Consider the following 72,089-nt stretch of genomic DNA (forward strand, 5'->3'; position numbering starts at 1 on the left):
GAGTATGGAGAACTACATATACTAATACTAGCTTTGTGGTGGTACCTCCTGTCCCATGGCATACATCAATACACAAACATCTTGTACATGAGCTCGACACTTTGGATCCAGATTGATCGAAATTTTGATTATTTTCAAAATAAATAACTCGGTAGTATTTTTTATTGATCATGTCCTACGTCTAGATTTACCAAAATTGCTCCCAGGTAAAGCCGGGACAGGTGGCTAGTTAAAAATAAATTTATTAATGTATAACTTATACAAAAAAGACTCTTAAACTACTCAATAGTATCTACAAATGCTTCTAATGACTTTTAATTCAATTAAATAAAACGAAATTCAAATTTTCCGCCGGAAATTGGTGTCCCCATTTAGCGGTGAAAATACCGAACTAATTTTTACGTTTGGTCAGCGCCTCTATCGGGAAAATGACCAAGTTTATCCTGGATTAGTTCCTTTTTTACTACTAGATGGCGTTATTTACATTGTTTTTTTTACCGACAGGTGGTAATTTATCGACTGTGTCGGTAAAAAATAACGAATATGCCACCATCTAGCCATTAAAAAAGGAACTAATCAAGGACAAACTTGGGTGTTTTCCCGATAGAGGCACTGGTTAGCAACCCTGAGGTACCCGAGCTATAGGGGGGCCTGCGGGCCCCAACAGATGTATGAAGCGTAAAAATGGATATAATGTAAATGTTATATGGAAAAAAAAACATATGTGTAAGTCTTGTGAATTGTAACAAGCAAGACTGTACCAAGAAAAGTGCAAACAATCCGACAGCACTATCGCTCAAGTAAAGGAAATCAATTCAAAATCAAATAAAATAAAATAAATAAAAAAAATGAAAAATTAAAATAATACACGCACGTGTGAATATTTACAAATGTTTAAAGGATATTTCACTTAAATTACTTTATATATACTTACCGTAAAACAACTATTGTTCTAACGTTGGTAAACAGTGCGAATTATGTGTTCATTCATAAGATTTGTATTATACTGGTTGTATTTTCACCTTATATTAGACAGGAAAATTTATTGTGATACTATAGGTATATACATATTATGCTCTGAAAAGCCCATCGAACACAGTTATTTAAACGCGTCTGTATATCACGTATAGTAGAGGAGGAAAGAATCTTCTTATCATGTTTAAAAATTTGTAATACTATAGTATTTCTATTACACTATCATTTCTATTTATACATTACGTTGATGAAGACAATAAATATTTATTTCCTTATTGGCACGTGGTGTTACAATGTACCTAGTGCAATGTCAGTCCGTACTAAGTAAAGAGAATTATAAAAAAAAGGTACTTGCACAACCGGTTAAAAACATCACGGTCACTTTGTCATCGCATTACGTATTGCCAGTTTATTCGTGGCAGTAATATTGGTCACTGCTACATTAACCTGTCAGTAATGGTATTTTTTCACGCTCGTTGAAACACGATAAAGGACGGTAAACAATCGATATTAAGCACAATAGGTAGTAATTCTCGATTCGACTGATCTGCGAATTTCATAGTAACTTTATGCCGTATGCGACCAAATTCAAAGCATTCTTTTTCAATTTAAAACAACCGTGCTTGTAATCGTTGAGCATAAGTATAATGAATTCGATCTGTAGATTCTCTTCGGTAAGTACCTAAATACCTACCTTAAATATCAATATTTCAGTGTCTTCGGTCATTCAAGCCAATCTTTCCCTGGATTTACTATTTGTCAACATTGTTGGGTGGACACGATCCAAGAATTTATCTCTAATAGATAGCGCGTATACGTGCTATCACTTAAATGCGACGAACAAGCGACCAGCTCGGGCAATGAAAATTTATTCAAGGTATTTTACTCGTATACCAAGTACGCGAGTGTATACGAACGTTATAAGTAGTTGCAACCGGATCGCGTTGCAAACCCACGTAGCGCGAATGTTACAACAAACCGGTTGGTATCGTGTTTCACAATTTGGAGAATAGTAGCTGAAAATTCGATAACAACTCGTAAACTCTCTGGGTATTGTTTTAGTATTCTCATAGAAACGTTACCTGAACGTTAAACTGAATATTAATAACTTGAAACGTGACACGTATGCTTTATTTAAAAGTCATACATACGTATCAGCTTAGGACTAGATCAACTTTTACACGTGATTCCTGCAAAATCTGAGCGTATAGTCAAAGCTGAGGATGGACCCTATGGTATCAGAAAGTGACATCACGGCGCGTTAACCTCAAGCCCCATTTGTACTCAAGTCAGTGGTAGCGATGCGAAGTCGTCGTACGACTGCCACGTACTCCTCATTCAATCGCTCTAAGTAAGCCAAGTACAAATGGCTATTAAGTGTTCATTGTCTGCTTGGTAGCGAAACATTGAATGAAATCATTTTTTTGCAGGTCCCAGCGTGTAACAACACCTACTTTCACTTCTCACGAACTGAAGTACACTTACTTCAATAAAGAATATACGTTAGGTTTGTACCATCCTTGATAAAAAGAGAAAATATTTCTGTAGCTATAAATTTATTTCGTTGCTATGCGCACAAAATAATCTAATAATTTTATTATCTTTTAAAGGAGAAAGTTGGTTCAGAGGGACAAGAAATTGCGCTGCTCTAGATCGTACCCTCGACATTGAATCGTCGCAAAATGGCGGTCCAAAGGGTTGAATGGTTAAAGAATTCCTTTGGTCAAATCTGGCCTCGGATACTATGGCTCTCTCGTACTTTGTCAGCTATTAATAGTTGGTGGCGCGTAGCGAGAAGCTACTATCCTTTCCACAGTCTCAATTTAATTGTTTTCTGCAGCATACTCTGCTACATATAATTGCCCGAGCAATTTCGTTTTTTATTTTCTGTCTACCGAATGTAACGATGCAGTTATCAGAAAAATTACCTTGTTTAAATCATACTTATAATTCAACTTCAATATACATTTGAAATTATAGCACAGAGCTATCAAAGCGTGCCCATAACAAATTGAAAACGTTAGGATATAAGTTCTCCATGGCTAAAAATATGAATTGTTTCATATTTTTCCATTTCGGGCACTACTTTTGATTGTACACATGTAACGGCAGTTCGCTGTGTAATGAACGCGTGCTCGATCCATATTAGGGACCATTGTGACGCGTTTTATCGATCACTAAACCCCCACAAAGGTGACGTCATGCTAGCCAAGTTCTCCCACGCGACCCCACGACGGAAACTTAAGAATTCTGTGATCGTTTGAGATACACACAGTTGTGAAACGTATCCGTCTCGAAGGGAGCACGAGACCTAGGCTCGCAGTTTGACACTGACATACTTTATCAAGAATACTGAACTGTCTTGACCGTGCTCTCTTCGTTGCCATAAATTTCAATGTTGTCTTTCTTTCGTACTCGGCTCGAAGAGGCGAACCAAAGCAGAAGTAGAACAGAACTCGAGTCGACGTTTAAAACAAAATTTCATAAAAATTGTATTCATTTCTTTGGGGAAATAAAATATAAATCCAGAATGTTTAATTTTTGTAACTATTAGGCGTAGACATTTGTAACATTAAACAGATATACTCGTCATTTTGGTACATTAAAGTACGAACTTTCTGAGTCCTTAACCTGATCTCTGTTGCAATGCATCAATACGAACTTTTGTAGCCATGAAACTTTGCTTATTATTGTGCTCCCATAATTATTACAATTATCGAGTACACGTGTAATCTATTAGAAGAACAATAACAAGTAAAAGGTTGAGATTCAGGCTATCAACTTATTCTTTATAGAGATGGATTCATGGAGATTTAGCTGGGAATTTAGAAAGCCACTTTCGATAATACTTCATTTCTGCACCTAGTACACTGCCTAATTAAATTATTTAAATAAATTAAAACAATGATTGTTTATACACTTCGCCACGATTAATCATACTCTCGTTTTGGACTTTCCCGTGAATTTCGATGCAGAAATTATTCACTCGTGTAGAAGCAGGGAAAAGCGCCGCACAGTAGGCCACTTATTCATCGAGTTTGAGTGGCGAGGGTGATTCAGCCCCTGTTGGCATCGTACACCACCCTCGATTACGCTCTTGCACGGATCTTGAGAAAATATTTCAATTCACCGGAAATCGTTGACGACGTCGCGCGCTAGGACTATTTATGAACAATAAGGAGGCGTCGTGACGCGGCGGTCCATTCAGTTCGGCGTGTGCGTGACGCTGCATCGCGCGAAAATAGCGCCGGCATCATTTGCACTGCTTGATTTAACGCGGTGAAAAAAATCTCACGCAGTTCTCGCGACGTAAACAGAAAGTTATGCGGCATACGCGCGGCCTTCGCGCTTCTCTGAACGCCTGTCCAAATTAGAACACCTAAATGTTCGCGCTCGATTAACAAGAATGCGTTCCAACGTTTCATTCCGAGGGGACACGGGAAAATAAAATATTGTAACAACAACGATGGTCCAAACAAGCGTGGCAACGCGTGTTATCTATAACTTGTGACCTGATTTCTCTGAAATTCCAAACAGAAATAAATCTGCATTATCCTTTAAGCCACATTCTTCTCATTAGTTTCAGGGATCGAAAAGTCAGATGTGGTACAAATTTAATTAGCGTCATCTTTTTCGCAAATAGTTGAAATGTAAACTTCTATATTTTACGTGCAAAACAGAATCCATTGTATAAACTGTCATGCAAGGAAGTCGCTCTTAAGCGTATGTACAAGCTTCCTGAATAAATAAGTGATCTAACGAGAGGAATTCGTGGGCGTTGATAGGTTACGGTTTCGCAGACAAGACGAATCATTGTGTTCTATGCGGGAGACGATGACTAATGCGGTCACACGATCATTTCCTTATTGATTGTCTACCTCGAAGATGTTCATACATGTATTCATGTAAGATTTCGTTTCCATAGGTATCGGATTGCAAGGGATTTAACACGTAGAACAACAAACGTGAAGGACAAAATGTGACAAAACGATACGACCCTGTTCGCGTTATTTAATAGATCTATTTTCAAAAAATTAATCTTTTAACTATATTCGAGATTCACGGTAGTACAGACAACGTTGTATCGTTACTTATACGTAGCACGAGTTAACGAATCTTAATCGCGAATAATTCGATTTTCACATCAATTGCCCGATGAGATTATACGGTACATCAAGAGTTTTCTAAAGCCAACAACGTGCATAAAGAGACGTCGAGACGTCAATTACCATGGCGACCCAGTTACGTCTTCGTTAAGTTTTATCAATCTTCATAGTTGTTACCCTTAATGACTTAATAACATAGTCAATTATTTATAGTATAATAGGTAGTATAATGTAGGATGCCTTATTTATTAATGGAATAATCCCGCAATGCATATATTAGGGGGACCAGAAAGTAATGTGGTATCTTTTACATTAAATTCAAACAAATAAATTTACAACAAGTTTTTATTTTTAATCAATTATGTAATCGCCCTCGTTATCAACAATCTTTTGTTATCTAATGTGCAAATTTTCAATATCTGATCGATAAAAATCAACTGGTATACAATGAACTGATATATGATAAACAAGTATTGACATTCACAGAAACGACATTACTTTCTGGTCCCCCTAATAAAAGAAATAATATAGTCGGTTTTAATAATATATAGTGTATTTATTTGTCATCTATTACTCGATTAAAATTCAACTCGCCTCTGAATCACGGTCCAAAAATGTAGACAATGGGTATGTCATCAAAAAACAATTTGATTTCCATTAACTCTATCAACAAGTAATACGAATAAATTAGACCTAAATATACTATTCAACTCGCGTTGTTTGGGATATTAATTTACCCACTATCCCTGTTAAAAAAATGTATCCTTTGCTCGAATTTTTCGGAGCATCGTAGCCGGTTTGGACCGCGTGCACGAACACGAGCTCACCCGAAGTCGCCCGAACGTCACCGAACACCCACGAGCAGTTCGACGATTGCGTCGCGACTATTTAAGGAGCAGTCTGTGAGTCGCGCTCATTCTTAGCCGAGACAGCGTTCAGTACGGTTGTACGTGCCGAGAAAGTATTCCGCTATCATAAGCGATCGTTGACGAGTAAGCAGTGCTATTGCTTAAAAAGGGAATACCTCTTTAGTGGCTTGGTGAAAGAGACACGAGTGTGAACGAAGAGAGGAATCATGGCTGACAGTGGTATCAAACGTAATATTCCCATCAAGCTTGGTGACTTCAGCGTGATCGACACCGAGTTTTCCAACATACGGGAACGCTTCGACGCCGAGATGAGAAAGATGGAGGACGAGATGTCACGGTTCCGTAGTGAGATGATGAATCGTGAAAGCAACAACTTCTTTAAAACCTCCACCAGGTACGTTACTACCGGCATTGGTGTCGACGACGCACCCCTTCGCGCGCACACCCGGCACGATTACTCTTATGATTTGCGCCTGCGATGCATTTCCGAGACTACGTGATATAGATCAACTTAAATTGGAAACTTTAGAATTAACTTGCCAATCGATTCTCTTTAATTGATCTTTAATTGGAGATAATTGATGGACGTTTCAGTTATTTCGTGGCCCTCTTTCTTTCTTGAATGTATAAATATTTGAAATTCTGTTCTTAGAGAATCTACAGAGATATTGAAGTATTAAGTCAGGAAAGTAGTACAATTTTAGAAGATATATTACACGAAAGCATATATACAGTTTGAGCCTAATTCCTTATTAATTAAGGCACTACTGGTTTCGATTTTATTAGCGTTCTGGAAACATCGTTTGTTTACATACTCGGTAGTGCCTCGAGTAATGTCACTCCTTTGACAATATTATGAAGCATTAAGAAACGAAAATACATCGCAGATGCCGGCAAAAGAGAATCGATATTTAACATAGCTGCGATTGAATTAATATTTTAACTAAGAAACGCCTTTATTCTTGATTTTTAACTTGCGTTGTCTGTATTTATGCCGATGTTCAATATTTATCGGAGTACAAGTTGAAATCGATCGGTGCTGTGCTCCAATATTAAGAGCTAATTTACATTCAACCATTACAATGTAAAAAACACGTTCCACGTAGATCACGATGATCGATTCCTATGAAAGATTATGTATCGACTGTCGGGCGGTACAATGAATTACTCTTATCGCGAATCGGATCGACCGTAACTCGCAACGGTAATTTACTATGTAATCTCGAATATCGTCGCACAAATGTTCCAACCAGTAAATTACATATCTCGATTACTTACATAATCGCGTACACGTTTCTTTCTTTAATTACGTCATCCCGAAACGCGTTAAAAATAAAGCGAATATAGAAAGGAAATTATCGATCGCACGAAATTAATCGCACAATCGAGGACACGTGTTTGACGACGCAGAAGGCGTCGACAATGTTCGCGAGCCGCTATTTAAAACGTATTAATTCGCTTTTTTCTCTCGATTCAATGTTTGCGCCGGTTGCACAACGGCTGTTGATTTTTTAGCATGAATTAGCATAACAGTGCGTCGATTGCCTCAACGACCGGTGTAAACAGTAAACCTCTTCGGAGTAGGTTGACAGAGCTCGAGTTTGCACCAATATTTAGAGGAAGCCAAGCGATCGAATATGTAGAGTAGCTAGGGGGCGCTACCCTTAATAATGGCGCCTTATAACGTGAGGAGCAGGGAGGTAGAGGCTTGAAACAAAATGTATACTTGTACTGTAAACGTATATCATTAATTACTTTTACTATTTTGTTGTTGTTGAGTTTTTGAATTGAAAAGGGCTAACTCCTACAGCTGAAACATTGCATTACCCCTTCAGGCCTGACTTTTTTTTTTTATAGAGAAAAGAAATTCTACTTTCAATGCACAATACTAAGCAGGTCAGCTCAAGTTTTCACTTATACTCCATTTCGATAGCGCTGGACCAGATCTAGTCAGACCTATTAACTATTTTTTTTTTAAATATGGAAGTTAATGTAGGCCTCAGATGTAGCTTGCGAATATGCAGCCAGTGGGCTTCAACCGACATGTACCAAAGACTAAACTCATTGCCAGTGTAATAATTGTGGTTACTCACTTAAATGAACCAAGCTCAAGCTCGAAAGTTAATGTACGTTACAATGTACACCAAGCCTGAAGGGTATAATAAAATTCAAAGCTTCGGTTCTTATTATAAAAAGTTCAAACTTCACGCGAACGGTAATTTAGGCGAATCTCGGGAAATTAAACGTGGGAGAAACAAGGGGAAAACGCGATACCGAGAGCGCGACGAAACATATTCGCGCGAACGTATTTATTATTGTACGATAATGAAATCGTTCGTTGGTCGTGGTAGGTATAAATTAAGGTCACGTCTCTGTTCGGGTTTTTTTTTTACGCGTGCATACACATGTAAATATATTCGTTTTACGTATTTCAGTAACGTATTCGCTATTTATAGCAGGCTTCGTCAGTGCGTTCGGTGCGAACAGCAAGAGCCCCCCCCCCCCACCGATGTTCTCTCCTCTAGCACTTCTTGTTTAGAGGGGGTAAACGAAAAACAAACCTTCGTCAGACTCGAAAATTTGCACCTGCTCTCCTCGACCCGCTCCGATATTTGCGAATACATAGCGCGAGAGGGACCTTGGACGATCGCTCAAATAAACATTGGCATCTCGCTTTCATTTACACGGGATAGAACAATCGAGTATGATTTTAGTTGAACGTTAAAATCGTTGAGATAGATACAGTGGATGTATTTGTACACCGATCAATTTCCCAAAAACTTTTGTGTGAAATTGTACTTTCTTAACATCTTTTTTTATAATCAATGATATTTTACATATTCTCGGAAGTCTCTAAGATAGATATAGATAGGTAGATGTAGTCCAAACAACATTTACTAGTTAATATAATTTGTGAAATTAACAAAAAGATGCGAAAAGTGGGTAAAAGTATAGAAGCAATAAGTATTCGTACGATTCTTATGACGAACCATTTACAGTAGAGTTTGTAACGTAAACACATTCGTTTATTGCTCCGTACGAATTCGAAAACATCGAATTTCCAAGAAAGTACTTTTAAAAATGAAGAAGAATTAAAAAGATTTAAAAATTGAAGAAGATCCCACTTTGAACAACTAATAATTTAGGTAATTTAACGCTTAGAAGAGTTGCAATAATTATAAAATCAAAAGGAAAGCCCACGAAGGAAGTATTACATACTTGTAAATTAATGTAAATTTTGTTTTTTAAAGAAGTTTTAAAAATTAAACAGTTGTGCAAATACTTATTGCTTCAATATTTCTATCGGTTAATTGTTTTTCTTTTTGTTAATTTCGTAACTTACATAAATAGCTATCTTTTTTGTACTATATCTATTCTAGAGATTTCCGAGAATATATAGAATGTCATTGTTTATAAAAAATAAGTTAATAAATTACAATATTACATAGTTTTTTTTGGAAATTGATCGGTCTACGAATACTTTCTACACCCACTGTATCTATCAAATGTAGAAGTTAATTCTCTGCCTACGCATTCAATTATTTGTAACTCTAGTTTACTTGACAATTATTATTAACATGCTACATGCAGAAATTATTTTTCTATTATATCATTTTTTATTTATAAATTTAGTTCGAATAGAAATACTTAACCTACTTACAGCTGATATCTCTCTAGAGAAATATTGAATTCCTCTCGAATAAAGTTTTTAAATTTATCGTTACTCCGTTTTGTGTTAGGTATAAAGCATAGCTGTGGAATTCGCGTTGAACGAACCGCGAAGCATTCATCTGATCGAACGAATGCGTGCCATGTGCCACGGTTTTTGCATGCCAACGCCGCAAAGCCCAACAGTCGTGTTATTTTAACAGGGAGTCTGTTCGAACTTTGATATCGTTTCATGCCATTCCTACAAACCACTAATTATAGAATCGCCGTGCTAGATTTATCGCTCCATTACTTGAAAATCAATATTTTCCATAATTAATATAATATCACAATTTTTGTATGGATTATATTGGGTGTAGAAATTAATTGTGCACCTTTTTCAAATAGACAATATTTAATTTTCCCTCAGTTACACATTCAAAAAGGTTGCAAAAACGAGTTGTAATGAAAACATATAGTTGAAAATATTTCTGTTTAAATTAGAGTCAAGTAATAATAGTCAAGTACACTTATAATCTGTTGATAGAACAACTAGCACAGTTTATGGTCTACTGAACTTCGTAGTGTCCATCAGGTTAAGACTGAGATTGTCTAAATTCGTCGCTCTACCTCTCAAATTTTCTTAAACAAATTTTTCCTAGAATAAAGTCTGAAGTGTCGAAGCAGAAGGTTGTCCTCGAACCCCAAGCAAAGAAATTTCACGGGTAGCGTGCTTGGAACTTTTCTCCCTCGTACATAAATTTTCGGGGAAGGCAAGCTTTCGCTTTATCTACCCCGTGAGACGTGTTCACCCCTCTGTTCAATAAATTTTATTGTCCGTACTAAGAATTGCGCATGGCAGCCCTAACCAAGTTCTGCGAATTGTCGTCTTGGCAAATGCGAATTCGGAGCGTGCAAAGTTTAAAGAGAATTTCGTAATATCACGAGTCTTTATCGATCATCCTCTTCTTGTGATTTAATGTATCAGTCGCGTATAAAGCTTGTCCTATGACTAAAAGGAGTTTTGAAATCTCAGTCATGTAATACAAGGAATAGTCTTTTATTATCTTCTCTGATTTAGATTTCATAATGGACCGGTCTTCTTTTTATTATATTTCGGCTAATTTGTGATCTTGTTTACACTTACTTTCTCTGATTATTATTAGGTTGATCCATAAGTAAACTTTTTTTACACGTGGCTCCATTGTCAACGAAATCAAAATTTAAAATATTGATAATCGAACGCAAGAAACGTTTGAACTTCATATCCATCGAATTTCAAAAGCGCATGCGTGTCCCAGAGTTTCGAAATCGATTTTCTGAGGGACCACGCTGCTCAGAGAGAACAAATGGAAGAAAAAGATGAAGTTTTGCGCCCTAGCTTGACGCTAATAGTAAATACCACGTTTGGAGTAAAAGGTGCCGAAGCGGGCATACGCCTAGTAGCGATAAATTACACGCTAGGCGTAATTGCAAATTGCAAAGCATCGAACGGGAGTCAGCCAACGGGTCGCGAGACAATTTTTCGACTCGTGAATGATGATCGTTATGTAAATGTTCGACACCTGTCTTCCGTCACTTGGAACGACCCATTGCGCAATGGGTTGACGTTTGATGCAACTTGTTGCGCCGACAAAGGATATGCTTCTTCCTGCAATCTCGCTGAATGCATCGCCGTGTCGCGTCATCGCGTCATCGAACATGAGGATTCCGCGAACACGGAACCATACTTGACGCATCCGTGGGCGAATTTGGAAATTACATGCACGGTTTGGTATGCAGAGAACGATGAGGGAGGGAGGTAGAAATAATTGCGCTTAATTTTTCAGTTGAAAGAGGAAACCACTTTGGTCGCGTTAAAATCAGAGGCCTATTCAACAATTTTTTTTCGAAAACTATTGATTTAATTCAAGGAACGTTCACTGGGATCTATTATATGCATACCGAATAATACAAAAATAGTTTTTATGAAGATTTTTGTCAAATAAAATAGTGATGCTGGAGGTATTACATGAGAAGTCTCTTTCGAATGACTTTTTAATGACTTTTTTTGTTAAGTTGTTTATTTAAATACATATTCCAATGGTCTAAAATTGAACATCTCTAGGCTAAGTAATGTTAAGTGTATTACGTATAAATAAGATGAATTATTATATTTCTACGACGACGAGAGAAAAGGAATTAATTTATGAAGAAAAATAAATAAAGTATAAGGTACTACAAAAACCTAACTACAGGGGTAGTGGGGTTCTCGAGTATGAAGTTGCTCCAGTATGGCTATTTTATTTAAAAAATCTAAATAAAAATTATTTTTGCATCGTTGAATACATGTATAATAACCCCTAGCAAACAGATCTTCTATTGAGTTATATGTTTAATAGTTTAATAAAAAAATGATTGTTGAATATAGCTACGATTTTCATGCGTCCAAGGTAGCTTCCTCCCTTATTATATTATGATAATTAAGGCTCATTGGTTCAAATGATTTGTTGTACTCGTAGAATAAAAGTCTAAATCGCCCCAAAAATTCAAGAAATCGTAGGTGCAAAAGAATTTCTGTAACGACACGTTCTCTGGCGCTATTTAGAAACGCATTAGACGTACGAACGTCTATTGCGTAAACGCATCCTTGACAATGACACGTTGCACGCGTCCGCCGTCCCCACTCGGAATCGTGCACTAAATTGCAATTGAACCGTGGGGAAAAGGTGCTTGCGTCGATCCTACCTAGTTTTGCGCAGTAATTTTTCCGTCTCGTTGGAAGCAACACGGAAGACACACGGTCTCTTCCAGCGGATTCGTATCGTTTCCTCGTTCTCAGTCCTCATCCAATCGTTGCTCCGTTCGGGTTTATTTTCGCGGGACGAGTCGAACATGATCCGCGACGAAGATTTCTATCCGCCGGATCACAAAACGGTGATCAAGTTTCGGTAGGTAGCGACGCGTAAACTCTTTCAATTTCCAGATGATCGCGTGTCGCTTCTGGCTACCTTCCAGACTCCGAATAAACGTTCTCAGATGAGTAAACGGTTTTGAAAACGAATCGATTGGTTTTGGGAAGGATTCGTGGGTTTCATTTGTTTCCTTTTTTTAAACTGGCGAACAATAATTGGTGTTTCCTTATTAATAGAGTTAGTTGCTTAGTTTATTTATAGGATGTTTGGCTTACATCACTGAATCATTACGCATAATATTTCATTGAATTGTTGCTAGATCTGTAAAAAAATCAATAATATTTTTGATTATGTGTACAGTTTCGCAATCCTAATTGTGTTATTCTACATATGTATATTTATATACGCTAATGACGATACTTATCATGATTTGTTTATGTAACTGAGATTCATTAATAGAGAAGCTTGTCTTAATGGAGAAGTGTTATTCGTTTGTAAATATAGTTACGAGAAGATGTCTAATTGCGTAGTTTGCTCACAGTTGAACGTAATAATGCGTGGAATTTTTATATAATTGTCCATCTTTATATAAATCCCCTTCAATGAGTGTATTTATTATTTATGAAATATGAAAGTAAAGTGACACTAATGTTGGAGTAAATAAAAATAAGATAAATTGTCGATAACACATTTATGATCACTGTGTATATAATTGTCGAATTAATCGTATTTATCGACGCGCTGTCTAGTATATCTTCAAGCTACCGTACATCTTAATCACTTCTCTTCAGTATTTTATAAATTGTAAACAAATTTTCGGGAGAGACTTTCCAGAGGGATTAAAATATCAAATGTACATCAATTTAATCTCTTATCATCGTTCTGTTCAGTTATCAGGGAAACACTCGAGAGGCAATGGTCTTGATTAATTTCTCACTGCCTCACTGTTTACATTCATTTATTTGCATACCAGTTTTAAATGAATTTTACAGTTAGAAAATGATTCGATTCAAATGAAATAGAATAAAATTGCGATGAAATCGGAGCTGCTTCGAACAGTACGCATGCCTTAGAAAGCTCGGTCTGCTAGAAGTTGAAAGTAGAAGTTTAAAAAGCACAGGTTGGAAAATGTTAGAGTGAAATCTGGAGTGCGCAGCAACGGAACACTCGATCACGCTTTGAAGTTTGCTTTAATCGAGCGGCGTAAACGCGTTTGGAAAGCAGGACAGGTGCTGGGGGTCGATCATGAATCGTCGGTAAACCCGTGGGAGGCGAATATGGACCATTACGAGGCCCGAGGACTCACGTGGCGGTGACGCAACCCTCGTTCAGGGACGGCTCGCCGCAAATAGACAAGTATCGTTGGAAATAAATGCTCCCGCGAGCTTCTTTCGAAAATGTTTTCTAGCATACGTATACCAGATGACTCAGACTCGAGCACCGTGAACCGTTTCGAAATTTCTTTTCTTTTTCGATTCTGTTTTCGTCTTGACTCCAACTCGTCCCATTGTCCTTGCGAACAGAGAATTGCTCGAGCCTTTCCATAGCCAGTACGTTAGGGGTAACGAATTGCTATGAAAAGAAATAAAATTATATCTTTGGCGTAAAAGATAATATACCTAATTTATTGTCAGCTTATGGACTTCATGTAAGAAAAATAGATTATAGATAAATTGATTAAACGAATCTACAGTGTGCAAGTTGTTTCAACCTATAGCATGACCTGGACGAAGAATTGACTCCATTACTCGATAAATTTTTGTATCGGTGTACAACGAGCACAATTCTTTTGACGACTCCAAATTAATTGGAAATAACAAAGCTATAACATGACCTGGATGAAGGTTTGACTCCATTACTCGAGAAATTTTTGTATGCGCGTGCCATGAGCGCATTTATTTCGATGATTCAAATTAATTGGATACAACGAGTATCGTGGAATTCAGCGATGTTCGATCGAGACGCTTAGAAGAGATTAGAGAGACGTTCGCGTTGCGCGGCTAGACAGTCTCGACTGGTTGGAGGAAATTAATCTAGCGCGTCGCGTGTAACACGTTACACTCTGTACGAGCATGCTGAATTGATGCTCGAAACTTTATAGGCGAGCAGTCTCACTTCTGAGATTTACGTCCACTTACGATTAAGCCCGCCTGGCGTGTTTAGGAGTGATTAGCGCAGCGTTTCGCAGTCCGTATGCATGGAGCCACGTGCTCTACCATTTCACAAATTAACTTAGAGTCACCCACTGCAAGCAGGCCATCCTTGTTTCTTAGCTTTTTGACACTAGGTTTATGAAAATTTTTTACCAAAGAAGTAATTCTTTCACGAGTCAAGACAACTTACTAGAATTGGTTACAAAGCAGCATAAGAGCATGATAGGTCTTCTTTCTTGCTCCTTATAATGTATACAGCACGATAAACCAGAGATTAGAATTTTAACGCTACGTTAGAGGAACATCCTTAAATTGTCAGATGCTGATCCCAAGGTGGCCTGTTTTCAGTGTGACACCCAGTATATTAAGTAGGTATATTTTTCACGGTACAGTGGACGTAACGAAGAGTTCATCCTTTCAAACAACCGTGACACAATGCAACGATATATGTTCTTTGCATTTCCATTTCAAAGGTTTTCTACGTAGATGGAAAGTCCTTGGCTGAAAAGTCAAAATTTGTACCGATTTAGAACGTAAGTTGTATCAGTTGTGAAAGTATAATAGCTGGAATTTAAAACAGAATCAACAGAATCTCAAAAATAGCAAGGAAGTCATGGCAAACATCGCCTTGTTGCAGTTGTGCAAACGAAACACTTAGTAATCCGTCTGCACAAGCATACTATTTCTTCGTAAGAAATCTACGCCTTTTAATATTGTAGAAACTCCTGAGTTTAAATTGCATAATATTTAAGTTTCACATTTATTTTCCCCCAAATACACAATGCAGATATATAATGTATCTCGTATAGACTCAGACTTATCTGTTGCGTCGTGACCTGCTCCATGTGATCGAATTAAGCTATTGACTGTCGTTAACCGATCGCAATTCCCAACAAGAAAATACGATTACCAACAATTATGTTACCGATGAGATCATATCATCATGGATTAGTTCTTGCGTTGGGTTCTTCCATGTTGACGATTCGTGACAAATGTATTACCGTCAAACTATAAAACACATATAAGCCGTTCATTGGACAAATCGATTAATTCCATAAAACAAAAAGTTGAGAAATATGATGGAATGGCCATTGAAATAAATTATTTGTTATTCAATGGCCAAAAAAATTATGTCGTTTAATGGTGTTAATCTTCATTATTCAGGAATGTTATTATAAATATAAAATGTTATGACTCTATCAAGTGCTTTAACACTCAAACTTAAGATTGTTCAAAAAGTGGAGTTAACCGATTTGTCCAGTGAACTGTTCATGTGTACAATAAACCTTGACTCTTCAAATCGTTTCGGAGCACCTCGCTCGTTTCAGATTTTATACAATTTTAATGTGTCATTTCCGCAAACGATTTGACGATAAATTGTCTATTTCGACTGATTACAACGCTGGCTGCTTAATGGCAAAATTGCCATTACGTGGCTGACTGGCGAGGTGTCGGCTTTCCGAGCATTAGTCGAAAGTTTACCGACAAATTTGCACACTGCTCGTTCGCCGCGCGGCTAATCGACGAGCAGGTCGATCGTCAGTCACTCGACCGTCGGCGTTATATCGTTTCAGTCATTGATTTCTTTCGAGCCATCTTTCTAGGCCAAGTACACGTCGATTTACATTCCATACCGCGAAACTCATAAACTATTTCTTGAAACCTTGCCAGAGATAAATTGGATGTCCTTCGTCCTATCTTTGTTCTTCTAGCGAAATCGTGGACCCTGTTACATGATACGACATTGTAGAATCAACTATGAACGATTATTTGTTGGTGAAAAGGAAAGCGAGTTTGGACTTCATGTTTTAAACTTGCAAATGCGAGGATAGAAAGTTAGTTTGGCTCCTATCCACTAAACCTACCACGATTTGTCAAATGATCGTTTTAAAACTTTTTTGCACAGTTTCTTATACACATAATCTAAATGATATACAGCTATTTCATGCATTATTCAATTTAGTACCACGGGAAATATTCATGCATTCGATTGGAAAAAGTGTTTTAAAGACCATTTGACCGATCGAGGTAGAAATATGTACAGCCGAAATGTCTGTAGGTTTAGATCCATTTTGTATTTAGACAGTAATTTGAATACATTCTGAATTTCACAAAAAAAATTACAGGAAGCGTTTACATCTTTCGAAAATTAATATTGACTCATTCACTGCCAGACAAATTCAAAGCGTTTTGCCTTGGGCGCAAATATTTAATACAGATGTGTAATCTAGGTTATTACTTCGATAATAACGAGTGTTATTAAATTTGTTGTTTGAAAAAGAAAATTTACGATCTTTTTTTCCAATAATTCGTGACTGAAAAAGTTATAATCTTATCTCTTGAGTAATTACAATCACTTTGAACTACGAGTGGGTTAATCGATGAATTTAACAGTAATCGCGTAGCAGATGATTTAAATCTTATCAACCCAAAAAGGGACGCTATGATTAATAAGCCCACAAAGGTAGCCTGCATCAGCTCTTAATCCGAGATATTCAGTCTAAAATGAATTCAAATGAGATCACCATTATGGTCCACTCGGTAACTGAAGGGCTGAAAGTCCTCAAAAGTAGATTTCCCTCCCGACTGGTCCTCGACGTGCAGAACCTTTTGAGATTCGTAAGAGCTCAATAGAAACGCGCGTCTAGAGACGGTGACGTATCGCCGTGGCCTTTCCAGCTCGACAATTCCGACTCGGAGAGATCCTGCTCGGCATGGTTGACCTCTTCTGGCTCACCGAGACGCGAATAGGACCTTTCTCCTGCCGAGGATAATTGTTGTCTGCCGCGCTCTATGCCTCTCTCCCACGAGGCTCCCTGAGCGTTTCACTACGAAAGACATTTTGACAGACATCTAGCGATCTTCTCGATATGACTCGGCTTTTGTTCCGTGTGAAAGGAGTCTCCCAAAGAGAAGAGAAGCTCTTTTAACTCCTTCTCCCTTTAGTTCCTCATTTCGCTGACCAACAGCGTCCTGTCTTCGTCGTGCACGCGATTAACGTGTCACTTCTGTTCTCTTCTGTCACATTAAACCAATGTTTGCGAGCACACACACCCCCTTTGTACCCTTTGTCGTGATTCTTGAGTGCCAGTTACGTGGAGAATTTTCCGCGTTTACGTTCAAGGTGCTTCGAGCTCTTTCATCAATTTTAAGGCGGCGCGCGCGCCTTGGGCAATCGATTTTTCCATAGATTCCAACACTTCGCGTAAAGAGTATTTCATATAGTATGAGAAAATACTTTAGTCTGTTTCTAGACACACATGTAATTCTTAATGTAATGGCTCATAAGTTCGTGCAGGAGATTACGTTTCTATTCTTACTCTACTCTTAGATTATCGCCTATTCCAGACTTTAATTTTTTTTATAAAAAAATTACGAAAATTTTATATTGAATGTCTTTGCCAAATAATTGAAAAGTTAGAGGAACGAGCGATTACATTTTTTATAAAATTTAAGATATGCTTTAAAAATTAATTCGAATGGAAGAGTAATAAGTGTGCACGAACTTATAGGACGACCTAATAAAACGAATATAGTTTCGAATTTCAAAGCAATCACAGACGAAACGTGAACATTAATTACATACAGACTACTGTCCACAGAAAGTGTCTGTTTCATACGCTAACGCGTGGCGAAGCATTTTTTTAAAAGTGTCAAAACACCGAGTTTTGCGTGCAAACAGTCGCTGACTTAACCGTATGATCAGCCGTTTCGCTTCTCCGTGATCGAAGAATGCAGCAACATCCTGTCCTGGATCTGTCATCCTCACCTCTTTTTTTTAAGTCAACGAGAACTAATTTCTTCCTGAACGAAGCTATTGCCCAAGATACATGACTGAGATTATTGTTTTTTTTCTTTGTTTTGATCGTTTTGTCGTTCCTATCGCAGGCCGACTCGCGAGCCACGTATCTCATTCTCTTTTTACGATTGCAGAGGATAAAATAAAGCGTGCTGGCACGTTACATGGCGTGACAGAGTTCAGCCGCATTTTCTCCTCGAAATTCGTATTTTATTTTGCATAATTCCGTTGTCGGGATCGAATGCATGTCTTACTTGCACAGTGTGACTTGAGTATTTGGGATGTTTGTTAATATTATTTATTTAATAAATATTTCCATGTTTTCTCAAAGGTACTTGGAAAGAATTCATATTTATAATTCAGAACTAGACTGTGGATGTTCATGAAACACGCACAGATATAAAAATATATAAAATATCAACAATAGTATACGTTTAAGAGGTAAAACATACTTTCGTTTAAGTTTCTACTTATTTTGTTTCTGTACCTGAGAAAGTACCTAATTGTCAAATACTTTGACAAAGCGCGCAATGGTTATTTAAGAGTATGGATCAATTATTTTCTGTACTATTTAAACTAATTTCGACTCCAGAGAATAATGAATTTTTCTAACGCGGATAGCACGTGTCTTCTGCGCAAGGATGTAGCAAGTTAGAGGGATAATCTCGAGCTTGAAGCGACGTCGCAGCCGTGTGACTCTATTTTAGAATCCTCCGGGTCTGTGACCTCCCCGAAGAGAAGCCGTGACTTCCGGTTATCGGTTTTATGAAACTTGCATCGCGTTGACATTTCGTCGCTATAGATAGTAACAACGGTATCGACCTAGATCGCTGATAAAGTAATTTGTCGTGAGTCGAGGATTGCTTTCATATCGATTAAACGGAGTAATTAGCACACCATCGATCGATAAACCACTCAAAAAATAAATGAAACGAGGAATGAAAAATATTAATGTTTCGCATTGAATTTGTCGCGTCTAAAGTAATTTTATCCTCCATAGAGCAGCGTATCGTGTACAGTTTTTGAGATTTGATTTGCGTTTCAGCGAAGCTAGGGAACATATTTTTTTTAGTTAATAACAAGCATTGCGTACAATTTGAACTTTTGAGATTTTTTTTCTTGAAAAGTTCTCTACTCACGGTTTTGCTGGCTTATCGAAGTAATTCTTGCTGCTGATTGGCATGATACGGACACATGGTTTTACCCTAATCCCTGAATCCCCGAGCGATGGAACCCCGATAGAATTCCACCTGAAAATTTATAGCTAATAGAAAAATGTAGCTCTGCGTCGCTCGGCGATTCAACGAGCAAATAAACGCACAGATGTTCTAAATAAGAGTACCATATGTATTCTGACGGATACTTGAAACAGTTTTCCAAATAACTGGCAGGGATGTAACTTCCGGTGCTACTTTCACGCCTCTCTTACATGTATATACGGAGGAAACTCTCTAATTTTATCCTGGGAATGGACCTTCTTTGGAACACCTTTTGTACGCAAAGTTTCTTGGCGACAGACTCGTTACCTCTTCGATACGAAGGTTTATTTCTCATTAAGATTCCATTCCAAATAAGTTGTTCCATCTTAAGGAGACATCTTATATATTTATCCACTTCTTAACTTTGGAAGAACAATTCCTATGAGCTATATCAAACCGTACATCTTCTTGTAAATAAACACTTCCTGCTCGGGTCGAACAAATGTCGGACGAGCAATGTTTACTCGAATCTAACAGGTCCTTGAATGTTTCCAGAGACTGAATGTCGTTTGTCGCCAAGAAACGTTTGAAATTTTCTGAAAGAGTATTAGCGACCTTGCCGATAACATGGCCGCTGACAGACGGAAGCGGCTCGAAAGAAACTACTAACCGCCAAAGTTAACAAAAATAATAATGTCCCCTGTTCCCCCTGCTCGACTTCTGCCTCGCCTTCTGATTGGCTCCCTGCATTGGCACGTTGGTGACTAACTCGAAGTCGGCATCACTCGAGCAGCAGCGAACACCGTACGTCGATGACCTCGAAGACCGGGGGTTGGGACAAGGTTGACTCTGCACCACCGCCAAAGCGGTCCGCATTCGACAGCTTCAAAAGGTGACGCCACTGTAAACACAGAAAACGAACCTTCTTAATGTCCAGACAACCGTTCGGGAAACCTTCGTTAACCTGATCCTCGGTAGACACACAAACGCACACATAGATACAGTCACATGAGAACTCGTATCCTCTGTGTCTACTGAAGAAATTTGTTTAAATTAAATGATACGTTCGACGTTTCCAAATAAATGTTTCATTGTATCAGGTCGTCCTAAAAGTTCATGCCAGTTATACTTCTGCTACTCAAATTAATCTGTGAAACATACTCTTAAGTGTTATAAGAAAAGGTAATCTCTCTCATTTTACAATATTTTCTCACCTTTCTGACATAGTCATTATACTGACACTGTAATCTTTCTGCTGTTTTTTTATTCAATATTGACACAGTCTTCAGCACGAACTCATGGAATGACCTAATAAATATCTAGATGAATAGACTTCATACATGTATATATTTGTAACGAAAATTCTATTTGGGAACGTCAAACTTATTGTTAAATATAGACAAATTTCTACAATAGACATAGACTACTACATTTGTCATTTTGTTTCTCACTTTTGCATACACGCTCCAGAAGTGTCAAAATCACTTGAGATCGATGGCACTCTTTCTAACCGTGAATTTCTAACGGGTGGTTCGCAATTGGCCCCATTATTAAGCAGCTAGAAATTTAAGGGGTCTGACCAAAAATGAAGCTTTAAATTCTAAATCGAACTTGTACAAAATTTAAAGTAATTTCGTTAAACTCATTCATTCGTAAGAAATTCGCGAATATTTATTACTATACTTATTTTCAACGTATCGAGTTTCTTCCCTTAAGTATCTGGTCAACACTGTACATGAAATTGATTTAATTGACCTTAAAACTTGTACAAAATTTCAAGTAATTTAAAAAAATTCACGAATACCTTATTTTCAACGTATTGAGTCTCCACCCTTAAGTATCTAGTAATCACTATACATCAAATTGATCTAGTTGACTCTAAAAGAGCGCCATCGAGTCGCTGACGAGTAACGCGCGTGAAACGTTCACGCCCAGCGTTATTCTATTAAATACCTACCTTATCCTCGATCTCTCACACTGCTAATAGCAAGACACCGCATCAAAAGCGCTCCATAAAAGGTAATGGGTATACACGTTGTTCACGTTGTTCGCCGACAGCAATTAACCCCTAGCGACGCTTGGTTTGCCGCTTCGTTTCCGCGAGCAAACGTCCAATGAAACCATAACACGGCACGCTAGCATTTCAGCTAACAACACACCGCACCGGTAGAGTTGATCCGTTAAGTAGATGCGCACGACTTTAGCCTTCCATCCGTGACCAGTTTCTCTCCATGTTGTGCTCCCTCTTCGTTGCATCATCACCAGTAGGTAAGGCCTCTCTCGAACCATGCACCCAGGTCAACCGTAGGCGAAACGAGTCTTTGTCGAGACACGGGCTTCTTTTGGCATTTGTGCTGTTCCCGATCACGCGCAAGCCACCGTCGTCGATGCACACTCGTATTTGTTCTATTTTTTTTTTTTCGTTCATCGTTCAAGTCGCACTTGTCCCGAGAAATCCACGCGATCGTGGGGTTGTTCGCTAATCGACGGTTGCTTGTTGTACCTTTCAGTACGACCACCCAGAGCACCCAGAACAGCAGTTCTCTGAGCCCTCAACACGAGTCCACCTGGCTGGATGGCCTCAACAGCCCCCTCATCCAGGACGAAGGCGACAACAAGAAGCTCAAGCTGCGATTCGACGTCTCCCAGTACACCCCCGATGAGATCGTGGTCAAGACTGTGGACAACAAACTTCTGGTGAGCTCTCCATACCATACTTGTTTTCCTTGATATATTCGGGACATATTAGCAAGTCTTTCCGTTTGAAAGATGCAACTATAGACGGTTAAAAAAAAATCTGTTCTTAGTATGTAGATGATATTACAGTCATCATGTTAACCCTTACAGACCTGAATTATTGTTTTCTCGTACTAATGTAATTTAATTTTTAGAGTTAACTTGGACTAAAATTAGTATGCAAAAAATAAACAAAAAATCCTAATAGTGTAGTTGTCGAGGAAAACTGGTCTTTCTTTATATGCACAAATAAGGACATTTGCCTTAAACGAAGTGTCGGGAATTTTTTAATTTTGTGTCCTCAATTGTAGACACCAAGTCTGGAAGGGTTAATCAAGCTTTGAATACTAATTTTAAAGTCAACAACGTACTCCTGAAACTTGTGAACCAGTACTCTAGCCATTCGTGTTCGGGAGTTAATATAGCAAGGGGAATTATGATCGTATTTAATGCCATACAAATTTTTCGTGGCTTAAATTAAATGGTCCGTTTTCGTTCTACGTTCGCTGAATTTTCAACGCCCCGAGAAGTCGAACAGCTTCGTCGACTGCTAATTTATTGGAAGAATTCGCGGCACCGTGTGTTATTTCCGTGCGTGAGAAATGGTTGCCAAGAACGATATTCTCCACGTCAAAGGAGACGTTTCCATCGAACGTTGTACGCACGCGAACGCGTCATGTAACTGGGTCGAATGATAAATGAGCAATTCACAATAATTGAAAGTTTCATGATTTTTATTTTCTACAACGTTCATTTGAATTTATACTTTAAAAGGAATTTTCGAAAACAATGTATACTTCTTCGCGTAATTGAGTCGAAAGATAATCGAGTCGTTCGCAATAATTCAAAATTTCATGATTTTTATTATCTATAATATTTAGTCGAATTCATAACTTAAAAGGAATTTTGGAAAATAAGGCGCACTTTGTTACATTTCTCTACTTTTCGTTTCGTGGATCGACTTGGCTTGCGAACGGGCTCGATTAGCCTGCGACTTTGTTGTCGTGCAAATGTGACAAATATGAAATTATTGTGCTTGACTCATCGCGCGTATATTTCGCTCTCATTCGTTGCACAACTTGGCAATGCGCGAATCTAGTCCACCTTTTTACGCAATCGGCGCCGGGACTCTCGTTAACGTCCCATCCTCGCTTTCGTCTCACCTTTGCTCGATTGTCGTGTTTATTCGTTCCTGTTCAGGGTCAGAAATCAATTTTTCTTTAAAAAGGAAGCACGTGAGATCGTATCGAGTGCAATAAGTTTGTCACTGTTACCCTACACCACAGAAGATCTAAAGACCACTAAACTATGCTCTTCTATCCTTAGAGACACTATTGACATTCTCTGAAACTCCACTCTCTTACGTTGCAAAGATCATTATTCTCTCATAATCCTTTCAATTCGTTAGTGCAAGGATAAATACATTAACCCTTTGCACTCCCAATTATATTTCAATTTCGTCATCAGTAGCTTCCAACGCTTTTAAGTGTTTTATTTGAAATTTACTTTAACTAAAAAATAAGTCAATTTAAATAAATAAAGGAAGAAACACATTCACTTAAATACCAGTTTTATTCTCACTTTTGTTGTATTTTGTTATTTTCGAGTGTATGATATCACTTGAAACAATTTTCTTCGCTATTGATTTGGACATGAAAGAATGTCGAGTGAGACTCGACAAAGGAGCCCCTGAGATAAAAACTGGTGTCGAGCCACACTCGACATAGGAGTGCGAAGGGTTAATAATAACACCGTGATGCAAAATATCTCGGTTATGTCGTGCCACCAACGAACAGGAAGTGGCTCCGAACTTTCTGCCGGTTTCCGGGCACTCGGAGCACTTTGCGAACGATGTGGAACATTCTAATTGCTCTTGTTACGTCACTTCCCGGCAGGAAGTCAGCTCCACCGGCCGAAGCGGTGTAACTCGGTGCAATTTTCGTTACTTAAGTGTTGCGCGTCTTCGTAATTAAGCGCGCTGTAAGTTGCACCGCTGCGATCCCGTCTTACCAACCACCCAAGGAACACTGTTAGATTGAATTCAGCTCCTGGACCAAGCAAATACCAAAAACAGTGTTCTCCTTAAGGAGATGCAATTTCTAGGCTACTGAAAAGTATGTGGACGGTTAGTCGTTGATCTAGAAGGGAGAAAATTCGCGCAGAAAGTCGAGACCAGAATTTTCTCCGAGTCGCGGGTTCAAGTTACTTCTCTGGCTGGTGTTCCCGTCGACCCGTCGACGAAAATAACCCACGCCAAAAATAAGTTCATGGCGCTCGTCATACCGCGACGGTTTAGAATAATGTTCGGCCATTGTGAAGCTCATACGTGACAACTAGGAATGCTGATGAGATCCCTCATGGCTTTCCTCACCTTTTCTCGTTTTGCGAGCATGTCACTCAGCATTGTAAACTTTTGTCTCTTCTGATGCTGGTGTCAAATGGTTAATTGTGGTAACTATTAATATAATTATTAATATTACTGGGGTCTCAGGACCTCTGAGCATTCGCCACTGTGTTCTTTATCCCTCTGTTAATCCTCTAAGGTGGCTATGACTTCCAGTTTTCCACGCTCACTTCATGGAGAAACTCAACTTTGTGAACTTTTGTCTCTTCTGATACTGGTGAAATCGTAAATTTAGGCAATTATTAGTATAATTATTAACATTATTGAGGTGTCTCAGGACCTCTGAGCATTCGCCACTGTGTTTTTTACCCCTCTGTTATTCCTCTAAGATGGCTATGATTTCCAGTTTTCCACGCTCCCTCATGTAGAAACTCCCTCATTGTCAATAATTTCTTCCTAATTGTTCCCTTTTTTTTCCTACAGAGTTTTGGACCACCTAGATTGATCCCATTTCTTCTACCTTTCAAATTCCAATGTTCTCTTAATTGCATCCTTCCTGTTATGTTCCTGTGGTGGCAAAGATCTCTATAACCGAGAATGTGAACACAGAACGCATGCAAAAGCAGGAAAACTAGTTCCGAAGCTTCCAACGACGGAGTTACAAAAATCGAGCACCACCGTTATGACAAACTCAAAGGGTCGTTGCACTGCGATAGTCTCTGCCAGTCTAACGGAGGAAAGATCAAAGCAGCTGAGGATCCTTTACACCCACGAACAGAGACTGCTTTATTCCGATTTCCTCGCTAAACGAGACCTGTCTACCTCTGATAAACCCCGACCCTGCTGCTTTTTTTACCGCTGGAATTCTGAAACAATGTTGCTGGCCACCATCGCTATGGGCGTCGGCACGATTAAGAGATTCTTCGTTTTTCATCGATGTAGCGCATACAGCTCGGTCATGTTAATTTACTTGTTTCTTTATGTTTTCTCTTCGGCGTGAAAACGTTGTTCGTTATGCATCCATCAACAGTTGTAACGAAAATGAAGACTAGAACCAGTTCTATATTTAGGAAGACTCGCGTTTCCTGACAACATTTCTTGAACGCTATCAATCGAACGTCATCGGGAACTCGCCGCTAGTTTTTCAACTGCACGGGTAACTAATAAAAGAGTCTGTGGTTGGTGATCAATGATCCGTAATATGAGAATTGGTACTTAAATAGATTATAACCGCAAGGCAGACTGATCGGAATCAGCGTGTCATCCGAGCCTCTGATAAAGATAGGCGATTCCATCTAGATTTACCTGGAGATTCTGCTTGGACAAGATCCAGTAGCGTAAAGTTGTTATTGACATAAAATCATTCTTATTCGAGGAACTACATCAACAGGTCGTCTGCATGTCCATCTCGTTACTTTTTGCACTCGAAACCACTTTGTTACAGAATGTGCTATGAAGAATCATGTTGTATTAAATAATGTAGCATAAAAAGCATGTAATTTATTGTAATGTTACTTCGATTTATTTGTTCGTGCTACTTGAATAGAAACCTCCAAGAAAGTGTACGTCTTTGACGATTTTTTACTCCAGATAATTTATCTTGTCTGATCTTTACCAAAGTTCTCTGGACTTTCGACGTCTCCTCAAAGAGGACATCCGAGTGCAAAGGGATAAGAGAGACAAGTGTGGGTAGGATTCATGAATTTTGATCGGGTTGTAAAAATAAATACCGTCTCAAATGTTGATCATATAGTTTCCAATAGTATAAGAACAAAATTTTACCTTCATAAATATTTTCATGAGTATGTTTGGTACTCAAAATGTTCTAAATGCGTCAAGGTATTCGACAAACGAGGCAGCAAACACCTGTAGCCGCCTAACAGTCATAAGTCCATAGATCAAGCACGCGTTATCGACGACCATTAAAACTCGATCGTGCCTTCAGGGCGACCCGGTTGCCCCAAACAGGCAAATGGATGAATATTTCGCAATCCGTGCCCTCGAAGTGGCTGGTTTGAATAAAACCGCTCGAGATACCGGTCCTCGTTCCTATTTATCCTGCGAGCACTTTATCGGACGACCATGACGTCAACGGACCCGTGGCTAACTCGGACAATGAGCGAAGATAGCGTTTTTCGCTCTGTCTGCTGCTCATCCTTCGGAACGCGTCCTTGAAGGAACCCTTTAAGGACCGTCGATATTACCAGCGTGAGCGTACGACCTGAATTCTCCGAGGACCTTGACCACGATCCAAGCGCACGCGGACAACCTGTTTCAGGCGGTTGTTCTTTTAAATTCCGTTCGCGGAGGACCAGTTAAGGAAGATCGAGCCGTTTCAACGCGGCTACCAAAAAAGAAGCATCGTTGTTAGGGCTTTGGGATCTACTTCCCCAGGATAAAGAGGAATTGCGTCATTTTGTTCGATGGACATACATGAGACCTGTTAGTGTAATTCCACGAACAAGAATGAATTTACGACAATAATAACGTTACGCTCCTAGATTTTGTTCAATCAGAATCGTAGCATTTTTATTTCAGAATGCAAGGATCAATATACGCAATTTCCGCGCGGTGGAAATTTTTGGAGGGCTCGAACGGTTTCGAAACCACGATCACGAGCCGAGTATCGGTCCGCAGGAACGCGGACCACTCTGACTCAGAAACTAAATATAACCATTAAGTTTTCACGTTCCCACCACCGCGTCTTTCCGCGGACGCTCATAAAACAGACTCGTCGAATACGTTCGAGCTTTCGAAAGTCAATTAAAGCGTCGGCGTAACGCGAGACTCCTTTCCAGACCGTCTAATGGCGCACTCTCCTTGACCGAAAAAGGAAAGCGCCCGCGACGCGACGTGTTTTCATAACAGCCTCATCCGCGACCCAAACTTTAACACCAAACACGGGAACGACGAAAGTCCAGCTCACGAAAAATGTTCGCTTGTTTTCTCTCTGGCGCTTATCCTTCGCGCGAAGGTCTTCTCTATAATTCTCGCCTATTAACATACACGTTGTAGCGCGGTTCTTCATTGGTGTCAAGTATTTGTCATTCAGACTTTATTTGTTCTTTAGAATATGGATTGAGATACTCCAGAAGGATAGGTCTGATAGGAAAACACAATCGAGAATTGGAAAATAGAAAAATGATTGAAATTGTAGATTGTGTACCAGAAGCTGATGGTGGAGGGTTAAAATAACTGTAAGGATAGTTATTAATTTGTTAACTCTGAAATAGTATGATTTATGTACCACAGTAATGGTAGTAATGGATAACACGTGAGATCCTTGAGGTGCTTGTTGAGACTCAACTTCTTCTTGAAGTCCTTGAAGTAGTTTTGAGGAAGAGGTAAACAACTCGAGTCAGATATGTTCAGAATTTAGAAATTCAAAATTTATTTATTCTCAAGAATATAGATAAAGTTCCTTCAAAGGAATAGGGGTGATAATTAAACACAGTCGATGATTGGAACACATAAAAATGTTTGAAATTGTAGGAGGCATAGCAGAAACCATTGGTGGTGGTTAGAATAACTGTAACAACACTTATTAATTTATTGACATATTAATTTTGGAATAGTATGATTTATTTAGCACACTAATGGTCGCAATGGATAACATGTGAGATCATTGACGTTTAACTTCTTCTTGAGGTGGTTTCGGGGGGAGAGTTAGAAAACTAAGGTCAAAAATGTTCTCAGTCTCCCTACATGCTGTTCGAGCCAGTTTACACGCCAACAAAAACAAATTAACAGAGTTTTGTAATGGTTACCCACTTAAGAAGGTTAAGAACCAACGATCTAGGCTAAGGACGGAAAACACCAGCTCCCAGCCGGAAGCTTTCATCGGTGTAAAGGCCGCTAGGCTGGTTAACGCCTTTGAATTCGATGATCGGGTGTCGTTAGGAGCCGGTTCCACGGTTTTGCGTAATCCTCGCGAGCCGGTAAGACGACACCCAGGTGGAAAGCTTAGATCCTAGTCAGAGTTGAGTTACCAACAGCAGCGTGTTAGAGCTCGTCCATTCGTGGCTCCCTTCGCCCTGCCATTTCCCTCCGTTCCCCTCTGTCTAGGGTTACCTGTGGCGCTCCGGTTGCTTGCTTGCTCGTTCGCTTGCTTGCTTTTGGTCTTTTACGGGCAAGCCCCGATCGATATCGCGAGCACGCCACGAAGGAGACCTGCACGTTTCCTCAACCCCACCACAGACCTGTGCCACGAATGGAACGAAACTCTTATCTGAGAACAAAGTTGCGGATAACGAGTGAAAGATAAACGATCCGTTGATCCTTGATCGAACATTCGAATCTAATTTATGGACGAATATATTTCGCAATGAATAAGTACTCTTTTTCTTCTTAATACACAAAGTGTGTTCATTTCATTAAAAAAAAATATATATATATATATATGTATGTCTTTTCGTACCTAATAGTGTTAGATAAGGATTAAATATAGTGATTATTTTAGGAGGTCATTCATCCAATTTTAATATCTGGGGAAATAGATCTATGAAAATAAGTTGAAAGAAAGGAAATAAGAAAGAAGAGTTCCGAAATAGTAAATAAAATTATTCCAAATTTTATTAATTTATAAACACATAAAATATGTCATCCTTGGTATGTTCTTTCACGAATTACTTTTCGTTATCATTGATACAAGTGGTTAAAATAAATGAATTTATAAAAATTATATAGTTAGTATTTAATATAAATCAATTTAATATACTAATTAATATACTTATGAGACAATCACTATATTTAATTCTCAACAATGTTCGCTACAGGTAAAGAGTTTACAATTCCAGCGACAAGTTAAGTCTAAAGTTACCTGTCTTACTGAATAAATGCGAATAATTAATTACTACGTAATGCTTTCACGTATCGTTTATTCAATAATTTACTCATTTATTTCAATAAAATCTTGCTCATCCGCTACAGACGGTCCTCGCTATAGGAATCCTGCCCTCTTATTCGACGTATCGATTTGCACGGATGCTACACGCAGGGGGAACAAAAGATACTGCCGTTGTTGGTGCTCTCGAGACTCCGTAACTGTCTAGAACGACTCCAATACGAAGGGTTGACCCTCGCGCGATGGAGGGCACGTCTCGCTGTTCTCTTGGGGTAGATGGAGCAGATTTAACGCGTTTACACAGTTTCCCTCTAAAAAAAAAATTGTTTTGGCCACCGTAAAAATCGCTGCGCTCGTAAAGAAATCCTAAAAAAGGTCCACGATAACACAGACACTTTGATTATATAGAAGGAGTCCACGATTCAGTCTCGCGGACCAAGTAAGAAAACGGAGCCGCGTTGATTCAATGAAGAATGTGCGAAACGGAGACAGAAATAATTAATCTCCAGACTACGGGATTATTTTAATGCTCTCTTTCCGCGCGAACTCGTTAATCGCTGTCGAGGCTCTGAGTGGCCGCTTTCGCCAGACGCTCGGGTTCCCACAAGCGGTGCGTGATGTTCTCCTCGCGGAGGGAGGTGTTTGCAACCGCATTATCGCGGCAATAAGTTCCATGTAGACGCTTGTATCCTGCCTTTCCAGACATTACGCACGCATCTTATGCCTTTTTCTTCGTGCCTTGGCGACCGTAACGCAATCTTCGCGAAGATGAGACGAAAAAGTGTCCCCGACATATACGGACCGCATCAGACGCGTTTCTCTGGCTTTGTCGTCGCGCAGAAACCGCGATTCGTCGGTTGTTTCAGCTGTGCTACGAATTAGCTATGCTGGCTGCAACGACATGTAAAAAGGAACCTTTTGCAAAAATTCTGGTTTTATTTCCAACGAAGGAGAATAGGAAGAATACGAAGACAGAAGAACATGACTGCTCCTCGTATAGAGCGGTGGAATTATATGTATACGACACTCGTACAGTTCAAATATTGCGTTTCGAGTACTTTACAATAGTTCATAAGCAACAATTCAATTCACTATTAATTTTGATTGTGAAATGTTTCATTAAGATTCTATGCTTTGATTGGCTCACCCACCATAAGATTTTGTTTGAATATTACGAATGTTGACGTTGATACGAGTTCATTTACCTACAATAGAAACTCATTTACTGATAATACAATGCCTGAGAATGGAATTTAAACTCGAGAGGTTAAATAGTTAATTTAGAGAAGTAATGGAAGAGTTAACTTTTAATTGACAAGTGTTTTGTTCTACTGTTTGAAGTCTGGTGTCTACTTTAGGTGGGTCTCCTTTACGTCGTGAAAAAATGCAGGTGCAGGATATGTTTGACCGCACCCAGCTTGGCGACACAAGCGCGAAAAGCATGGCACAGAAGCTGGCTCGTGTCGACGGTGACTCGAGCAAGGGTGGGCGAGGCCGATCGCGCTAATTGCGTTACGCAAACGACGCTAATGAGCCGCGTTTCGGCGTCCTCGAGGCGTCGTCGACGCGACGAAGGCTCCACCGTCGCGGTGCTCTCGTTCTTGGACCAGTTCGACGGATCTGTCCGCGCTCTTATCCGCTTGCCAACGAACCAAATAACCTGGCCTTAACCTTGCTAGGAATCGCGGAACATCCACGAATCGAATGCTCCAACCGTTATGCAACGCAATCGAGTGTCATTGATCCGAAAAAGGCGTCGCGAAATCGACTCACGCGCTTCTCAGAGTTCCAAAAAAGAATCACTTCACGATACCATGCCATAAGCTATGCTATATAGCGCTTTCCGACAGAAAATTAATAGTTCTTGTTGTACACTCAATACAAAGCTTTAGTAAATGGCGAGGAAAGGTTTTGTAGGTTTAGAAAACAAAATATGTTGTCAGGATTTAAATGAATATAATATTGGTAGCTGATAGATATACAGTCAGTCCCATAAATATTCGTACCCTCTATGTCTATTAAAGAAGTTTGTCTAAATTAAATAATAGATTCGATGTTTTCAAATAAATGTTTCATTATAAATATGTACATGGATAAACTTTACACTTATATACAGGGTGTCCCAAAAATGTTGTAACACTTTGAAAGGGGTGGTTCGGGAGGTGATTTGAAACAACTTTTTCCTTAGCGAAAATGTTGTCCGAGGCTTCGTTGAGGAGATATTAACGGAAAACGTCGACCAATCAGAGCGCGCGGATACCGGTGGAGCGGGCGCGGTAGCGAAGGCTACGAGCTAAGCGGCCGCGCTTGTACGCGAACAAGTGACTCAACGTGCATCGAAGGCCATTGACGCGGCCCCTTAGCTCGTAGCCTTCGCTACCGCGGCCGCTCCAACGGTATCCGCGCGCTCTGATTGGTCAGTGTTTTCCGTTAATATCTCCTCAACGAAGCCTCGGACAACATTTTCGCTAAGGAAAAAGTTGTTTCAAATCACCTCCCCAACCAACCCTTTCAAGGTGTTACAACATTTTTGGGACACCCTGTATAATGAAAAATTTATTTGAAAACATCAAACCTATTATTTAATTTAAACAAATTCCTTCAATAAACACAGTGGGTACGAATATTTATGGGACTGGCTGTACGTACAAAGGACGGTCCATTTTTAATTTGCATGCGCACTATAGTATACAAAACAATGCAGTAGAACAAGTAAAACGTTATCGTACCTTTAATGTGGCAAATTCGATTTTCGCCGAACACTGGAAAAGGGACAACCTAAGATAGATTATCATGTAACGTCGATAAATCTGCCTGGAAAACACTGTTAATTGTCCCTGTAATAACAAAACCTTTTTATTTCTTGGGTAGAGCCACTTTCAGTTGCGGCACGCGAGTTATGCTGAGTAATTATAAGGTAGACATGGGAATTGCTAGAGCGAATGCCAAGCGGTCGTTGGTACAAACTCTTCAGGAATTACAGGGACGCACGGCCTATGCATGCAGTACAATTAGAAACAAGCCGGAAGGGTTCGAGTACGTGCGACAGTCATTGACGTATCGACACCTAGCGTGTGTGGCTGCGTGCCCAATCGAAGGCCACTTGGAACACCTTCAAGAATTGCATTCATGCATTTTGTTGCGACGACCGAAAAATGAAGCATTTTTATAAATTTTTCTTCAAAGTCCATAAAGTAAAGAAGGTTTTCAATGTTTTTTCTTATACTGATAATACTATTCAGAAGGAGTACAAAAATAGTTTTGTTTGAACTTTATATAATTTTTTTATTGATTTATATCAAGGGAGAAGCTACCTTGGACGCGTGAAAATTATAGCTATATTATTTTCGAAATTAATTGACTTAATAGACATTTTACTTAATCTGCTGGGATTGGAATTTCTCGCGGTCGATTCGTAAAATCGGACAGCACCTAGGCTGGCTTAGGCGACCAGACGTATTAAAAATAGATATTGCATCACCTAGTCGGCTAGCGTCGAGTAGCCATTCGATGGCATGCAAATAGTGTGTAGCGGCAGGTAGTTTCTTACGGGATTTCGTATAAACTGAATCTGATTATCGGGGGAGTTACGTCACAACGATGCAAAGTGCCTGATCGCTGACTGGTGTCATCGACGTATTTAGACACCAACTTGTCTCGAGCATCGACTACGAAGCATCTTTGTGCCTCTAGCGGTAACGGAAGTTGCAGCTTCGTATACTCGATTAACATGATGGTCGTCACGTCACCCAGAAAAGGGTGACAGCACTTCTCACGAAGGAACTAAATAAATGAATTCTGAAGTCGAGGTGTTAATGAAAACAAATCTGTACAGGATTCGTGAATTTGGCGAGGTTAGAAAATGAAATACAAATTAAATGCAAATGTTAAATTATCTTCGATAGTCTCGAGACCAATACTTTGTTGGCCCGTTTGCCAGGATGACGAAACGTTGGCCGGTGGGATGAGGTCGTCGCTGTTGCGAACGTTTGCCAATAATACAGTTGTAACAGGTGGGAGGGCTAATTTCAACGATAATGCAGTTTCAAAACGATATGTGCGCGTCTGGAGATAATTGGAATCAGTTTTTGATCACAATACTTCGAAAACATATTTAAAACAAAAGTTATACGGATATATTTTTTTCGAGGACCACTTTTTTCAAACCATTTTTCTCCTTTTCTTTAGGAATTCTTTTCTGATAAACAATAGAAGTTGTTCCTATATGTTATTCGACAAAATATGCTTCACTTTCACCGAGGAAGTGAAAAATAATTTTCATAGAGAATTTCCAATTTTGATTTCCACTTTCAAATTCTTGAAAATAATCTTCATTTCATTTTAAAAAAATTACGTTCTCACGTTAGAGAATAACTTTCTGGATATTTTTTTGTAGAGCTCCATTAGATTTATAACGAAAAACAGATTTAATCCAAAGTACTCATTATTGAAAAAGCTACTAATATTTGTAAACTAGGCAATTTGTAACGTATCTTTTCACCAAAAGGAACTAAAGAATAGACTTCCAATCTGTGTATCAATTGTTGAACTTCCCTCGTCGGTAGTTTCAGGCCTCGAGGCGGCTGACTAGTGTGTCTGAATAGGTACGGTCCGTTACTCCTTCTGAGGCTGATCTTATTCTACTGAGCGACGTTATTGCTTCTAAGCTAAACTCAAAGGTTGCAGTAGAGTGGGAAGATTAGATGAAGCAACAAACAACTAGGATGTGTCATGAAGCGTCACAATTTTCGGATATCGATCCAGTATAGGGGGTGAACATAGTCGAATCCGTGGCGTCCTACAGTCGCCGTCTTCTTGATGTTATTATTTTCATTCTTCTTTACTGCCGTCTCAAACCCGACTGATAGCAGTTCCACGCAATGAAACTCGTAAAACATTGTCGTGTTCCGACTTTATCGCTGGCTCCCATAACCTACTTTCCTAGATAGAATGTTTGCGTCACTTTACGAGACACGCGCGCTCTTCTCGTTCTCACCCCTTTGCGCTCACCCCTTAGTTCCGGGCAGATATAAAGGGTGATCCATCGAAATCGTACAGCGTTTGTTGGTCATTGATATAACAAAACATATTCGTTAATTTACTGAACACTTCCTATTTTTACAGCTTCTTTGTAATATTTTATTATGTCCAGAAATTAATTCTGTGCCTTTGTATTTATAACTCTAATTTAAGTAAAAATATTTACTCGACAATTGTTACGTTATAACAAAATGACGAATAAATATTTCTATTTAGACTAAACTTATAAATTATTGAATATAAAAACTCAAAATTTATTCTTATACCAAATAAATATCGAGAACATTAAGATGGTTTGTTTCCAGCGAGCCACCCTGTACACTTTCGTAGAATTGGATAATACATGCACGTTGGAATTGCATCTCCGTGTTTCCGTCGAAAGGGACGAGTTACCCACTTTAGTAATTTTCTCTGGAAGCAGAGTAGCATTTGTAGAAAAACATATAAAAGTTAGAATGACTCAGCTGTCTTCAATAGAGAATTAGGTCAACCCGAATTACCTACTTCAAATACATCCTTCGTCGTGTAATGATTTTTATTTTTCTCATCGCGATATGCGACAACATAATAACAGAGAAAGTTATCAAGTTAGACGAACAATAGTTTATGTCTATGTTACGTGTCCTATCTTATTTTATCTTCAAATTTGTATCGTGTACAACTCTGATGCAATAAACGCATGTTATTATTATGGTAATTATTTATTTTAAGAGGAGACGTCAGCGTTGCGGCTCAATATTTTATCGCGAAGATAGACTGTGACTTTACTGCAATATTTACAATACTTTGCGACTTATCAATGTCCATAAATATCCGTGACTCGGACATTCGTCGGTAGGCGAAATATGTAATCACTGTTTTTTTGAAATGAAATCGCGTTACCAGAAGCAACCCCTGTTATCGGTCTGCTTGACCAGCGTCGATCGACTTTCAACGCTAGGCTCGCGTGATCGTAGAAACAGGTCTGTCCCGGCTGATTTATTAATACGAACACTTAATCGAAGCGACGACCTAAATTCGCGGCCTTGTCTTGGCATGAAAATTGGTAAATTTCCCTGGAAAACTCGGTATCGACTAGGCTAATATTAGACGTTTAGACGTACAGACTGAATCGAAAATTGTGGTGGGGGGTTGGTAATTGGAATAATTAACGACGTGACACGTTATTTCTTTTGTATGGACATTTTTTTTGAGCTTTAAACCTGACTTTTTTTAAAGAAAAAACAAATTACTTTTCAATAGACAGTGGATGAAAAATGACATATTTATTTGAAACAAAAATTGTTATTCACAATAATTTATGCAAATTACAAAATATACATTTTTGTGAACATACTGAACCAACAGTTCAAAGAAATGTGAAACTCATGTAATTTATAAATTTGTATATTCAAGTATTGAAAATGAAGAAAGTACACTTGTATATCGAAATAAACTTAAGAATATGCAACAGCATAGGCAAACGTCCTCTTATTATCGCATTTTAGACTGATTGTGCATTACAATGTACAACAAATTGTTGGAATTTAGTACTTTAGTATGTACAGTAATACCTAGAAGAGTCATTAATAGTCTTGAACCTATCGATTATTTAAAACAAAAATTTGAAAATTCCGCTAGAATGTTCACCAGGTCTGAAGGGATTAAGTCTGTGTAAATTATTGCGAATAACGAATAAAAAAATAAACAGAATCTTCGATCGAAAGAATAATATTTCTAAGACCTATTTTTTGTCTTTTCCAGGTCCATGCAAAGCACGAGGAGAAGACGGAGAGCAAATCGGTGTACAGGGAGTACAATCGCGAGTTCCTGCTGCCAAAAGGAACCAACCCCGAGAGCATCAAGTCCTCGCTGAGCAAGGATGGCGTCTTGACAGTCGAGGCTCCGCTTCCAGCGATCGGCCAGGGCGAGAAACTCATCCCGATCGCGCAGCAATAAAATTACTAATTTACCTGGAGACGAACGCACAAGAACGATCCACGAAATCTCCCTCAGAGATTCCAGCATTCTCGTGCGTTCGTCAGATCGCTCCTTCCTGTCCCTGCCGCCAATTCCTGTTGTATGTCCACAATTTTCTTCTCTTTTCTTTCAACGATTTCTTGTTTATTTTTCTTCCAAATCCATAAGTCATTTCTTCATCTACGATTTTCAATTGCCGTTAATGTTCTTCCCCCCAATTTCCTGTCCGAAACGAAACGGAGGTTCCATCGAACGGAGCTGGACAGAGATTGGCAAAGATTTCGAGTAACCAATGATAAATAAACGTTCATCTATTACTCGTTGAGTAAAAGCAAAAATTATTGATAAAGGTGTTGCCTATCTCTGGAATCCTGAAAGGATTTGTCGGCCATTTTGTGCTCCTCTTCGAAGATCGAATCGGGCAGCTTTTTTTACGGTCAAATATTTATGCTGGGAGATAAATCGTGACACGAAGGATAATCAAATTTCGAGTAAAAGAGATCGTTTATTCGAAGGACGAAAATAAAATGAAATGTAGGGATATGTAGGACGTCGCGGGAACGTGTTCGACATCCACGAGACATACCGCCTAATTTTGTATAAAACTTTAACCTATAGGTGTTTGATATACGCAGTGTTTCTTTATTTTCGACCAGCTTTGTCGCTTTGACAGTTCTTCGAGGTACACGTGTTTTCATGGTTGTCAATCGATGGAACCCTCGACCAGCAGAGAATCAAATTACGAAACGGTATGAATACCGTGCTGTTGCGAGTCTGTGGTCGACATAAAATAAACAAATGAATAAATAAATAAATAAATGTGATCGTTAAGGTCTAAACGATGCCTGTGCGTCGTGTAAGTGTAGAGAAACGGTGTTTGATAAATTATTTTTCCTTTTGGTACGACCAGCTTTTACGACGCTTTGATACTTCCTTTTTAGAAGTAACACAAACATTTTTTCCGAAACACGCATTGCCTTTGAAAGTGTATCTTTAGATGTCGTTTCGCGAGAGACGCCAAGAGAAGAAAACAAAAACGCACAGAAAACAACACATCGCGTAATTGTGCACAAAAAATTCTATGGAACGATTTAAACCACGAACGGAAGGCGATCTTCTGTAAACGATAACTTATGTATGTGTTAGTTTTTAGGTGTACTACATTAAAAGACTATAACACGAGAATGCTTAGGCTATGTAAGCATTGTAACGATTATTATTATTATTTATGAATATTTTACTATTATCGAAGATATACGTATAATGTTTAAAAGGTAATGCGAGCAATGTGGAAGTTTAAATAAAAATAAACTTTGAAAGTACTGCCTCCTTTCTCTGTTTACTTTCCATGTGTGTTTCATCCTAACACGGTAAGAAATTTCTTTCACACAATGCATTGCGAGTCGAAACACGATCGATTGGTCGCTCAAGTTTGCCCAAGGCCTGTCCCCTGCCATAATTGAATTTACACACGTTTAGTGCCTTTGAAACTGAGAGGAATTATGCAATTACATGTGAGCTACATCGACACGAACAAAATTTATAAAGATTTTGAAAAGAAATAAAAATATTTCATCGTGTCGACGTAGCAAAACAATGTAATGTTATTCATTAACTTCGTTTCAACTAATTTTACTCGTAAGCTCCGTTTACACCCAACTTCATCTTCTCATGAAACGTATTGGCTACAGTTCTTTTGTTTCGTTTCTCTTTCTTCTCGTGTTACTATTATTTCCTTTAAAGTTCGCATGAAAGAAGCAGAGATATCTGACTAAGAAAACGAACATCTGTCGAAGAAGACTGGAAAAGAATATACGAGAGTGAAACAGAAAGGAAAATAGGTATCATTAGCAATTCCAAGAAACGAACGAAGGCTGGCACAACCGTGGTACCATTCTACGAGATCAAAGCCGACCGCTTTTGCATCTAAAGCAGCGGTTCTCACAATTTTAGAGAGCCATTTTGCAAAATGGTTCCACCAATTTATTTACGTAAAAATACTTCTGGTATTTATGTGTAAATATTTATACCAATGGTTAATTGTTTTGACGAGATAAATCGAGTGGTAACGAACTTAATTTGAACGCTAGTCTCGAACACTAGGAATTAATATAGCATTTGTATGTCACGGTCAATTGTAGCTAATTTTAATCTAATCGTAAGCTCAGACTCGGAACTCAATTTTGTCTGGTATTTAACTGCACTTTGCAAATTAATATATAGAAGTTTGTTCATAGATTATCACAGTTTATTGATTCATGATTGTTTATTAACAAAATATTCTATCATCTTATATACACATATAGTTCGCGTTAAACCATTATAAAATCGATATACTAAACATGATTACTCTTTTTCAAACAAAGATTCATTCATCGTTTCAAAGATTTATACAATAAACAACACATACTAGCAATCGTTACTCGACAGATTGCATTCAATAAAAATTTCCAGTAACCGTGTTGCTCCACATATTTTTATTGAGTCGTTGAGAAACATCAAGACTTGCCTGTATTAATTTAATTTAATTTAATCGTATGGGATACGTGTTTGTAAATTCACGATAATAAATAAATATCATTTAACACAGTGGTTCTCAACATAAAACTTGGGTCCGAGGTTCTGTCTCGATTTCTAAACGGAAAATTGCTGATTTAATCAGAAATTTGAGGATCACTGTAATTGCACGATCGAGAACGGTGTCTTTTAGAATCGTAAATAAATATATTCAACCGATCCAATTATTCCACTTTACAATTACTCCAAGTATAAAAAATACACGATAGTAACACGTAATATACGATTTGAAAGCAATTATGTACACAGAAAAATCGTAGAAATTTGTTCTTTTCATAGAGATAGGTGGCACGATATCCTCGAACGGAGAAAATGATCATTTTCCCAACTTCTATGGATGTGTTAAATTCTAATATCTGGATCCAGTTACATAAATGCAACGGACAAAATCTAAGGCTTAAACTACTTGCTTAATGTTTTGGTATGTGTTACACTGATTGAATATCGTTCTGGCAAAAGGTGGTAAAAAGTACGGACGCGTTTGATCGGCAATAAATATACTATAAAAAGATTATAGACGAGATGAGTGCCAATTTTCGACGTTTGAATAGGACTTCAGTTTCACGCGTGAACGAATCTCCTCGAATGTATTTGCTTCATTTGTGTCTTGGGCGTAATGTTGCGTCGAGACTTATTCTGTCTTACGGAGTTTTATTTTCATATGAACGTGAAAAACATACCGAGTGAACGTTATAACTTGGCCATCTTAATTTTTTCGAAAAATTGATCTGAATAATTTTAATTAGTCGAAAAATATCGGAAACTGTTTGCCCTTTATAGATAACTGTTGCCCCCTTGATTCATTGTGAATTCTAAAATACTCGTAAGACGCGGTTAAGAAGGTTCTACCTTCGAGTGAACTTCGAAACGATTAAAAAAATTAATATCAAAGTGTTCTTCGCACGGAAAGTCTACTCTTCGGAAACTAAACATCGTGCGTCTTTATATGCTCGGAATTTCTGCAGAGAACAATGGCGCATCCGATGCAGTGAACGTAGGTGATTTGCCCTCTCTCGCTATACGCAGGGCTTGATGAACAGATACAGTGTCCAGTTCTTTTTGGTTAGGTTTCTCATTGTCTAGGCAGATATCCGCTGCCCTTTTACCGAAAGGTTCCAACACTTTCACTCTATAATCAACGATCGTCGACACAGGGTTGCCAGTCAATCTTAAGTTCTCCAAACATGGCAAGTGCCCAATGTTTTTCACTTCCTCGATCTTCTCGATGCGATTGCAGCTGACGTCGAGTCCCTCCAACGAGTAAAGTTTCGAGAAACTCGACAACGACGTCAACTTGTTCTGAGACAGGTCGATGTAAACGATATAACCTAATCTCGTGTGCAGATCGTCCGGTAGGGTTGTGAAGTTGTTCGACGCCAAGTACAACTGGGACAACCTTGGTAACAAAGTGACGTTCGATATCTCCGAGAGAAGATTGTTGTTCAACGTCAAACACTCTATGTGTGGAAGGAGTTTGATGGCGATATCTATAGTTTCTATTCGATTGTCGCTAAGGTCTAGGTGGGTTACTTTCATCCAGACGTGGGAGTCGTTCGCGTTATCGATAATTTTGTGCACCTCCTCGCACATCGCCAACTCGACGATGTTCCTCAACTTTGTGTTGTTCACCGTTAAATATTTTACCGTGTCTCGAAGAGTACCCATCTGGTAGATCTTATCCACTGGATATTGATTGATAGTTAGATCTTCTACGTTCTTAAAGCTCGACAATTCGATGGAAAGCGTCGACGAGTAAATATTGCTAGTTTTATAGGAGTCCGGGCTGCCTTCGATCGTGAGACCGGTTAAATGGGAATTGAAGTCTAGAACGTGACTGAAATCGTATTTTTTATCGACGACTTCCAAGGGTGGACAGGGGTGCTTCAATCTCTCGCTGATCGCGTACAACTAAAACATGAATTTCATAGATGTTGAGAATACAGGAAATGTATAGCCTTGAAGGATAAATACTCGTAATTAGCTTTAATTTTGTAATTACCTGCACTGGATTATACGTATAGCATTTGGACTTTAGCAACAAGCTGCTGCCCTCTGTGAAAAATTCTAAAGCAAGGCTTTGCAATAAAAAAAATATATCATATATATGCAAATCCAGAAACACAGCCAATTCCCTAGGCATTGCTTTCTTCAGGTAATTATAGACAGCATTCAGGTAGACTTCTAAGCTCTGTCTGCGTTTCTCTACAAAAGCTTCACACTTGTTGCCAATAAGCTTCTTTGGTGGCAATATATCCTTCTCTACACAGTGCTCTAAAACAAGCTTCTCATGGAGCTCCACAAAATCATTGTATCTGTAACAACAAAATGAAACAAAGTTACTCCTATTACTTCTGACGATAAAGCCCCAAATACCTTAAAGTTCAAAAGGAAAATATGATCTTAACAACGTAACTCCATAAAACTAATGATGTAGTAAACACAGAGATGTATAGTAGAAATGGAACAAGATTGTTAATACAAATTGGTACAATCAAATGTCACCCTTTATGAAAGATATAAGTAGAAGAACTTACCTATGCTTCACAGTCCACTTGATGGAGGCAATCCTAACCTCAATGCAGTAATAAGTGACGCCTTCAACGGTGTCTGTTGAGAGTATTTTGATGTGCACATTTTCTTGATTCAACAGAAGACACGCCATTCTCTTGGTTCTGGTTTCGATGATAGTCGGCTTGGTACGTGGCAAGAGCTGTCACAATTGTTGATTGGGCCGAAAGGTTATCCAGGATCGAGGCGAGAGCTGACAATACCAAATGTTTCACATCAGAAGGAGGGACGACTGGTATCCATAGGGTGCATCCTACTCTGCTGATTTCAATTATATCGCCACGGCTGTTCCATTGGTCCTCCTCTCGGAATGCAACGCGAATTCATGTTCAAAACGTACATCTTTGACAGAAAGACTAAAGCGTATAACGTGCCGCCATCTTGCGACCAAATGGAGGATTGAAATTCAGTATGATTCATTGGAACTGATGGTGGTACACAGACAGCGATTCTTTCTAAACTTTTGGAAAGAAACACTTTAAAAAGAATGCTTGCCTATTTAACATTAGCCTCATTAGGATGTACGTACGTATTTTAATAATTCTGCAGGGGCTGCAGCTATGTTTTATTACAATACGGGTTTAGCAATTCTGAGGTACCCAGCTACAGGTGGGCTTCTGTCAAAAATGGAGTCCCTAATGGACGAATTATGCATAGAAGTATCTAACAATAAGCAATTGCAGATGCAAATGCGATGTATAGCAAGAATTAAATGAATGTAAAGAAGGATCAAATGCACGACAGGTACATCATGTGTTATAGTCAAAGTGTATGTTAATGCTTTGAACATATTTAATGAAGAGATCTGTCAGCCATGTATGAATAACGTAGGATTAAACGTGATAACAAGCGATATAGAAATAACAAAAGCAAGTTATAATTTGACTTCACAAACAAGTTGAATTTCTGAGGCTATCTCAAGTTCAGTGGATTCATACTTGTTCAGTTTAATCGCTATCTGAGTTTACAAAAAATACACTCAGCTTAAAATTTCCAAATCAGCAGTTTTTTCTCGATAAGCTATCAAATTATTTTCATTTCTTTTTTCGGTATTACACTTTAAAATGGTATTGCCATTGCATTATGAAATATTAAATTATTTATTTCCTTCCCACACAAACAGTAATTCACTGTAGCATTAATCAAAGAGTGAATAACGGCAATATTAAAACTCAAAACAAATATTTGTCATGCTAAACTCGTCTTATTCTTAGTACATAATTTATTTTCATGTATTTCAATATCACGCGTGTATGGCCACGATAAACACAAACTTTTCAATCATAGAAGTAGCTAATATCGTCACATTGTTACACCTAATTTGTTATTTCGTATGTAAAATTAGTCACTAATAGTTGACGTTTCTGATACCGTATCATTAACTGAATAGTCGTTTGTTTCTACCCGTGTAACATGCACGGTCCTGTTTTACAACTGGTTTGCAAAGTCAGGTTTAACGTATGCTAATTCATAATTGAATTTATATACATTCGCAGATTTAAAGGATCGCCCTCTTTCCTCGTAGTGGCAGGTCATGCTGCTATCAAATGGACGAACGCGTCCATTCACGACGTTCTCATTGGCGACAACCTGTTGCTGCAGTGGCGTAATCAGAATTTAGAATTTTGTAAAAAGCAAACGATCACTCATCAATAATCAAAATAGCTCTGTAACTACTCGTATAATCAAACACTACAATACATACAGCTGAAATGCACAGATATATTAGGTGTGGAAATTAATTCTGTGAATAGGTACATTTATACATTTATAATTCTAGTTTAAATAAAAATATTCAAGTTAAAGTACCAATCTTCTGAGCTACCTAATCTTCATTGCAATGGATTTGAATACGGTTATATAACTCGTATCATCTCCATTGAATTTGTATCTATTAACTCATTCAATTCTATTTCAGACCCACGTGGCTTTGTTTACATACTTACAATAAAGCTATTTAAAATGACAGAAACGGTGGGGTCGCGTGTACGCCACTGCAGATCGGTGAATGTCGCAATTGAAACACAGATGGTGACTAAGTATTCGTGAGTTATTTTAAAGTTAATTTTCTTCGACTTTGAACCAATTTCAAGCACAAATCGAATAAAACAATTGGAAAAGACAGGGGACTTCCCTGTTGGTAGGATATTGGCTCGTTTACGCCACTGCAGATCGGTGGATGTTCCAATAGAAACACAGATGGTGACTAAGTATTCGTGAGTTATTTTAAAGTTAATTTTCTTCGACTTTGAACCAATTTCAAGCACAAATCGAATAAAACGATTGGAAAAGACAGGGGATTTCCTTGTTGGTAGGATATCGGATCGTTTACGCCACTGCAGATAGGACTTCTTTTAAAGTTAATTTTCTTCGAATTCGAAGCAATTTCGGACACAAATCGAATAAAACGATTGGAAGAGACGGGAGACTTCCTTGTTGGTAGGATATCAACGCGTTTACGCCACTGCAATCGGTGGATGCTGCGTCAGGAGCAATGGCGGCACTGGCTTACCTGGCCAGTACCTATCCTCCCTCCCCTCCTGTTCGTGCCGTGGTCACGTTCCTTAGGGCAACCCGACGAACCTGTTGCCCGTTCTCATCCAGTGTCGTGTCGCTTTCACGGCGGTCGTGCGCGGTTCATCGCGGCTGTTCCGCTTCGAAATCCGACCATTGCATTCAATTCGTTTATGAAATCCCCTATGAATCCATCTTGGACCTCGTGGACCGCGTCGAACGCCATTTTTCATACAAAGTAGTTTTCATCTTTCCATCAGGTCCACGCGATTTCACCTAACACCACGAACCGTTCGGTGGTCATGTACGTTGATTTGTGAGCGTCGCGAGTGAGATTATCTGGGAGTTACGTTCTCGTTTAGCCACTCGTAATCGGTACATCGGATCGTTTCTCTTCTGCAATGGAGCGAGGTGTTTCGTGTAAACTTTGGATAAATTCTTTCGCTTCGTCGTGCTCCGAAAACTCAATGTTTCTTTGAAAATGGGAGATCGACGAATTGCTTTGTCAGAAGTGCTCCAATGTGTGCGTGTCTCAATGGAAACCTCGGAGGTGGTGTAATTCCAATTATGATAGCGTCTTCCAATCCCATTTAGGTAATACATATTACAGTATTTTCGTAATTCGTGAGGCGATTGGATGTTCTATTTATTTGTCAAGCAAAGTGACGCCTGCTTCCACGAGATTTGTTTCCTGAGAAACGTTAGTGAAACCTAATCGTCGAGAAAGTGACTTCGTAGTCTATTTTGATTTCAATTTCTGTCGCGATGCGGTCAATGGAGATCCTGATGAGGACGCGTCTTAAAGGATAAGTCGATCTTGCGAGAATCGGTAATCAATCGTGGAAGTTCGAGTGAAACGCGTCTCGTGGAAGTTGTGAGTTTCGCGCGTTTCGCAAAGTGGAATCCATTTATGTGCGCGATGTAAGTGCAGTGGGATAAAATTTGTGAGCAACGACGATCGGTTCTGGACTTCCATTATTGAGTTTCGTCCCACGTGCAGCAATATCGTGGTGAGTTTTACATACAGAGACTGTTTCATTATTGGTTGTGACTTCAGGGATAAATTTAGGAATTTAGAAATTTCGTACCTTGAGTTCAGGGTATTAGTCTTTCGCCATTTTGTATACGTGAAGGGTGTGAGAAGGTAATTTTTCTTCATAATTATAGGACACAAATATTTATTTTTCAATTATGATTCATTGATAGTAAATTAATAAAATGATTTTTGTAGTAATATACAATCAATCCCATAAATATTCGTACCCTCTATGTTTGTTGAAGAAGTTTGACTAACTTAATGGTTTTGATGTTACCAAATGAATATTTCATTATAAATATGTAAATGAATAAGCTTATACATGTATATATTCATATATACATCAACATATTTATACAAACATACACTTGAAACCATCAAACCTACCATTTAATTCAAACAAATTTCTTCGATAGACATAAAGGGTACGAATATTTATGAGACCGACTGTATGCGGAATTGGATCCTTAAGGATTAAGATTTAAGGTGTTAAGAAAATGGAGGAAGAGGTGGAAGACAATTTCTTTTTATTTCCAAATTAAATAGACTACTGGAGTTAGCAGTTAGATAATCGTTGAATACACAGTCGCTTTGTATACTTGGTTAGCACCATTCTTCGAGTAAAGCTCCGAAAAACGTGAAGTCGTCGTTTATGCCGTGATCAAGGGGAGAACAACGCGTGACAAAATGTTGAGATCTTTAGCAAAGCGTGCGACGGCCTCGTGACTCATAACCTCGAGAGAACCGCTCGGGCAGGTAGGCATTTCAGTGGTGGGCGGACTCTCGAATTCTTGTCGTGTCGTTAGCATTCGGTCGAGCCGAGAGAACGATCGTTCGACCATCGATTAAGCAAAGAAATAAAGACCTTTTTGCTTCGTCATTATACCCTATTGCAGAGAGTATTTTCGGCAACCTTTACAGCTGGACGGTTAACATACGAACATATTTTGGTCCAAGTACCACTCCCAAACACAAGCAAGGATTGACGTTATATTACTGATCCAAGGCGCAGTCATAGTTTGACGTTGTTGTCTGAGTACTGTTTTTAAACACATGCAACACTTTCCACTTGTAGTTAAAGTACTAATCTCAGACACAGACATAGTTTGAAGAACTAATCTTAGACACAGGCATAGTGTTGCAGTTTAAGTGCTATCTCCAAACACAGGCAAAGTTTGACATTATACTCCAAACACTTCTCGCAAAAGTCAGGTGATCAAGATTCTGATACCCTTCACGCTATAGTCCTCTTCGACAAAATACTCTTCCAGATATACCTATCCTCTTTATTAATCATAACAGCATGGTGCACCACCAGAAAGAGCAGAAAAACTATCAATAATCTACGAGAAATGAATTTTAGTAAAACTTGAGCTTTTGCCTCGAGGTACAGATTTGTCTTCGAGCCGATGGTGAAACTAATCTGCCGACTTTCTGTTCCAGGGCAGAGTTTCCGATTACGTATGCACGTACACAGAAAGTGGCGGATAACGAAGAGGACGGGAACGGAGGATGCCGGCTGCCGTGAGGCCGAGCGTCGAAGCAGAAGCTGAGACCGCAGCCAGAGGTGAGTGTCCGCTCTCTTCTCCTTGGAATGTTGCGTTGCCTTCTCGCGTTCTTACCGAAGAATGGAGTTTATCGCTTTTGTACGAACCACTGGAGACCAGTTTTGTCGACCAGCGACGAATTCGTGATCAGAGAGATGCTGGGTCGTTTGTAGTTCGGTGCTGAATTTTTATTTATTTACTTTACGTCTCATCGATTCCTCTCAGCTGTGAACAATAGAGGCAAGGGTACAATCTTCAGCTACAGGTTTTTACTTCTTTATAAAAGGGTATAGCAAGATAAGGGACGCATTTGGTAGCATAAAAAAGGAAGAAAAAATATGTACCACGTTTAACCCCTTCATACTCTTGGCCACGTATGTGGACGTTTAGTTTTTTATAATTATAATTACTGGCAATAATAAAAGAAAAAACACAAAAATTTGATAATAACAAAAAGAATCGTCCCTGAAGAGGTTAAAAAGCAGGAAAAAATCTGAGACGTGTAAGAGAAGGAGAGACGTTATTCAGAATTTTTAATTGAAAAACACTTTTTCGTATCGAAATCTTTAGGGCACTGAAATTATATTCTTGCAGTAAGTAGATATTTTCCTAACTGTGGACTTTCTTCGACTAATCGGGCCGTGTAACACTGCACAATCATCTGGTATCTCCAGCACAAAGTTTTAAAAACCATCAGCGACAGGTGCGAACACAGCATTTCCGCTAAGTGCTGTACAAATGTCCTTTACTGATTTACTACGCCACGACTAAGTTGAAACTCGTAAAGTACGCGACGACTTACGTGGAATGCATTGCCAGTAATTTTAAACGATTGCACGATGTCTTCCGCATACTTCGACGATAGTCTAACGAAAATATCGTTGCCCAGACCTTCTCCACGGTTTATAGACAACGACCATTCGAGTAACGGAGGTTTCTCAGGAGCGATGAGACTGTTACTTTGGGTATACGGTAAAACCACGATGGATGCAGTCTTATCACTTAGAAGAGTCATTTATTAATCGTCCACGGATCTGGGTCAGTTTTGACCTAGACTCTGTGTCAGAGTGTAAAAGGTTTCTCAAAAGGAGTTTTAATTAAGGGTCGTTTAAGGTGGTCCATATTAGGAGTCCAAGTATTAAGTGTTTCTTGGGATATTTTTTTACAGAGGAGAATTTATGTTAGGTTTTTATAACTTTGACAATATTTTACGTATGTTTTAAAGTAAATTTGGTAATATTTTTAAATCATTTTACACAGAAATCCTCCATCGAAGTGTCCATCACAACCACTTATTAAAAAGAAAGTCCTAATGACTCTCTTAGAAAATCTCTTGCTCCATCCTCCTAGTATACAACACTATGGTTGATTCTGCACAACATTGCGTGTAGATAGGTTCAAGAATAGCTCACATCGGATACTCAGATTTACTTATTCGCCGCGTAAACATCATTTAACTAGGAATGCCCCTAATCTAGTTTCCCTACATTCTAACAAGAAAAGTAGAAGTGCGCAAAAGACAGTTTCACGCGAAGAAATTTATGAGACACGGAAGTCGGACTCTCTCCAACAGTAATTTATGTTCGGAAAATTCTCCTCGCGCTTCGCTTAGCAGCGTTTACAGCAGTGGTTCTTAACTTGTTCAAAGCTGATGTCACAGTTTAACTCTCAGTTGCATGAATTCTATTTTAAGCTTTGAGTCCTGTAAAAAGAACATGTTCTCGAACCAATCGATACTCTAATTAATTAATTATTGAAGCTGCAGAGCTACCAGATGTTCACGTTTTGTTTTCTCTGCCAAAGATTTACTGCACAGTGGTTAAGAATCACTGCTTTCAAGAATCACATCTTCGTCGAGGTTCAGAGAATCGTGGTTTTTATTTTCTTTGTATCTCATTGTTCCTTGAAACTGAGGTCGCAGTGTGGATAAACCAACAGAAGTAAACGTTGAAGAATAAGGATCCATTTGCGAGATGACTTCGAATCGATTCATCTACGATAAAGCGCAACGAGATTGCTATCAAAACGCTGGCCGTCTTAGCTTTTTGTTTTGAAATATCAGTTACAGCTGTTATCTTCTTCTGAACCTGTGCCGTACTTACCTTTATCCTAGCAAGCGAACGATGATAAAACTCAGAAAGAATGTTCGATGTGTGAAACTTCGGTAATAACTTCAGTGTAGTTTGTCCTTAAAAAAGTCTTAAATCTGCATAAATCGTTCGAAATTTTTGCTCTTTACGACACCCATTGTTACTGCAGCGAACTCGCGCGATATCGTAAAAAATTAAGTCCAAACTTTCATAAATATTGTTTCTTGAATGCTATTACCTCAAGTTCGTTAAAGGTTTGTCCATAAAAATGTTTTTATAGTCGAATGTTAACGCTGTTAGTGCTGACATGAGTAATCGATAACTCGCGGTATTATTTTTCGTTTCGATGTTCTGCGCAGTATTCTTAATCATTTCAACACATCAACTGGCAGGGTGATACTCTTGAAAATTCCTACTAGGTTAAAACTTTGTTTTAAGATCATTGGAAACTATTTAATTTAACATTCGTTGTAGTACGTGTATATACTTCAGTAAAATTTAAAACTGAACCTAAAGAAGTTGAACAGTGACTTACTAGGTACATTAATAATTATTCATTGAAGATGGTAGGTGTTTATGTATTGAAATCAACAATGTGTTTTTTTTAACCAGATGGTCTGACTATAATTAAAGCCCATTACCAAACACATAGGACGTAAATTTCAGTTTCGTACGTTTCAATCGACGCCAGTCTTCCCTGCATAACATTGCGTGTTGATAGGTTCAAGAATAGCTTTAATCTCCCTAAATTCACGACTTCCATCGAAATTACTTTTTTTTAACGCCTCACATACGGAATCAAATAATTTCCTTCCTTAATCAACACGTCAACGTTAACGCGTCAAATATAATTTCTGCTTGTTCGCGAGTACACAGTGAACTTGATCCCATTCCTACTCACGTCTACGAGTGTGCACCGGTACCACGTCGTGCAATCACCTTTTGCGTGGCCATGCTCGATTCGTAACGCGCTTCAACATGGTGGCGATTTTTCGCGATTCGAATTAGAAGCGTGCTACTCGAGGAATTCCACAGAGAATGCGATAATGCGACCGATACGAGGAGAAAAGGCATATAGGTAACGTTACTCGCTTTATATTGAGAACAATGTCACGCGTCGAGCGTGACCAGACTGCGTTAGCCGCAAACGATTTATCCAACACCCGCAATTAGTGCCTGTGTTTCCTCGGGATATTTTATTTTTTTATTCAAGCATTCCGCGACGGTTAGCGAGAATTTTCCAGAATAAAACAATGTTGCTCTCGTTGGTGCTCAAATGATGGAAACGTGGAAGCAATTCGATGCTTATTATTAGGCTGTTTATTATTCCACGTGAAATTGCATACTTTTTGGAGTAACATCGCGGATTTTGACGAAATTCGGGTATATTGTAGTCCTTAGTGATGTTTAAAGGTATATAACTGGATCTTTAATAATTTTATAGCTGTTTGAAGTCGAGTGTTACTTTTTTCCAATGAATTACAACTATTGATCTAGTTAAGGGATAAGAATGAGCTATTTTTGAATGGCTGTCCACTATGAAAAGAATTGAAAAAGAATTGAAAATGAGAATATACTCCCATTTATCCTCATCATGGCTCACGTTTGGTCTATGCAAAATGAATAAGAAGATCTAGCAAATTGCTCAGATTTCTTTATGATGATCCCTAATTTAAGAATTAATTTATCTGAGAAGCCTAGCTAAGAAGACGTGTAGCTAAGAAGTCTAAGAAAGACCTGTAGCCTAATCGTTTGGAGTGCAAAGGGTTAGATCAACCACGCTGCTCGGACTCCGGGGTAGCTGAACGCCTCCGGTGGCATCCCCAGCGAAGACATTATGGGATCCGCGGTAAGTGCAAGTGCACGTGGACGAAGAGCCTGAACTCGGCAAGAAAGCGTGTAAACGGGCACGCCGCTAACGGAGAAAGAGCAAGAGAGGAATGCGGCGCGGTCACAATATCAAAGTGAAACGAGATGGTGAGTTGTCTGGCCGCGAGCAAACGCGTTGAATTCGCTCGAGCTCCGAGGCTTATGGCCGATGAAGCATTGTCGAGGCGCACCCCTATCGCGGAAGAAAGGATCTCGGCGCGCGTGTTCGAGTCTCGTTCTTCCTGTTGTTTAGACAAACCACCGAGTGACTCGTGGGAACTGCTCAACTTTTTCGAGAGTAGAGACATGCCGTGTAATAGAAACACGGACGGATTCGGGCAAGTGGGTCGTCTCTGAGCACAGGTAGAAAGGTTACGTAGAGGAACTGCTATCCCAGAGTCTCGCAAGAGATGCGAATTCGATAACAACGAAATTGTTTGTTCAGCGACGGAAGAATGGCCTACGAGCAAACATGGAAAGAGAATAAACATAAAAGCCTCGACCAGCAAATTTTTATTCACGACTCTATCTTTTACGTCCTTACGATGTATCCTTTGTCTTCGCTACACTAATTTGGAGAACCAGAGAATGGAAGGAGAGTAAGCCTTGGATCTTGGGTATACATAAATTAACATGGTCCAATGGAAGTATCACATGAACTCCTTGCTCAATCATTTACTTTGGGATCGCACGTGCCAGAACGATCTCTATTCGCTTGTTCAAGTAGACAAGGGAGCAAGCAATGGAACGATGCAGCGACAGAGCTGGCAGTACTGATTCTGTATGCGCATAAGCGCAAGTAGAATGAATGCGGAGAAAGCGAATGGAACGAATGAACCGGTACTGTGGACGTTTTGTGGGGGAACATGGTCACGCGGAATGAAACTGCGTGTGGGTCACACAGCGCCACATTTATACTAAATAGATTAAGGGATTTCGTTCAAATTAATGCATGTTGCTGTCCATGCGTAAATTGGGAGATTTATTCCGTTGAACAGATAGGCGATGTCGTAAGAGGACGTAAATAAGCATGGTCTTCCTTATGCAACGATTGGAATTTTTTTCGATTGAAGTGATTTTATTTTGAGAGGGAAAATGTATTTGCTTACTCTACTGCTTATTATAATACTACATATCGAAACACAGTATAATACAGCAAAATACAGTTTATTACAGATTAAGTCAGCAAAATAGCGCATAATACTGGACATTACAGAATATTCAATTATCATAGAGCGTAATACAAAGTATAATACAGGAAATTATAGAGTAATAAGAAATATTCCTGCAAAATACAGCATAATACTGCATTTTAGCGACGCATTTCATTGAGTTTCCATTTAGTTAGTGGAAGTATATACCATTGTAGAGATTAGTGTCTTCGAGACAGTTTATGGTGTTTAGCCTGTCTCTAAATTCAAGTTGCACTTTCGGCTCTGTAGCTCAAACCTTCTGCACTCGTACAGCAGGTAGTCGGTTGTAATTTATTTGACTGGATCATGTTTACATAAGTCTTATTAATCTTCTTCGACAGCTGCGAAACTTTGGCTTCAAACAAACACTCTCGCTAGAGATAGCGGGAAATAGACATACTAGCTTACTGAGATAAGCTGGGAGTCACAGTTACCTCAGAGGACTAACTAGGAAGATGTGGATACAATGTCCCCAATCCAAACACCCCCTAGTAACTTCAATAATAATAATAGCAAATGTTCAATTTCTGGTTCGAGCAGATTGGAAAATAGTAAGCGCCAAGAATCAAAGAAATCGAAGCACAGTTAGACGATAGCGCCTCGAAATTGACATCGACGGTTCCCTCGGGGTCAATAACTATTCGCCAGCGTGGTTAGGATCGAAAGCGAGCGTCGACCGAGAAACTCGAACCGACAAAACGACGCTAGCCTTCGAACAAATGGACACACCGATATCCGTATATTCAATGAGCGGGCCGCCGTTCAAAAAGGCAACGCTCTCGTAACTCAGGCCAGCAAGCAATATCGAAGATCTACAGAAGTGCGCACCGACAGCGTGCTTCGTATTTCATGCGAAACAGGTGGATATTGCCGTCGATGCATCACCCAGCCGGCGGCCGCAGCCAGGCCACCGCCACGTCCACAATTTCGATTGCTCGCTATTTATTTCATCGACGCCTGCCACCTTGATCTTCCACCAACACCGTCTGAAATATCGACTACGACCTAACGACTCCAACCGTTGATACCACTCCCCGCGCGAACTGTAATTTTTGAAAATGATCGTGTACGTCGTTCACCTTGTGAAGCTTAAATGAAAAAAATGAAGCTTACTTTAGGAATTTTTTTGGAGTCTATAAAACGAGGAACGATTGCAATGTTTTTTTTTACTGATAATAGTATTCAGACAGGGTGTGGAAATATTTTTGAACAACGTTTATAAAATTTAATTATTCATTTATTAATTTACAAAACATCCTGACGACAGGAGATATTTCAACGTTAATAAATATCGATAAATAAATATTGTAATGTCCATACAAAAATATTTGTATACTCTTCCTGGATAGTATTATTAGTAGAAAAAACATTGAAATCGTTCTATATTTTGTAGACTCCAAAATAAATTCCTAAAGTCTCCATCATTTTTCGGTCGTCATCTTCAATTTAGGTGTCGATAATTGGAAGGGTGTCAAAATTAGAGGGGTTTACCCTAGGGACGAATTGAAATTTCTTTCATTGAAACATCAAAATTTACCTCGTTACTTGAGCGAAATCGAGTTACGAGCCAGTGGGCCGAGGCAGCCGAGCATCGCGCTCATCCCCGTGCAATTTTGCGCGAGTCGGTAACGATATTCAAGCAACAAAGGGGATGCTAACGAAACCGTTGGCGGTGAACGGCTGAGCTCGGCCCAAAGGATTTAAGATGCTGGTTTTCGCGTGGAAAGTTTCCCACGGCTCGTCGTTCACGGCTAAATTACAGCAACGAAATTATTGCCGCACAAACGAGGACGATGAGTTGGAGAGCGGCCGGGGTTGGCGAGGACAAACAATTACTCCAACCCCCGGTCGGGCTTCCATGGCTTTCCTACGGATATTAGAAAAGCTGCGAGGTCGTCGAGCTCGTAGCTCTTCGGAGAGCTCGAGAAAATGCACGAGGAAACGTTGAAAACGACGTAACGTGGCGTGGAAATTAAAATTATCCCACATGATTGCATCGCACCTAAGTTGCCGTTTGTCGATCATGGTTTCGATGATTTATATCTACAGAAAGGAAGAAATTAAAGCACAGATCCATGATACCATCTATCGTATTTGTCTACAAAATATTTATCAAGGCACTCGTTTCGTTGGAATAGCAGAGTACGCGAAATAAGAAAATACGCGATGAGGGTAGTTTGCGGTAAACGAAAGGGGAGGATCTCTTTCCGCGACTACAGATAAGTACGGCTTCCGATAGGGGTAGAATTCTCGCTCCTCTACCTTTGCAGATTGTCTCTCCCTTCGTGGAAGCTCAAGTGTCGTTGAGTTTGACCTGGCGGGGGAATAGGTACAATTCAATCAGGGTACTTACCTTCTAGTTATTATTTTCTCTCTGAATTCCTAGTATCGAGTTTAAATTCTAATATCTGAACCATTCACACACGATTTTTCTCGAACTGCCTTGTATTCTTTGTACTCAGAGCTCATACTCGTACTCATGTTTGATTCCAATAAAACTGTCAGATTCGATCAGAATTCCACTTTACTCCACTTTGATAAGCATGAATACATAGTGTGTCCCGTAACTGATGGTACAAGCGATTAGGGGGTGATTCTACGTGAAAAATTGAATCGAAAATGTACACTAATATTTTTTCATATGACGGTATATTTAAAAAAAAAATACGTTTAAAAATTTGTCTAGTACGCGTGCACTTGGACCAGCTTCAGATCAACGGATTTCATTGTTAATCATAAGCATACGAAGAAAGTAAAATCGATGTAAGAGATATCATCATGTTGACAATATTTGTAAACATTGGATGAAGTACAGGAGTACTCTCCTACCCGAAACAGTAAAACAGTAAAATCCGTCGAACTGAAGTTAAATCCAGTATACGCGTACTAAGTAAATTTTCAACCGTATTTTTTTCAAAAATACTTCAAATGTCATATGAAAAAATTGTATTCTACAGTTTTCGATTCAATTTTTCACGTAGAATCACCCTCGTTTGTACCACCAGTTACGGGATTACCGGTATATTGCTAAATAAATTTTTATACTCTAGCTAATTTCGAAAGCTTCGTGACCCCTAAACTTGAAACTCGGAGCATGAAAACGAAGTAGGTGCGCTTGTCTGGCATTGTGGCAACGGTGAACCTTATTCCCTCGACTTTCGTTCCTCCCGTTCCGCGTTGACTGCGAAAGCGAGCTTACGTGACTCGCGAGGCTGACTGTAATTCCTCGGAAAACGGCTTCCCAATTTCGACGGGACTCCTCGCAACGAATGCACGGGTAAATAATTCAGGGATCTCGTGCAGGGTCTTAGATATTGGCCAGGACAGCTGGAGCAGCTCTTTCCGACAATGAGACCCAGTTCAGAGTTTACGCCAACGAAATGTGGGGACCGGTGTACGTGGAATCGTATTCCTTCGTTTCGCTGGAATTTCTTCTAATCGAACGAAGGTAAAAGGGTAGTTGATTGCTTCTGAAGAAAGGAATGAAAATAAGGGATCAATTAATTCTTTGCAGTCTAGATTTTACGTCGAAAAGTCATGATTCTAGGTGAAAATACTTAATGGTAATCCTCACTTGAAAAAAGAGTTAAAGGGAGAGGTAGTTGATTGTTCCTGAAGAAAAGGATGAAAATATGGATCAAAAGGTTAATAGAAAAGTCGTGGCATGATTCTAGGTGAAAATACTTAATGGTAACTTTCACTTGAAAAAAGAGACTTGTTCACAACACAAAAATTGTGTTGGATGGACAAAAATATTACGATTTCGATCCAAAATGGAGCTTTCGATTTCACCTAAGTGAGCTTTCTTTCCCTTCAATGCCTGCGTTGTGACTGCAAGTTTAATGTCCGCGAGGAGATCGATGCCAATTACCCCTCCTTTCCTCGAAACCCAACAGGATCGACTCGTTCTCTAAACGAGATAATTTCGCGCAATGACCAGCCCTTTTATACTTTTACTGCACTTGCCAACCAGGTTGGAGTCAGGCTCGTAAGTGTTTCCCAGAAGGCTGCCGAGCAACTTCTTTGCGCATTAGCCAGTGGCATGAAAACACCGTGGAAATAAGAATTCCAGTGCTCGACGAAAGAACCTCAGTTCTTCCGCGAGCAACAGCGCCAAGTGCAACGAAACAAAAGCAGAAGTGCAGCACGGTGGTCGAGAAAGTGCAGCACTCGAATTATATCTCTAGTCGACGAAAGAATCGACTTGGAATAAATTCCAATTTGTTGGACTTGCTTCTATTGGGAAGTATTGGAAACTTTCAACCCCATTGTAACAGATGTTTTAGAAATAAATTCAATGCGATCGAATGGACAATTAAACATTACTAAATTCAAGGCTAGATTCAGTTAGAACCCGTTAAAAAGTAAAATCCTAAAGATTCTTTTTGGAAAAGTCTATGCTTTCTTACAAGATCAGGCGAGGTGATTCGTCACTTGCTAATGCGACACGACAGTCGTCGCGTTAATTACGATTACAGGACACCCTGTAGAAATATTATTCCCCGTCGTTATCGTCACGCTAGTCTGGAAGATGAAACGCAAAAGAAGCTGTAGTCGAGGAACGTCCGGTTGTTGATCTGCCTGGCCGACAGACTACAGAAGTGCATGTGTCGGGAGAACGCACTCGGCGAGTATTCGACGCTGATGAACGTTCTTATACGGATGCGATCGCACATGTTCGCCAGTGGCGTAGCAACCGATCATAACCGAGGACGAATACCTTTGTTCGACTGATAGTTGATCCGCCGTGTCAATATCGGATTGTATCACGATTTCAAGCAATTTCTATTTCAAACAAATGAGTTATCTATCATCTACGAACAAAAGATTATTCCGTGTTTATTAGGAATGTTAAATTGATGCCAAACACTGGTACGCGATTTTACTTTTCAAATTCTGGTCGATAACACGTTCTTTCGTTTCCAAATCTGTCACGTATTTTTGAGATAGCATTTTTCATTAGCTCTGAGGTAATCTCTTTGTGTCGCTCCGACGCAAAGAGACTATGTATCATTTTAACTGAAGCGTGATCAATTTTCGAGATGCAATTTCGGGCGAATTCGTTACATGGAAAACGAGAATCGGTCGATGTGAGTGAAGTGGAATGTTACGATAATAAAACTGTATCCATTGATGGAATTAAAAGTGATGGAAGGATGTTAGTCTTTCTACTCGATCAGATGTGACAGACCACAAATTTTCCAAGCTGTTTGACTTCCTGATTATCAAAGTACACCACTTTGTCTGTGATCGAAGTAATCGTTGTATTCTCCAATAAAATAATCCACCTGTAAAAGCTAAAAGAAAATCCAATATTCAGCGGTTGTTAATGGTTGAATATTGCCATTTTCATCTTTGAGGAAAATTCTGCGCTCAACCGTGACGTGCGTCGATGTCTACGTTTGACCGATTTCACCAAATATTGGCCCGACGTTTAGGCAATCGTGCGATTACTCGACCGATCGTCATAATGACCGAACCCGCGCCGCTCGAAAGGCGTTAAAATTAGTTTTCGCATCATCGAAACGCAATCCTGCGCGCTCGTACCTCGGTGTAATTTTCGCGAGTGCGTCAGAAGCGAAATGAAATCGACTCCAAAATTAGCCGACTTCAATCCTTATCTGTAGAACGTGCGATTAGAACATACCGCGCTTGACCTTCGTTGATTTTATTTCTCCATAAGGTGTCCCTGAAATTTACACCAACAAGTACTTGATTGATTCATAAACAATTTTCGTTTGTTAACTTACAATTTATTTTCAATAATATTATTCAAGTTCAAGTTCAAATATTTTGAAGAATGTTTACATACGTTTGCTTTTTCATCTCTGATGACAATAGTACCTTACATTTAACTAATGCTTAGCCTAATTTCTCTTAACTTTTGATTTCTTTTATTTACACATTTTCTGGTCTTGGCATGAATCCTTTTATTTATTTCAAGGGTCAGTATCTGTGCCTGAGTGTCGAACCTGACCCCACCCGAAGGTGATGGAATTCGTATAACGACGAACAGATCGCAAATAACGTGATTATTTGTACTAGTACCAATGGTGGGAGTTCTTATTCCAACGAACCCACCATAAGCCGAGTAAGAAAGAGAATGGAAAGACAAACCCTCTCCATTTTTACATTTCATCGAGGCAAGTAGTTAGAGTTCCCGTAAAACTAGTCACAAGCATTTGCAAGAAAGGTTGCTGTTGGTTTCTATATTACTGGTGGAGTCTGCGCCATCAACACCAAGCGACGAGCCCCATTCTGGTCGTGGTAGAGAGGAAATCAATTTTCAACGAAACTCGAGGCACGAATACCCGTCCTAGAACCGTGAATATTCGCCATTGAAACTTTTTCCACGCGAGTCTCGCAGCGGAGAAAATTGTCAGTGCGCGAACGAATTAGGAAAAGCAGAGGAGGAAAGCTCGAATTCGCGGAGCAAGGTGCATTCGCACGCATCCGCTAGAGGAGACACGTGTTCGCCATAAGCGCTACGATCACACGCCTCGGCGATCCGGATTCCATTTTTTGTTTGTTCTATTTCTCCTATCCTCGCCAATAAAAGCTCTACTCTGACGCAATACCGAGCCATTGCAGACCTGGCACCGAATAGAAACAAACTCAGCGTTTTATCTCAAAGCTGTTACATGAATTTTTTTATCGAACCTCTATCAACTATCTATCAACTATCAAATCTGAAAAGAGATTTTACAAAAGAAGAAAAAGAATACTTTGAAAAACAGAAGAAAGAGGCTTACGTCGTAGGCTCCTCATTCGACGACTAAATTAAGCAGAAACTGCCTACACGTTGGTCGCATAAAATTCTGCTCGAGCCGCGGACAAACATCCCCAGCTGACACACGCGCGAACACGTGCGTTTCCTCTACTCCTCCGTTTCTCTTCGGGCCTTCTTCCATTTCTTCGTTCTCTGCTTCATTCGGTGCGAAGTTCTCTCGGTCAGTACCGTTTCGAGCTGCCACCGTGAAAGAACTCGACGGGCTCGCCGACTCGATGACCCGCGGAACGTTCGTCGATCGATCGAAATTCGTCGCGCGGCGATTTTGTGCGCGAGTGCTCGGCCAGAAAATTCGCGGTCCATTCGTACTCGGTGATCCGTGCGGTTTGTCGTTGGGAGCCACGTCGCGCGGAAATTTGCAAGGTTCGATAGATCCTACATTATCCAAATCACCTTTATTCGAGTATTTCAGCGCTTGACGTGACGCTCCAAACTTTTTCGAGCTCACGAGCAAAGCTTATGAGATATGTCAGGTATTTCTGTTCTCTGGTATGGTATAAACTAGGCCAAGTAGCCACAATAACACTGCCAGAAATTGTCAATCTCTTGCTGTGGAACGACATTCTATACACGTGAGAATTCTTTGTGGTTTAATGATCAAAACAATACTCTTTCTCTTCCTGACTATCGAAACATTTCACTTTGCCTGCAATTAAAGCACTTAAATCGCCGTATTTCTCAAGAAATATTATGCAATACTCTTTCTCTTTCTGATCAAGAAAGTTTTTTGAATTCCTAACTATCAAACCATTCCACTTTGTCTGCAATTAAAGCACTTAAATCATCGTATTTGCCAAGAAATATTATACAATATTCTTTTTCATTCTGATCAAGAGAATTCTTTCAATTCCTGACTACCAAAACATTTCACTTGGTCTGCGATTAAAGCAATCACGCATTCCCCAAGAAAAAATTCCATCTGTAAAATCTAAAAGGAAATCCTCATTTTCCCCAACCAAAATCCTCACGATGGAATGGACGTACAGTTGTCCATTCGAGCATCGCGAACCGTTAGGGCCGCGTGTAGAATCAGCGTTTCAGGTGCAGCTTGAATGTTAAAGATCGTCGAACAATTATCGAAGGTGGAGGTCGTTCGGGCGACGAGGGACAAGAACAAGCGATGAGACGGATGGGACAGGAATAAAAAGCTTGTACCGTGAACGGCGTTTCCTATGCATAAACGTGCCTGAAATGCGCGACGAGAATCGGCCACGCAACCGGTTCGCGATGGCAGCATTGTTTCGCGTCCTCTCGCGTTACAACCTTCGTCCCAGGCTTCGCGCGCTTCTCCGAATTTCGATCGCCCTCGAAATCTCTCAGGAATTGTTTGAATGTGCGGCTTAGGAACTTAATCCAGGCTTCGAACGAGCTCGTTGAACGTCGCACACGGAGACACTTCGCCAAACGTTCGGTGGAAGACGAATTTCCGATTTGGGAATTTATGCTGTCTTGGGATCCTTTCGTTTTACGCGGCTGGAGAATTATGATAGGAGGTTTTGTTCTTTGAATAATTACTGCGCATACTTGAGAATACTGTGGATATACGACACAACATTTATTACGTAAATATTATATGCAGTGTACGTTGCTATATAGGTAGCTGAGGCATCTAAGTTATCGATAAGACATCATCCTTTAGGTTTCGGGGAGGAATTTGTGTAATTTTCGGAGCTTTTTGTTGTACGCGACTGAAGAATGATGGTAGGAGGTTTTGTTCTTTGGATAATTACTGCGCATACTTGAGAATACTGTGGATATACGACACAACACTTACTATATAAATATTATATACACTGTACGTTGGTATATGGGTAGCTGAGGCACCTAAGTTATCGATAAGATATCATCCTTTAGGTTTCGGGGAGGAATTTGTGTTGTTTTGAGAGCCTTTCGTTGTACGCAGCTGGAGAATGTTGATAGGAGGTTTTGTTTTTTGGGCAAATATTGTTCTTTGGGCAATTACTGTCGATAATTTGGATATACGACGCAATACGTATTACATAAATTCCACATACACTATACGCAACATATTCCACATAAGTGGTCCATACGCATCGCATAACTATGAATATCCAGAACTGCCAGTATCTGAGATTTCCTTCGTGTGAGTATGATCCGTGAATGTTAAAGATCGTCGCGTGATTTCTTCACGTGATTCACGATGTCATGTGAATTTAGTCGCTTCAATTGATCCTCACGTTACACGTGCAGCAGTCCCATAAGTATTCGTAATTTCGTACCCTCTATGACATTTGAAGAAATTTGTCTAAATTAAATGATAGGTTTGATGTTTGATGTACAGAAATAAACTTTACACATGTATATATTTATAATGCAAAATTAATTTGGAAACATCACATCTATCATTTAATTTAGATAAATTTGTTCAATAAACATAGAAGGTACGAATACTTATGGGACTGATTGTATATTTAAATCCACGTAAAATATCGAAGGTTCCACTTTTTTTTATTATCTTCCTCTCCGCGAGCCGAAAAAGAACCGTTTTCTGAAATACCAGAGAGCGCTAAAGGTATTTGCGAATCCAGTCGCGAGAGACGTGTCAAAGAACCCGGAAGCCGACGTGTCCGCGGTGCAATCCGCAGCTGTCCTCTCGAAACACGTTCAAACGACGTTGAGGTTAGACAGACGAGAAATTCCTGGACGCTCGAAAGACGCGTTTCACGGTGGTCGTATCGACTAATCGATACACCTTCCAGATCGACTGATCTCGCGTTGTCCAGTGTTCGGTAGTGCTTGCCTCGATGATTGAATCAGTGTTGATCGTGATTGCTGCGCAGAATCTCTCTTAAAGATCCAGAGAAACATAGATTAGCCCGTGGTATATTAAAAAGTATCTATGTTGTGAAATAAGTATTGTTTCTGGTACGAAGAGCATTGTCACAAACTATTTTTAATTTCTGCAATAATCAAGATTCTCCCATGATCGATACAGCGACAATCAACCGATGATTAAACGTCTCCAGTAAAAAATAACAAACGACCAATTTGCAATAGCAAATTACAAATGTAGTTTGCCATTAGATTAACTTGACAATTGTGAGGGATTACTGCAAAATCCTCGAAAGCAATTACTGCTCAGCTCTCGCTGCGAGCTCGTCGAAGCATATTTCATCGAAGCCTAGGTACTGTTCAACGTGCTTCGAAGGAACGTTCCAGTTTTTTTTATTACAAGTGCAAGGAACAAACTTGTGTCTCGGAAACGCGATGTCCAATTGCTGCGGCTGCATTCGTGGATGCACCACGGACGCTTACGAGCCGCTGAGCTCGCAAATCTCCCGTGGCAGCATCAGGCTTCCCAAGGATGCCAAAGAAGCTCTCAGGAGCCCGAGGAATCAGCGGAGAAAGCTCAGCGTTCGGTACGACGCTGTCAGGCCTGCTGGATCCGCAAGGTTAGGCGAATTCTGTGTTAAGGGTGTGTTCTAGTCTAGACACCAAAGAACTAGGGCATTGTTTATTAGTAAATTTATATACTAAGATACTCTGACGTTCCACTAGCATTGCAGGTAGACTCTTCAGGGTTCAAATGGCACACTGATATTGTATCAATATTGTGTCAACATTAATGTGACATTTGAGCCGTTCATTGCACGAATCGATTAACTCCATCAGTCACATAAAAATTGTAACATTACTGACGATTATTCTTTGGCTATTCTTTCTTATTAATTTTATATACCGTTAGATGAAAGCTACATCTGTATTTACGCATTTTACAATATTTATTTGAATTTATATTATAAAGGGAATTTTAAAAAACAATGTACAATGTTTCATCGCATTTCGCAACTTTCTGTTTTATGGAGTTAATCGATTTGACCAATGAATGGCTCATTAAACTCATTAAATGGCTCATTTAACTCCTGAAGAAGCTAGCTGAGTATCTTATTCAAAGAACGGGGCTTTCACCTGGAAGCTGTAGTTGTTTGTAGTTTCAATAATATCCACATCTTAACATCTCGATATTCTTTTTCTGTTTCAGGTGAGTCACTGTTTGTCCCTTTTTATGTTTTCTATGTCTGGCACCTTTGAAAAAGCAACATGGTAAGTGGAGATATTACACAGGACAACAAAAAAAGAATAAACCGTGGATCTAATGGTTGGAAAGAGACCAAAACTTTTGGATTTTCTACTCCACTTCAATATTTCACAAACAGGCAATATTTTTCGTATCGCATGGAACCCCCGTGGCTTGGACGATCATTCATCGACCGCCAGGGCCAGCAGTTATAGTACAACCGCGACTGGGTGGGTTGCGCGAGGGGTTGCAGTCACGTGACTCAGTCCTAGTGGAAGGGATAGACTCGTGATTTTTCCACGATCTTGCGGAAGTAGCAGTCAGTTCCGCAGGAACTCCCGCGTGGTTCGGATGTTCGCGAGTCTCCATCCCTTTTTCCGTGTACGTTCTTTCCTGCGTGCGTGATCGGTCGCATTCTCGTGTCCGTCGGTAATTTTGCGTCGTTCTCTTCCGTTTATCATCGTGCTCTATCGCCTACGAAAGGTTTCCACTACCAACGTTCTAGTTTCCTGTTTTTCATACGACTTCCACCTTTAGAATTCATTTGATGAGCCTTGCATAACGCGCGACCCCTATTCGCGACCTTCTCGAAGACAAAGTCGGACAAAATGATAGGAGTTCTGCTAAATGATACATTCTGCTGCCATAGGGTGAAAGTTGTTGGAAGGGTGAAGGTTGATAGGTTGCGTGAAGTCAATTACAGTGTTCATCCATCTCTCTGAGTATTGTCTGATACGACCTCAACATTCTTTGCTTGCAATTTTCTCAATGTTACTTGTGTTCCATTTGCCGAATAAAATGTCTTGTGGACTATTCCGCACGAACTCTCTCTGCAATAACCCTAAACATCAGTCAGACATTTTTATCGGAGGGAAGGATCTCGTGTGAATTATTTATAATCGTAGCTTCGTCTTCAGAAAACAAATTTTCAAATTGACCTAACTTTTATCTTCATTTAGTATCTAACATCAGCTTCACGATTCATCAACCCGTCAGACTCGCGCGATCGTCTACTGACAAAACTACCCCCTTTGCCTCGGCAGCTATCGGATATCCGCGTTAAAACTCATCTTTCCTAAACCTGGTAAGTTTACTTGTGTTACTTAAAAAAAATCTAGAAAACTTTGTTATTTGTAGCGTTACAAATTAAAATATCTTCATGAGGGAGTCCAAGTCCCCTTGGTCGGGTGAGGAAAGTCATAGCTGAATTCAACAATTTCTTTTTCGAAAACAATTGTCTTAATGGAACATCTGTTTGTTGGTGTTTACCGTACACATATTAAGTCTTAAACAAATAAGTTTCATTTAGATTTTTCTAATAATATGTATATACGCGTGAAGAAAATCATAGCTGTGTTCGACAATTCCTTTTTCGAAAACAATTGTCTTAGTAGAACATATGTTTGTAGGCGTTTATTGTACACATATTGAGTCTTAAGATTTTTCAAATAATATAGCGATGTTGGAACCATCACATCTTCTTAAGTACTTCCTAGTCCACTTTATTCAATTTCTCGTACTTCCTACAAAATTATACCTATGGACCCAGAAAAATTCGTACAGCTATTCGAATTATATTCACACATACCGTCAAAGATTCACCTTTTCGTGCATTCTTGCTCACCCGAAAAAAAATTCTCGCGTATTTCATAACACGTTCAAAACCAGAGTGCCTCTTTAACGAACCCGAGCACGCTGGCGGAAAAGCCGTTGACCTCCTCGAGGAATCGAGTTACCCGCGCCAAAAATCGCGCGTTCAACGGTGGCAATTCGTTTTCACGTGCCGTGCATTTCACTTTTTTTCACATTTTCCTCTCTCCGTGTCCCCGAGGGCGCGGGATTCATCGTGCGAATAACGCGCGCGGCTAGTGGCGGAATAAGTGAAATTGGTCTCGCGCGTAGCCTCTGCCACAGGATCGAAAGCACTCTGATTAATGCTGGGAACATTGCAGAGCTATCTCTGGCACCGGTTCGGCCCACTACCCGGACGACAAAGCGATTCTGATTATGGTTACTCCGATTGTCTCAGGGCGACGCCTCTGCCCGCGTCTCTTGGGGAATTCCGCTCAATTCTGTGGAAACACGCTGCTCTCGGGATTATTAGGAACTGTCTTTTTCGCTTCGCGTCTTCGAATGCCCGTTGCACCTTTTACCAACCGGGATTCGTCGAGATACGAGCCCAAGGAAACAGGGATTGTTGGTTAGAGGACTCCCGTGGGTATTCGAGCGTGGAATGAGCTGGATATCATGTACACCGCTGGAAATGTTTATCGCGTTGGCTACCATTTCGCTTAACAGCTTCGAGGATGAATCTTGTAAAGTAGTCAAAAATTGGATAAATGATACAGGCAGTCCCATAAGTATTCGTATCCTTTATGTCGATAGAAAAAATGTATATAAATTAAATAAGTTTGATGTTTCCTAATAAATTTTTCATTATAAATATGTACATGGATAAACTTTACACTTATATTAACTAACATTTATATATACATACATAGATGAAAAATTTATTTGAGTATTATACAAGTGCAAAGTTTATCCATGTACATATTTGTAATGAAACATATATTTGAAAACATCGAACCTATTATTTAATTTAGACAAACTTCTTTAATGAACATACAAGAGACGAATATTTATGAGACTGACTGTATGCTCTCTTGGAACGTGTGACTGAGGGAAAATTAAAACTTGTGTGTTCTTTGTATACATACATAAAAGCTTCCATTGTAAATATATGGTAAGTATATTTTATAACGGCACAGAATTAATTTCTGCACCTATTACAAGGAACTGACGAAAGAAAATTCTTTTTTCACCAATGTGTTCCGATATGCAAATGGTTCACCGTGGGTCGTCAAACAGGGAAATAATTTCGCATTGATTGCGGTGGGTCACGTTTGTTTATGCGAGGCGAACCTATAAATATTCAGCGTTGTTCGCTAAACTACGCCTTCTTTACTCCCCGTCCTCGCCTTTTTTGTTTTCCATCCGTTCGAAACAAAATCCTGTTAGGGAAATCCTCGAAGACCTTTCGATCGCGGCTAACGAGCGACGGCTATTTGCAGCAGTGTTCGTCAGCGATTCGCGTTCTCCAGGAGTCGTCGAGTGCGAGTGAAAGTGAAAAAGGTGTGTGCGCGAGTGTGTTACGCGCAATCGTTTCGTTCGATTAATTGCCAGAACGGATCGATCGGTCGATCTACCTCCATACTGTACGCTGGATACCACGCTGAGGTGAGACTTGTTCCCTCCGAGTTTATCTATTCGCTGATACGGACATCTAGGTTCAGTGTTTTCAGTCGACATGGGCCAGATTTATAGGGCAGGACGGAAAGTTAGCGTCGATGTTTGGTAGGTGGCATTAGGACAGGTCTGAATGTATAAAATTTATTGGAAACAAATTTATTTTTTAATATTCCATTAATTATTTGGATCTATTCACAAAGTACTCACAAATATTTTCACATGTGGAAATCAAACTTTGACTTCCATTTCATTAATAATATCATCGTTGAAAACAGAATTTATTTTATCGCAAGCAATTTAAAGATACCAATAAATTGCAAATTAATAAAGCAAATGGGAATCCCTCGTCAAAGAGGCAGAGTTACGAAATACAATTGAATAAAAAGCCGTAAATCTCGTACGGTATTTGAAAGCGTTATATTAAATTTCTCAGCTGCAATGTTTACATGAGACGGCACACGGGGCACGTTAGAAAGAAAAATAGTTTCGTTTTGCGCGCGAGATTTATAGTTTCGTTTTGAAACACGTTTCGAGGTGCTGCCGTATCCGAGAATAAATCATACGATTTTTTGAAGAATTTCGGACAAAATAGTGTACCGAACGAAAGAGTCGATGTTTATTTTCCCGCTGAAGTTGAACGCGAATGCAGGGCGAGTCGGTGGAATCGCGGGTCATATTTCTTACACGGCTGACAAGAAAAAACGGATGATAGAGGATAAAGTTTAATGGCATAACGGTGTCTATCTTACTGTGACCTCATTCTTTTTTTTAACGATGCACCTGCAAAATCCACTGCGACATTTTGCTATGATCACAACTTATTTACCATAAAATACAAATAGGAGGACCTTTATAGGCCATATATATTGATATTTCTTTAATATTGTTACTGGTTATCTCAGAAACTATTACTCGAACAATTACTCGAGACGTACACCCCCGTTCATAATTGTGTGGGCACTTCCTTAATTGGGATAAGTTTTAAAAAAATGTTACGAATATATTTATAAATATCACTTATGTTTCTGTATTTAGTTTGCAGTATAATACTAGATTATAGTACACATTTTATAATAATAATGTACGGTGTATATTAGTTATTCATTGAAGTTGGTAAGTGTCCACATATTTATAAACAGAGGTGTGTATACGTGATCTTATGAAGAAAATAAAATTATTTGGCAAAATGTAAAATATTAGCACATTACCCGGAAGTTACACAGGTCTATAATAGGGTTAAACATTGATATTTTTTCAATATTGTTACTGGCTATTTCAGAAACTAATTAATCAAGACATATACATCATCTTGTGAAGAAACTAAAATTACTTGGTAAGATGTAAAATATTAGCATGTGACCTGAAAGTTACACAGGTCAATAAAGGTTTAACAGCGACCGCGCATTTGCCGAAAAAGTGTCCTGAAACATTTGCGAGGACGAGTATTCGTTCGTTCGTTTGACGCTTTGAAGTTGGAGGTACCCAACCGAAACAATGGCGCGACCCGCGATATAAGAATGACAATGCGTTCTAATTGGCCGAACAAATTTCGTTCTCGTTGAATATTCACCGCGCGCAGGACACATCGTTCACTGTTAGCGGTTTCCCGACGTTGCTTCTTACTTTCACAATGGTCGACTCAACTTCGTTGAGCAGAGACTTACTTTGTTGTTTGTTTTCGGAGATGGCTGAGAAAGCGTTGGGAAAACGAAACGTGGCTATCGTTAGATGCTGATTACCCGAATCGCAGTAGAAGGAAGTTGCCATCCGGGAAACTGTTTACTTAATATTGTACCATTGATCTTGGAGAAGCGTAGAAGTTCTATAAAATGTAACGTGCACATTTTCCCAGGTAAATATTGTATTTTCAGTCCGAGTCAACCTTTTCCTGGGTTCATACGGTCCCATGGCTTCGAAGCTTTAGTCGTTGCAACATCAGGGCTGAATTCGATTCCAGAAATGAATAATAGAATAGTACATGATAATAATAAATCGAATGTAGTCTACCAACACGCGTTAACTTCGAAGCTAAGCACTTGGTCTCTATACGTAAAAGTGTTGGAAGAAACAAACATAATGTTGTGCCGGGGTGTCGAACAGCGAGGAGAAACCATTATAACAACACTATTTATAAACGAAGAATATCTTTGAATATTTATTCACAACTATAATTTTATAAACTTTGAGGTATATTAAAAAAGTTCGTTCGTCAACAAGTCTAACACAGAACTCTTCATTTTAAATATCTCCCGGCTCTTCGCAACCGGAAGAACGGGATCTCGTTTCCGCTCGTTCGAAGGAGCATCTTCACACTGTCGCGACGATGCAACTTCGGAATCTCGCGCGGCATCTTCATGCCGTCGCAACAATAACAATTTTATAATGATTTGTCTGGAAAGTCCATGCCAAGTTTTGGTAGATGGTACAGGTCTGAATATATCGGAGTGGTTAAAAACAAATAACACTTGTGTATCCTTTGAGAGGTGGAAAGGTTGTGAAACAAAATGGTGCTTATGTAATTCAATAAATGTATATCAAAATTCAAATATGCCTTTGAATTTCTTAAAAATTGGCACGAACTTTCTGGACAACCCAATAAATTTGTGATGCCAAACAGGAAAGCCTTTAACTTTGCAACCTGTACATTTAAGCAAACCCCTTCCAATCCACGACGAAAATAAAGGCTTGCGTTGGTTAAAGCCAGGTTCTAAAGGCACGATGAAATTCCAAAGGGGGAATTAATACGCGCAAGAGTGACTCCTGACATTTCCACGGGGCGCGTTTTTAAGCATTCCTTACCGTCGACGCGAGCTGCAAACGGCCCGCTGAAAATTGGGGTTAAAAATAGTAAAAAATCATACGCGGGGGCGTAGAAACGAAGATAAAGCCGGAGGATGAATGCCTGTACGTACGTATTCCTTTCATGAAAGGAAGCTCAGGGTCGCGGCGGTTATTTCAAAAGCGGCCCGAACCAAGGAAACTGGAACGATTCTTCTTTACTTTATTTTTTGTATCTTGCTGGTCCCTCGCCAGCAAAAGAGAAACCGTTCCTGCTTCCTTTTCTATCTTCGTGTTTTTCTTTCTTTTCTCTTTTTTGCGCAATGTCACGCGAGTCGTTAATTTTATCCCGTTTCCTTCCTTTTTCGTAGCGAACTGCGCCAGAATTATTCCTTCCAAATTCCTCGTCAGGCAAGTTGCGTCGCGCGGCAAACCAGTAAAAATGGAAAAGTGATAACAACGCTGAACGATGATATTACGAGACTGAAAATATTTTCAAAAAACCACGTGATTACATTCCTGCACATTGTGCAACGAGTGAATAATATGAGTTAATATTAAATGTAAAGGGCTAATATTCTATAGTACGAAGTGGTAAAATTGTCTCTCTACCATTGTATTCAATCTATATATATTTACAACTCCAGTTTAGATAGATATACTTGCAATCTATCTGTACACATAAGTCTCAACCTGATGGCCATTGCAATCTATACGAACTTCAGTAGCAATCAGATTTTGCTTATTGTTATTCTTCCACAATTACTGTAATTACCAAGTACTACATATAATGTATTGTAATTATTCCTTTATTTCATGTAGTATAATAATATAATTCCTGTAATTTCGTTCCTGGAATGTTGAAAAAACGACTCTCACGAGCCAAGAATCAATGAGCATATTCGATCGAGTAATGGCCATTTTTGAAAGCCATTTAAAAGATGTTTCATAACCGCTAGACGCCATTCAACCATAAAAAAGCACAGCTTCGTGGCGTTTTATTAGTACAACGAAAAACTGGAGGAACTTTTTAATCTAATTATTCCGTGAATAACGATCGCGTCCATTTTAATTCGGGTCAGCCACGGTCTCGGTGAAACACATTCCGCATAATAATTAGCGTGTCGCCTCGACCTGCGCTTGTATCTTCCCGCAACGAGATTTCGTCCTTTGACTCGCGCGAAACCTCCGGCAGAGAGATTCACGGATTAACAATCGATTTCGCCAACATCCATAGTCTTATAGCTTTGCTCACCACTCCCATAGATAATTCGCGAGTGTGTTTTTGATAGTTCTATCTTAACTCTTCGAAGCACACGATTATATAAAAAAAAAATAAATAAAATTCAAGTTGCACAGAAGAACACTGTTAACAACTTGCTAACGCGTTTTGACTTGTATACATTTCTGATTCCACTTGTTGTACTTTTAGCGTCCGTTTATAGCAGGGCTTCTTAAACTATGGGTCGCTTAGCGAAATCTTGGGTTCGCAAGATTTTAATGTAAAATATTTAAATACATTTGTAAGAGTTCGAAAATAGCGCACTTTGTGTCACAGGTTTCGTGAATTGCGCTTTGTGTCATTTCTGGTGCAGCGAGACAACGATTAAGCAACACTGATTGTAGTGTGAACTAGTGCAGTGTTGTCGCTTTTGCAGTGTAGTCAGTTGACTCTGCTCCATTGTAACACGAGAGTGGACATCGCAAAAATAATATAGTATTTTTGTATTTATTCGGTAATTAGTTTATTAATTATTATATGCAATATGTTATTTTTATATATTTATTGGTCTTAGGATTTATATTTTTTGGGTTGAGAAAAAAATCACAATCATAAATGGGGTCGTGAATGAAAAAAGTTTTAGAAGCCCTGGTATAGTATTGCTACATGAATGAGAAACTATAAATAAAATAGCAAAGCTAAGCAAAAAGTGGAATACTTTTTAACCCACCTACCTTCAAAGAATGAAATGAGACAAATTCGACTACACTCTCAATTTTTTTAGATTTTTAAAACCGTGCCCCCTATGAAAAGTATGCATTTGTTTAAAAAAATTGTAAAAATATAGTAAAAACAGTTTCTTTTACCCGACACAACTTGTGGTTAGTAGATTAACTGGTATCAACATAAAATTCATTATTTACCATACCTCCGAGCTCGTATAATTGATTTTTTCTCATTTCTATCTAAAAGCCTGAAACATTTAAAACTGTGAACGTTACTATAGTTGCGCTCCGCAGCGTAGTTTCAATTAAAGCGGCGAGCGACGAAGTTCGTGCTGAAAAATTCGTTCTGAAAAATTCTTTGCACCTGCGAACACGACACGGAGCGAAGCTCGCTCGCTATGAACGACACGCGGTTCCAAATGGTATAATCTTGGTACGAAAGGCATCCTACCGCTCCTTTTCAGCAGACTAGCCGAGGCCCGTCGGGATTCAGGTAATTTGACCGTCTTCCTTTTTGCAGTTCCGGCTAATGCGGAAACTTTCTCGTCTCGCGGCCGAATCTCCTCCGCCGCAGGTGCATACCTCTTCTTTTATGCATCTCCAGATTGCGAGAGGATCGCGTGAATCATGCTACTCCGCTTGGAAACTTGAGTATGGTTATCCAAATACGCGTGAACTATTATCGCTAAGAGTCAAGTATAATGTCTCGCAGAAACAATCTTTGTCGTCAGTAGAATGCTTTCTTTTTTATTTATAGTGTAAGCAAATGTGACAAATTCGATGATAGAAATAAACCTGGTCGATCATAAAATCAGAAATATTAAACAATTATTTATTCATTGCTAAGCTGACCGCGAATTCGCATATTTATCGCTATGTTAATTTGGGATAGACATACAAAACGTGCGTGAATAAATATTTAGTAAATTAATATTAATAGTATTAATACCTCATTCTGGATAAATGCACATATTCAGCGTAGGCTCGCTGATTCGATTAATTTCTTGTTTACACATTTCAATATTTAATTTGATTTAAAATAATTCTGACGCAACAAAGACGTAGTACCGTTAGGTAGAGAGAGCTGTTATGGCGATCGTCACCGCGAAATTGCTACTAATCATCGCGATAGAATCAGTCGCGTCGATACAACGAAATTAGTGTCGATAAAATCAATTGTAGCCCTGCGTCAATTACTCTAATCGCTAGCTGCGTTATAGAACCGATCGCGATTGCCTTAGTAATATTGGCTGCAGTAATCCTAGTTAAATGATACCTATACGTAGTCGTGCTTCGATGTAACCGATCGAGTTCACTTCTCGGTAGA

At 39.3% G+C, this 72,089-nt stretch overlaps 3 protein-coding genes and 1 long non-coding RNA gene across 6 annotated transcripts in view; 2 read left to right on the forward strand and 2 right to left on the reverse strand.

The window, feature by feature from the left end:
- The first annotated feature begins 5,982 nt into the window (after positions 1-5,982).
- LOC128874595 (heat shock protein Hsp-12.2) lies at positions 5,983-37,887 on the forward strand. Of its 3 annotated transcripts, none has more exons than XM_054119453.1 (4): positions 5,983-6,344; positions 20,419-20,535; positions 22,154-22,340; positions 36,350-37,887. In XM_054119453.1, the coding sequence occupies exons 1-4, from the start codon at positions 6,157-6,159 to the stop codon at positions 36,542-36,544; spliced, it is 687 nt and encodes a 228-aa protein (XP_053975428.1). In that variant the 5' UTR covers positions 5,983-6,156; the 3' UTR covers positions 36,545-37,887. The 3 variants fall into 3 exon arrangements, with proteins under 3 accessions (XP_053975428.1, XP_053975429.1, XP_053975431.1); XM_054119456.1 differs by lacking the exon at positions 5,983-6,344 and adding an exon at positions 12,361-12,528; XM_054119454.1 differs by lacking the exon at positions 20,419-20,535 and having other exon boundaries at positions 5,987-6,344.
- LOC128874594 (nischarin) lies at positions 37,343-42,104 on the reverse strand. The gene is made up of 3 exons (XM_054119452.1): positions 41,677-42,104; positions 41,142-41,454; positions 37,343-41,050 (listed from the first exon to the last, which is right to left on the reverse strand). Exons 1-3 carry the CDS (start codon positions 41,802-41,804, stop codon positions 40,085-40,087), a joined length of 1,407 nt encoding a protein of 468 aa, XP_053975427.1. The 5' UTR covers positions 41,805-42,104; the 3' UTR covers positions 37,343-40,084.
- Positions 42,105-61,977: 19,873 nt separating this feature from the next.
- The window catches only part of LOC128875731 (uncharacterized), a 212,953-nt gene continuing 202,841 nt past the window's right edge, over positions 61,978-72,089 (forward strand). Inside the window, exon 1 of the mRNA XM_054121590.1 lies at positions 61,978-62,162. Coding sequence (XP_053977565.1) covers positions 61,978-62,162 — 185 coding nt within the window. The remainder of the gene's footprint in view (positions 62,163-72,089) is intronic.
- Positions 68,217-72,089, reverse strand: part of LOC128875733 (uncharacterized) — an 8,795-nt gene continuing 4,922 nt past the window's right edge. Inside the window, exons 2-3 of the long non-coding RNA XR_008456874.1 lie at positions 68,950-72,089; positions 68,217-68,862 (exon numbers count right to left, since the gene is read on the reverse strand). The exon at positions 68,950-72,089 is cut by the window's right edge and continues 113 nt beyond it. This is a non-coding gene — a long non-coding RNA (uncharacterized LOC128875733). The remainder of the gene's footprint in view (positions 68,863-68,949) is intronic.

This window comes from Hylaeus volcanicus, chromosome 4 (genome assembly GCF_026283585.1).
Source record: "Hylaeus volcanicus isolate JK05 chromosome 4, UHH_iyHylVolc1.0_haploid, whole genome shotgun sequence".
Lineage (NCBI taxonomy): Eukaryota > Metazoa > Arthropoda > Insecta > Hymenoptera > Colletidae > Hylaeus > Hylaeus volcanicus.

Bases quoted from the DNA above. Each gene is read 5' to 3' on its own strand.
- LOC128874595 (XM_054119453.1), top strand. From the start codon at position 6,157: ATGGCTGACAGTGGTATCAAACGTAATATTCCCATCAAGCTTGGTGAC. The intron at 6,345-20,418 runs GTACGTTACTAC...ACTAACTCGAAG, and splicing joins TTCTTTAAAACCTCCACCAG to TCGGCATCACTCGAGCAGCA. The intron at 20,536-22,153 runs GTGACGCCACTG...TGTACCTTTCAG, and splicing joins GCATTCGACAGCTTCAAAAG to TACGACCACCCAGAGCACCC.
- LOC128874594 (XM_054119452.1), bottom strand. From the start codon at position 41,804: ATGGCGTGTCTTCTGTTGAATCAAGAAAATGTGCACATCAAAATACTC. The intron at 41,455-41,676 runs GTAAGTTCTTCT...TTGTTGTTACAG, and splicing joins AAGTGGACTGTGAAGCATAG to ATACAATGATTTTGTGGAGC. The intron at 41,051-41,141 runs GTAATTACAAAA...TTCATGTTTTAG, and splicing joins ATACGTATAATCCAGTGCAG to TTGTACGCGATCAGCGAGAG.